This window comes from Cryptomeria japonica, chromosome 4 (genome assembly GCF_030272615.1).
Source record: "Cryptomeria japonica chromosome 4, Sugi_1.0, whole genome shotgun sequence".
NCBI lineage: Eukaryota > Viridiplantae > Streptophyta > Pinopsida > Cupressales > Cupressaceae > Cryptomeria > Cryptomeria japonica.
In genome coordinates this window covers 272,349,864-272,421,952 of record NC_081408.1, presented here as the reverse complement: position 1 = coordinate 272,421,952, position 72,089 = coordinate 272,349,864, and the positions used below count along the sequence as shown (strand labels likewise).

General features: G+C 36.0%; 1 pseudogene; it reads left to right on the top strand.

Moving 5' to 3' along the window:
* Positions 1–14,064: 14,064 nt before the first annotated feature.
* Positions 14,065–37,002, top strand: LOC131074023 (probable xyloglucan endotransglucosylase/hydrolase protein 5; annotated as a pseudogene).
* The last annotated feature ends 35,087 nt before the right edge of the window (positions 37,003–72,089 follow it).

Below are 72,089 nucleotides of genomic sequence, written 5' to 3'. Positions count from 1 at the left end.
AGGTAACGGATAGAGAGAGTGAGAGAGTGAGAGATGGGGAAAGATAGAGTGGGGGGATATAAAGAGGGGTAGAGAGAAGGGAGATAAACATAGAGGAGGGAGATAAAGAATAGGGGGGAGAGGGAATTATAGCCTAATATATAGAGAGGGAGATAGAGGTAGAGAAAGATATGGATGGAAAGAGATAGAAAGGGAGGGGAGGGAGAGGGAGATATAATAGATAGAGGGGGGAAAGAGTGATATAGATAGATGGAGATAAAGAGAGATAGAGAGGGATATGGAGAGTAATTTTGAGTATGAGAGATGGAGTGAATAAGAGAGAGATAGTGAGATAGAGGTAGAGAGATATGGATAGAAAGAGATAGAGAGAGGAGTAAGAGGGAGATAAAGAGAGTAATAGAGAGATAAAGATATAAAGAAAGAGAGATGGGGTGAATAAGAGAGAGGTATAGATAATGAGATATAGATAGAGAGGGATAGGGAGATATAGATAGAGGGAGAAATAATGAGAGGCAAAGGTTATGAAGACAAGTAACAAAGAGAGGAACAAAGAGATAGAGAGAGGTGGAAAGGATATTTATAGAGAGATAGAAATAAGGAGTGTGTATGAGTGAGAGAGATAGTGAAGTGTTGTAATTTGTAACCTTGCACAATTTACATAGCTTTATGTGCCCCTACTTTCATGTGTCCGATCTTAGCTCTCACCTGAGTCCATTTCAGGCCTTTTTACCTCAAAACTAATGTCATCTTTCTGCATGGTAATCTAAACCCTAACATTGAGTTTTTTTTTCTTTATTTCCCATTTATTTGCCTTATTTTGATGAACAGGTACACTCGAGGCACCCTTGTCTATATATAGGGGTGCCTAGGGAATCCTTGCCTTCCTTAAATATGACATTTAAATATGTTAGTGCACTTCCCCTTCTTGGTGATTTTGGATCTTGGTATCTCTATTTAACCATTGGAGGTGTAAAGCGGAAAATCGAACCCTAGGTGTTCCCCCCACTCCAAGGAGAGAGAAAGGAGGTCACTAGGGTTGACGGTTTTCACTTAGGAGAGACTTTACATTCAAAAGAGGGGTTGAAACCCACAAGATCCAATCCCACACAACGCAAGACTGGATTCCAAATGAGTTTCAAGGGTTGAGACAGCAAGGATACCCTTTTTTGTAAAGAATGTAGATAGAAGGGTTGAACTAGGAATGCATGTAAAGTAAGAAAGATTCGCTTGTAGATGGAGATAGGGACACAGGATGAAGCTACAGACCTGAAATTAGCAGTAAAATGTCGAGACAATGTTGTCCTGCAAATTTGAGTGAAAGTTGAAGGGACGATGGCGCCCAGAGTGCACATGGTCCTTCGAAAAATCTGCAAAATGAAGGGGGATTTGTTCGTCTCTACACAAGGATTCCAGATCTTCAATTATAGCCATGTACCTACAACCTACACACAGAAAAGAGAGGATGATTGGGGGGTTAGGGATTAGGGGTTTACCTTTAGGTCAAACCCCGGTTTTGGAATTAACCAAGAAATGAGAATGCTGTAAATGTAAGTGTTTGTAATGTAATCAAGTACTGATACCTTGTTGTAAGAATGTTTGTATTCTTACATGTGAAGGTGTAATGATGTTGTATGTTGTATGTTGTAGGTGATCTCCTCTTCAATGGTTGAATCCTTATCTTGAATGCAACACCTAGCCTTGAATGGAGACTTAGAATGCTCAATTGAAGGAATGCTTGAATGCTTGAATGTTTGAATGTTTGAATATCGCTTCCGCCTCTTGCACACATATATCTTTCCTCTTTTTTCTACCACCATTTCTGGGAGGGGAAATTTAATTTATATACTTGTCAATTAGGGTTAGGAGACTGATTTTTCCGACCTTAGGCCGACCTAGGAACATTAATTTCCAAATTGCAAACTTAAAGACCCAATGCCCAACAAGAGACCGGGCCCAAAATAGGGCCAGGGACTAGGGCGCTGGGCGCCATGGTCCCACCTCCTAGGATAATAGGGTGCAAGGAGGATCAAGCCAACATGCAGAAAGATGCAGTTTTTGATGTCGCAAGTAGGTTTTGGGGTCTCCATTCAGGTTCAACGTTGTGCCGCCATCGTGAAGACCCAAATGTAGTCGAAATTGCAAGTGTCACAATTTTACGACGCTACATTTAGCCCCCACTTCAGCCGGAGTATAAGCGTACGCCCATACTTTCGGTAAAGTACAAGGAAACAACATTGAAAAACTTTCACCACGTCAAGGAGGCAAGATACACCAAGCCCCCAGTGGACTAAGGATCTTATGACTTCAATTGACAAAGTAAAAGGGAAGATTACGAGGGAGAACCATGACTGTCAGTAGTAAGGTTCCCTCACTATGAGTCATGCAAGAAAAATACCAAAAATTTTCAAGGAAAAGCTAAATTCGCCAAGAAATTTTCAAGTATCTTGAAGAGATATGAATGGAGTGTATGCCCCCTATGTTAAAGCAATCGCACATGCCTCATCGGGGGTGATTGCTTTAAGGTAGTGATACACATAAGAAATGAGAAAGGGAAAGGAGCATGTTATCACAAGGATTTAGCCCCCAAGTGTGAGATAAGCCCAAGGATAATAGACACAAAACACAAAGCACGAGGTGACTTTGCTTTCCTTGGGGTCAGTATGTTGTATGATAATTCATGTATATGATATGTATGTATGCATAATTGTTCTTCATTCCCCAATCAAGGAAGGTCACCTAGAAGGAGGGAACACATGTGTCTTTTGAGTCAACATGAGAGAGACCAGAAGAGATCTCAATGCTTTGCATCATCCTCAGGTAGACAACACTAAGGACAACAAATAGAAGAATGAGAATAACACATAGAAGAAGTAACAAAAGAGATCAAGAGAGGAGGAGAGAGTCTGCTATGCTAATGAAACTAGTCTAGCATGTCATCCACCCCCCGATCTTGCTGATCAATATTTCGGGAAGGCAGGAAACACGCTAGAGGAGAAACATCCAACACAGCAGATGGAGCTATCACAAGATCCAAACAAGGGCTATGTTCATGTTCCATGCCATGTTGTTCTTGTCTAGGAGCTAGGATAAGTGCTTTAGAAAATTCGTTAGATAAATGGTTATCAACATCAACATATTCATATTCACTATCAGAAGAATGATGAGTAACATTTTCATCATGAATAACATTTTCATCTTTATCATCATCAAGATTTATAAAAATAGGATCTTTAACTCGCACAGGATCAAGACCATCATGCATCTTATGTTTAGGAGATTTTGGCTCAATTTTTGGCTGAGGAGAAAATGGAATAATACTAGCTGAAGGTGTTTTTATGGATTGCAAAGTTTGAGAAGTAGCTGCACGAGCTCTAAGATGACGCTTTCATCGGTGTTCACGCGCAAAATGATTCCATCTAGTCTTAGTAGGAAGTTGAGAAGATTGAGGAGGAGAAATGTTCTCATCCTTATCACTTGGGTGTTTAGGTTGTGGTCTCTTAGGTTGGATAATAGGAGAAGAGGAAGGTCTCTTCTCTGTATAAGAGGAAGGAGGAGGAACTGCTCCATATAAAGGAGGAATATCTAGTTTAGGAAGAAGACCAAGTCCATCATGACGAGGAGGTATAGGTCTACCTTTAGAAAGTTTTTTAGTCATAGACATAGTCACATCCATAGGGATGGGTTTGGAATCTTCTTGAGGAAAGACATTAGTTTTATCTTTCAAAGGAAGAACTTCCTTCTCAAGAATGATAGGAATATCAAGTTTGGGTGTTCTAGGTTCACTTAGAGATAGGATCATATCTTTTTTCCACTTTTGATAAGATTTGAAAAGATGATCAATCTGCGGTGGAAGAGATTGGAATTGTTTAGGCCAAAAATAATCAATAGGAATGCTAGAAGTTCTTTCAGCTGGTTTAAAGAGACTATGATTGACAGTAACAACTTCACCATTATGGGGAAATTTCAAACACTTGTGAATAGGAGAAGCAATAGCTTTCATGGAAGATAGCCAAGGATAGCCTAGCTTCACACGAAATTGTTCAGATGATAGAATAATAGCAAAGTCCACATCAAGGGGTTTGTTATGGACCTCAATAGGTAATGTAATAGAACCAATTGCAGGAGAAGAAAATGCATCAAATAATTTCACAGCCACATTTGTTTTGTCATAGATCACTTGATTCAATAGCAAAGTAAAAAGAAATTCTTCAGTAATGACATTAACCATACAAGAAGGATCAATAAGCACTCCACAGCAAGGTGTATTCTTGACTTTTGGAACTATATATAAAGGACCATTAGGTGCCCTGATAGTTTCACTGGAATCAAATGTGATGGAAGGTTCTTTAGGGATTTTCTGCTACTCTACAAAGTTAATCACATTCGGAGTCATAGACACAAGATCATCAGGTGAGAAAGAGGAATCATTAGTCTCAACCACATTAGAGGTATGAGAAGGTAATGGACCAGTAAAAATCTTAAGATTTTGGTTAGGAGGAGCTACAAATGTGTTGCCTTTATCATTCACACCTGAAACAGAGATAGTATTATTATCAATCAAATCTTGAATTTTACCCTTTAAAGCAAAACATTTTTCAGTATCATGCCCAGGTCGACGATGAAATTGACAAAAAGATTTGTTATCAAAGTAGGGTGAATTAATCTTTGTAGGATCTATTTGCTTTATAGGAGGGAGAGTAAGCACATTTTGTTCCAATAACTTATTCATAATACTATGCAATGATTCATTCAAAGGAGTAAACTTTCTTTCTTTCTTGAAAAACTTAGAAATAGGAGGCACACCTGATGCTGCATTCACATTGTTGTTGATGATGTTTTCATTGAACTTAATGACCTCTCTATTCGGTTTAAACTTCCCAAATGGTTGTTGACTACTATCACCCTTATCACTCGGAGCCATAGGATTTGCTTGTTCCATTTGACTCACAGTCAGTTGATAATTGTGAAGAGTTGCGCACAACTGTTGGAAAGAAGTAAACTCAGAAAACAGAAGTTTTTCTCTAATATCTTTTTGTAAATTAGAAATAAAGATTCTTTGAATATCATTGTCAAGTACTGGAAAGAGATTTGAGCACACAAATGCTTATATCTACCAATGAAATCAGTCACTTTCTCTTTAACACCTTGTTTACAATGCATTAAATCAATCAAAGTAACTTTAGGACTTATATTGTTTTGAAATTGTTGAATAAAAGCATTTGCAAGTTGTTGGAAAGAAGTAATAGAATAAGAAGGCAATGAGCAATACCATTGTAGAGTCTTATCTCTTAATGTCCTAGTAAACAGTTTTGTGAGCAACCTTTGGTCATGAGCAAAATCGGTACATATTGTTTGAAAGGTCTTAACATGTGTTAGAGGATCACCTTTACCATTATAAAGCTCCAATTGCGGGACTTCAACATGCTTAGGGGGGATAGCTCGAACAAAGTCAAGAGAAAGTGGGCTCGCAACATCAAATGTGGGCACACTAGACTTAGATTGATTCATAGAGGCAATTTGTTGTTGTAAAGAAGAGACAGTTTGTGCAAGATTGTTAATGGTCGCTTCAGTCGAAGAGTTCATATTAGACATGTTAGATTGTGATGGAGGTATTACATTATTGAAAGAAGGTATTGATTGAGAGTATGGTGGCGGGACACTATGATAGTTAGTCATAGGAGATGATTGGAAAGAAGGAACACTACAAGGAGGAATGGAATGGTTAAATGAATTGCCCCCTTGCGTCATGTTCATTTGTGGAGATGTAATAGGGACACTCATTGAAGGAATGAATGAGGAAGTCGGATTGAATGAAGGGAGAGGGTTGATTGAAGAAGAAGGATTGCCCCCATGACTGGTGGTCATAGGTGGAATGTTTTGTATTGACGTAGTCATTATGTTTGATGTAAAAGTAGGTATAATAGCAATAGAAGTTGTCAAAGGAATAGAATGATTGTCTTGAGTAGGAGGTTGTGTATAACCTAAAGTTTCGGCACAACTCTTCATAGGCATCACATTCGAATCCACAATGTGTGCAATACTACATAAAATATCAATTCCATTCTTATCACTTTGAACCATACGTTTTAGACCCTTAATTAATGAAAGAGCTTCACTATCGGGGTATTCTTGAGACATCCATTGCTGAAAATCATCAAATTGGTTATCCAATTTCAAAAGTTGTTCTACAGAAACCTCATGGAGAGCTTCTTCATCATTAAGAGGATTAGAGGAATTACCCATGTCCTCGTTAAAAAGGCCATTCAAATTAGGTTCCATCTCCTCGGTAATTAAACCTTGGAAAGACTTAATTCTAAGGCTTCGTCTAACGGGAATAGTGTAAGTAGGGCTTATTGTTGTAACACTCATGCACTAGAGGGAGAAAGAAAATTTTGAATTTTGAAAAATAAAGTTGGCAAAATTGAACAATGAGATAATGATTATCCAATTTGAACTTTGTGAAAGAAGAGGGAAACACAACTTCCAAGAAAGGTAGGCACAATTGAAAATTAGGGCCAAGGGGGTAGCACTTAATTTTAATTGTTATCTTGAAAATTGAAATCTTGAATTTTGAATTTATTTTCGAATTTAGAGGTAGCAAATTTCAATAAAATCAGCCAATCTCCTAGATTTAAGTTGTTAAATGCAATCGTGACAATCTCCCGAAATTTCAGAAAAAATGTCATGGACCGTGGCGAACGGAGTGCACATGGTCCTCGCAACTTTTTTCAAAATTTTCAGGGATGAAAGTTATGATGATTTTAAAGCTAATCTGAAAAAATTGAGTGATTTTACGATCTGTAGATAGGCCAAATTAAATTTGCAATCTCAAAATTGAACCCTACCAAGATTGTTGAAAAATGCAAAATTTGAATTTTGAAAAAGAGGGAAACTAAAATTTTGAATTTTATGATTTTAGAGGGAATACTGAAAGCAATGCAAGCTTTGAAATTTAAAAGTTGACTCGATTTCATGCAAAAATTCAAATTTGAAAGCGGAAATCAAAGTTGTTGCAGTTAAACACTTAATTTCAACAGTCACAAACTGCAAGAATTTGAATAAAGTACTGAAATTTCGAATGAATGCCAACACACTTTTCAGATTTAGGACTGTAAGAAACATAATTTTAACACAACATTTCAATTTCAACAATTTTTGAATAATTATAAGTCTTAATCCAAGCAATCACTAGACCAACATTGACTGTAATTTTGAAAGTGTTAGAATTGATGAAATCAGCCAAGATTATGGATTCTAGCAGAAAAATATTGTAAGATCTAGCTCTCGAAATTTCAGAAAAAATGTCGGGGATGATGGCGCTCGGGGTTCACATAGTCCTCGCAAATTTTTTCAAAATTTTCAAGGATGAGAGATATTATGATTTTGTTGCGGAATCCAAAGTTACAGCCGATTTGGAGGTGTTTTGATCAGTGAAATCATCAGTCAAAGGTTGAATCAAGAGGGTTTTAAAAATTAGGGTTTTGACTCTTAACCACTTAATTTTTAGAATCAAAGCACAAATATGATTTGACAATTTGCAATAGAAGGGTAGATCTGAAACAAACATTAACAATTAAACATTTCACAAGGTCAATTACTAAAAAGAAAATTTAGGGTTTTTTATGCAATTAACCTCTAAAATTTGCGAAAGATCAAACATGGAAATGTAATTAAGGAAGCAAAATTTTTTAGATCTAATCATGAATAATCAGAATTAGGATGTTCACGTTGGGTTCACCAAAATGTAAAGCGGAGAATCAAACCCTAGGTGTTCCCCCCACTCCAAGGAGAGAGAAAGGAGGTCACTAGGGTTGATGGTTTTCACTTAGGAGAGACTTTACATTCAAAAGAGGGGTTGAAACCCACAAGATCCAATCCCACACAATGCAAGACTGGATTCCAAATGAGTTTCAAGGGTTGAGACAGCAAGGATACCCTTTTTTGTAAAGAATGTAGATAGAAGGGTTGAACTAGGAATGCATGTAAAGTAAGAAAGATTCGCTTGTAGATGGAGATAGGGACACGGGATGAAGCTATGGACCTGAAATTAGCAGTAAAATGTCGAGACAATGTTGTCCTGCAAATTTGAGTGAAAGTTGATGGGACGATGGCGCCCGGAGTGCACACGGTCCTTCGAAAAATCCGCAAAACGAAGGGGGATCTGTTCGTCTCTGCACAAGGATTCTAGATCTTCAATTATGGCCGCGTACCTGCAACCTACACACAGAAAAGAGAGGATGATTGGGTGGTTAGGGATTAGGGGTTTGCCTTTAGGTCAAACCCCGGTTTTGGAATTAACCAAGAAATGAGAATGTTGTAAATGTAAGTGTTTGTAATGTAATCAAGTATTGATACCTTTTTGTAAGAATGTTTGTATTCTTACATGCGAAGGTGTAATGATGTTGTATGTTGTATATTGTAGGTGATCTCCTCTTCAATGGTTGAATCCTTGCCTTGAATGCAACACCTAGCCTTGAATGGAGACTTAGAATGCTCAATTGAAGGAATGCTTGAATGCTTGAATGTTTGAATGTTTGAATATCGCTTCGGCCTCTTGCACACATATATCTTTCCTCTTTTTTCTACCACCCTTTCTGGGAGGGGAAATTTAATTTATATACTTGTCAATTAGGGTTAGGAGACTAATTTTCCGACCTTAGGCTGGCCTAGGAACATTATTTTCCAAATTGCAAACTTAAAGACCCGATGCCCAACAAGAGATCGGGCCCAAAATAGGGCTAGGGACTAGGGCGCTGGGCACCATGGTCCTGAGGGACCAGGGCACTAGGCGCCATGGTCCTGAAGGACCAGGGCGCTGGGCGCTATGGTCCCACCTCTTGGGACAGCAGGGTGCAAGGAGGATCAAGCCAAGGTGCAGAAAGATGTAGTTTTTGATGTCGCAAGCAGGTTTCGAGGTCTCCATTCAGGTTCAACATTGCACTGCCATCGTGAAGACCCAAATGCAGTCGAAATTGCAAGTATCGCAATTTTACGATGCTACAAGAGGTCACCCTAATTGGTAAATTACCTTCGGAACACTATATAGGAGCATCTTTTCAATTCATTTTCACATCACATCATCCATACTCATCCATTCCACATCCATCTACAAGCAAAATCAAGCATCTTCAATATTCAAGGAAGCATTTGATACCACCATATCCTTCCAATATTTTTAGGCATCATTGAGTAGTAAACTACATCAATCTTTATGCAAGCATGTATTTATGATTGATTCTCTTATGTTTTGTCATGTTATTGCATCATCGACCATTATCAATTGCAACATATTTGAGGTATATCATTCCACATTTATTTCGGTATTTCCAGTTACAATTTTAATTCAATTTAAGGGTTAATTTAAACTTGGGGTTTGAATTAGTCAAACCCCTATCAACAACACCATTTCCCCTCTTTTTGTGTGCAAGCAACAAATCCATAAGCTACAAACAAAGATTCTGACAAACACGATTGCGACTAACACGGTGTGTTATGCGCATTCATATTTTCAACACTTCATTGGTCAGCTTATTCTCAGGCTCTACAAAACTACAATTGTGACTAACACGATGTGTTATGGGCATTCACAGTTTTGCCACTTGACTAGTCAGTTCATTATCTCGCACTGCGGAATTGTGATTGCGACTAACACAATGTGTTATGCACGTTCTTAGTTTTGACACTTCACAAGTCAGCTCATTCTTGGGCGCCACAAAACTGTGATTGCGACCAACACAATGTGTTATGGGCGTTCAAAGTTTCACCACTTCTTTGGTTAGTTCATTTTCTCACACCACGAATTTGTGATTTTGACTAACACAGTGTGTTATGCGCATTCACAGTTTCAACACTTCATAGGTCAGCTCATTCCTGGGCTCTACAAAACTAAGATTGTGACTAACATGATGTGTTATGGGAATTTGTAGTTTCCCCACTTGATTGGTTAGTTCATTCTCTTGCACCATGAAACTGCGATTGCGACTAGCACGATGTGTTATGCACGTTTTCTATTTCGACACTTCACAGGTTATCTCATTCTCGGGCTCCATGAAACTATGATTGTGACTAACACGATCTATTATGATCATTCGTAGTTTCACCACTTGACTAGTCAGTTCATTCTCTCGCACTGTGAAACTATGATTGTGACTAACACGATGTGTTATGCACGTTCATAGTTTCAACACTTCACAGGTTAGCTCATTCTTAGGCTCCGCAAAACTACAATTGCAACTAACGTGATTTGTTATGGATGTTCATAGTTTTGCCACTTGACTTGTCAGTTCATTCTCTTGCACCACGAAACTACGATTGCAACTAACATGATGTGTTATGCACGTTCATTGTTTCGACACTTCACAGGTCATCTCATTCTCGGGCTCTACAAAACTGTGATTGAGACTAACATGATGTGTTGTGGGCATTCATAGTTTCTCCACTTGAGTGGTCAATTCATTCTCTCGCACTATGAAACTGCGATTGCAACTAACACGGTGTGTTATGCGCGTTTGTAGTTTCAACACTTCATAGGTCAGCTCATTCTCGGGCTCCACAAAATTGCGATTAATTATGTTGATAGGCTTAAATTAATTAAATATTGATGTAATTTATTTTAGGTGTTTACAATTAGTTTTGTTTCTCATTCTCCTATCTTTGAATATCATTCATGAAACTTAAAATAAATCATAATCTACAAAATCATCCTAAATCATAGTCTCTAGTAATACTATACTATGAATTTGGTATTATTTGAGAGTTAGACTTAAAATAATTTGTTTCTAAAGATTAAATTTTCAAATTATTCAAATATATTAAAAATCCTTGAAGTAGAGTAAAGAACCAAGTCTTAGAAATATCTATTTTTGATGACGGGAAAATCAGGTTTTGAAGGGACCCCGAAACCGTTTACAAAGGAACCATAAAAGATAAAAGAATTAAGAAACTAAACGAGACAGACAACAAAAAAAACAGCAAAGTACTCGACAAAAGCCAATACAAAATTCCAACACTACCAGCAACAACCAGCAAAAACATAAAAAAGACAAATTACATTATGTTTTTAAGGGCATTAGCTAATTTCTCACTAATCCCTTGCATTTCTTTGATATTCTCCTGAGAATTGGGATTTCCTTTGAAGAAGCCAAGGCAGCCTTTTTCAAGCTCGCCCTGGTCCTTTTAACCGTACCTCCAAGAGCACTATCCACATTCCCAGCCTTAGTAGTAGCCTCTTCAGCATCAAGGTCCACAATAGACTTGGTAGGGCTGGGACCATCAAGGTATTTGGCTATTTCCTCCATGTTCCTAGTCGTAGAGTTGAGGATCTCCAAAATCAAAATCAAGAAGTTCTTCATGGCAGCCTTCCCTTCCTCCAGCTTGCTGATCTAAACTTCCAGGTTCTCTACCTTTTCATCCATTTCCTTTTTCCATTGCTCCAGTTTGCTTTCACCTTTCTGTCCCTGTTCTTCCTAATGTTTAGCCTTTTTATCCATTTTATTAATTCTTTCATAAACCCATCTATTGAAACCCAGATGAGCATCAGGTTGGTTCTTAATCTTATCCATGATAAGCATACCAATATTCATCTCATCACTAGCTCTATCCTTTCCATGCTCATATCCTCCTTATCCTTGTTCAACTCTGTTTCCATTTACTTGTCCTCCTATTTTTTCTGGTTATCCGGCTCCTCCATATCCTCTTAGCAATATTTGTTGATCAGGATCAACGATCTGTATTTTTTCAAAATTTTGTGTTATTGACTGTTCATGTTATTTGATGAATGGTCAATAATCTGTCATCAGTGGTATGATAACTTTTGTGTTATATTAACAAAATTTCTCTCTCTCTCTCTCTCTCTCTCTCTCTCTCTCTCTCTCTCTCTCTCTCTCTCTCTCTCTCTCTCTCCCTCTCCCTAATATCATATACTTATTTATTTATAAATTAATATATTAAAATATTATATATTAATATGTTAATAAACAATAGATTAATTATGTGCAAATTTAGTTAGTGAATTTACTTATTAAAATCGAATATCCGAATTTTTGTTGCACAAATTTTAAATTTTAAATTTTGGCTTGGGAATGCTTTGGGATTTGGCTTGGAAGTGACAAGCCTGGAAAGTCAACTAAAGAAATGTGCTTTTCGGTATTCCTTGATTTTTCAGACTTTACACTACTGGCTGATGACTTTTTTTGTAGTCAAAATTGATAAAACGAAAAGGGTTTTAAAAGGACATTCTCAGATTTCCAACAATATAATGCTTGTCTTATTTCGACTTTAATAAATAATAATTATTTATTTTCTAATTGAATTCTGATAATAGTTCTGATTGATAGACTGATTGAAAAACACTCATAAATTTCAAATGGTATAACATTTTTTAAATCCGAAACATGCATCACATCCTATGCTTCATCTACTATAGAGATAAATTAAAAAAAAAAAAAATCATAAGGTTTTGACCAAGTTAAGTTGGTCAAACATAAGAGTTTCTGAATTTCTAAAAAGCTGTAGTAAAAACATCATAAATAATTATTTACTTTATAAAAAATTATAAAGAAATATGTGTCACATCCAGACATGAGTCTAATACTTATATTATAAATATTATAAAAGCAATATTATTATTTGATTGTGATTAGGGTGGTCAGACATACATCTACTTCTTATCTGTTTCCTAAAATTTTAGTACCACTACATTGAAATTTGAAATTTTCATCAAATAGGATTTTTTTTTTCAAAAAATAACCAGTAGCTTAGAAAATACATTCATTTTTCTATAGATTCTCTTCTTACATATTTTAAAAATAATGTCCACAACTTATTCAAATTTTCATGTCAAGTTGCATATAACTCTGATTTTCTAAAATTTCATTGCCACTTAAGGGCCTGTTTTGGCACACCATGATCCTGCACATACCTAGGTAATGATAAAGGGAGAGAGGGAGGGGGAGGAGAGAGGGAGAGAATAAGAGAGAGATACACCTAAGAAAAGGGGAGAGTGACATGGAGAGAGGATGTGAGGGAGAGACTTCAGAGATAAAGAATGTGTGTGTAGACTTCAGAGATAAAGAATGTGTGTGTGTGTGTGTGTGTGTGTGTGTGTGAGAGAGAGAGAGAGAGAGAGAGAGAGAGAGAGAGAGGAAAAAGAGAAAGGGAGGGGGGAGGTAGGGAGAGAGTGGGAAAGAGATACACTTGACAAAGGAGGAGAGTGAGATAGCGAGATCGATGCAGAAAGGGAGAGAGACTTAAGAGAGAAAAAATGTGAGAGAGAGAGAGAGGATTGATGGAACATTGTTTGGGCACCTCTCTCTATACCCCTGTATGTATGTCTCCCCTCTCTCTCCCATCTAGGTATAGGGTATAGGATAAAATATTGATGGAACATTGTTTAGGGTAGATAGGGTTGAGGGTAGCATCATGGTATTTAGTTTGGTTGGCTATTATTATCTTTTCAAGTACTGGGTCATACTCGGAAAACAAAACACTTTTTATGAAGCCTCACCAATAAAGAAAAGCACACCATGATCCTAATATAATTTTTAAATGGCATCTACAGATATCAGGTTGAGGGAGAGATTGTATACTTGCAAGTTTCCACCAAATTTTGTCCCCGAATTCTACTGCCGACCCTGACTCACGAATTTCTATCATTGAATGAGAATTTGGAGCGGAAAATAGGGTTATCACTTATGAAATTTTTAAGTTACATTGTGGATCACTTATGAAATTTTTAAGTTGCGTTGTTGATCACTTATGAAGTTTTTAATTTACGTTATTGATCACTTACGAAAGGTCTGTGCGGTCTATAACATGGTGTGTTATGCGCCTTTGCTGATTCATGGCCTGCATGGACGACATTTTCTTTGGCCTCATGAAACTGCGAAAGCATCTAACATAGCGTGTTATGTGCCTTTGTTGATTCACAGACTGCATGTCTACCTTTTTCTTTCACCTTGCAAAATAACTAATTAGACTAACATGGCATGTTATGCACCTTCGTTGGTTCATAGACGGCTTGGCCGGCATTTTGTTTCATCTCGCGAAATGACGAATTAGACTAGCATGGCGTATTATGTGCCTTCGTTGTTTCATGGATTGCATGGCCGGCATTTTCTTTGGCCTTGCAAAATGGCAAAAGCGACTAACATGGTGTCTTATGTTGCTTCGCTAATTCATAGGCTGTGTGGCCGCCTTTTTCTATGGCCTCGCAAAATGGCGAAAGCGACTAACATGGTGTCTTATGTTGCTTCGCTAATTCATAGGCTGTGTGGCCGCCTTTTTCTATGGCCTCGCAAAATGGTGAAAGCGACTAACATGGCGTCTTATGCTGCTTCACTAATTCACAGGCTATGTGGCTACCTTTTTCTATGGCCTCGTGAAATGGCCACCATTTCCTTTTGGCCTCATGAAATGACGAAAGTGACTAAGATTCCATGTTAGTCTAATTCACTAATTTGTGGACTGCATGGCCGCCATTTTCTTTTGGACTGCGAAATGACGAATTTCACTAATATGGTTTGTTTGTCGCTTTCGCCGATTCGCGGACTGCATGGCCGCCATTTCCTTTTGGACCATGAAACAACGAATTCGACTAACTTGGCATGTTAGTTGCTTTCACTGATTCGTGGACTGCATGGCCTCCATTTCCTTTTGCCCCACAAAATGACAAATTCGACTAACATGGTGTGTTAGTCACTTTCGCTGATTTGAGGATTGTGTGGCCACCATTTCTATTTGCCCTGTGAAATGACCATTTCATTTTTGAAAGCGACGCCCTCTTTTTCCCATTGGTATGCCATCTGAATGCAGTTTCTTAAATCACTAGTGGTTTTTTGTATTTTGTGGCTTTTTTAAAGCCCGCTCCCTGTTTTTCCCATGGGTATGTCATCTGAACACAGTTTCTTCAGTCGCCAGCGGTTGTTTTTTTTTTTTTGATTTTAATGTGCATGTTATGCACAAAATAATGTCGCTAACCACTAAGTGAGTTGTGGCCATCCTCCGGCATTTCCACGTAATTTTCGTGTGAGGCCCAATGATTGAAACCGTAGAGTCCACGACAACTCCACATCACATACCGTGGGTCCGGCCACTGCGGAAAATTGGCATGGTATGTATGTCTCGGACATGTATGTTGATGCATGTTGCTGGTATGACAGGTCCCTTTCGGAGCCAGAATAGGCATGTCCCTTTGCAGGGGATGCAATGATGGCCATGCCCATCCATCAGCATCATATCTTCTTTGTACGCTCTTCATAGCCTATGTGAGTACATTGTAAGCAATAAATTGAACCTCAAGCCTTTATAAACTTCATGGAGGAGTTCACCCAAGAAGGTAAGGCTTTAATACCATTTAAAATATTTTATGTAGAAAAATGAAATGGGTATAATACCTTTAAAATATACTAATTCACATTTGGTACTTCTTTCTAAAGCAATTATAAGTATATGTAGTGAAACTATACATTTCATATCATTCTCTCTAAATTTCATCTATATTGAAGCATTCACATAAAAAATATAATTGTGAAGTAATTAAATTGTATAGTTTTTAATTATATATTTTTAGTGATGTTACATATTGATTAATTAAATGTTGTAATAAATATACAAATAATGTAAATAATAATAAAATAGATAAAAAAAAAATTATAAATTAGATGAGAAAAAATTTGATATTCATGTACATTATTTAAATATATTTTAAAAATGATATAATGGATATATGTAATATTATATTTTATTACAAATTGTAAAATATAAAAAATAATATAATTTTGTATGCGATTTCTTGATTTGATTGTGTTGGAAATTTTTACCATCAATGTTTCAAATCACACTTTATGATTCATCATCAAGATGCAAGAGAGTTTAAGAAGTTGAAAAAAAACTTTCTTGCATCCTGATGATGAATCATAGAGTGTGATTCGAAACGTTGATGGTAAAAATTTCCAACACAATCAAATCCAGAAACTGCATATAAGATTCGAATGGATTGTGGAAATCTTATAGGTTTGAATAATATAATTTATAATTAATATAGAATACATATTTTATACTACACAAATTAAACTATATACAAATAATTATGCTTATTATTATATATTATAAGTTACAATAATTTTTTTTTTATTACAATGCAAATTAAATATTATATAATATATTTTACCTATATTTGTACAACTATTAAATACAAATATAAAATTATTATAATTTAATTGATAAATTTTTAAATAGTAAAATTTAATTTACCTATAATATAATTATATTTATAACTATGTATAATAATTAACATTTGAAATTGAATTTATAGTAGGTAGGAAATTGCAGAAATGGTGGAGGGAGTGTGGATTGTGTCTCAGGAAATGAGGATGAAAATGGGAAATTTGATGGGGGTGGAAATGATGTTTGCGATGGCAGGACTCAAGAAGTTCCAATGTGTCGTAATGATTCTTCGTCCTACCAGACTGAAGTTTCGTGTGCTTCTGAGGGTCCCAAGGAATCTTCTAGTCAGTTGGACTCTTCTATGACCTCTGATTGTAATAGAAAGTGGTAAGTCCTCTTTGGTGTGTGCCCTAAAGATAAGTCTCTCTCCTCGGTGTCACATTTATTAGACCCTATCATTGGGGTTTTTTTAATTTTAATTCTGGATTGTATCATGGAGAAAACAAAGACCAATATGGCCTCTATTCTGGTTGGTAAACTTGTGGGGCCTCATCCCAACATTGAAAGCATTCGTGCCTGGGCATCCATAAAAAGGAAAGGAAAAGGCCATTGAAGTGGTTGTGATGGCTAATGGATTATTTTCCTTTTCTTTCAATTGCACATGATGAAGATTTAAATATATGATGTCTAGGGGACCTTGGATGTTGAGTAAATCCACCCTGGTGTTGAAGAAATGGGAGTCGAGTTTTAACCCCAAGGATTGGGAGTTTAATGAGGCCCCCATCTGGGTTCGGTCGCATTGCCTCCCCTTGGAATACTGGGATGAGGAAATTTTTAGTGGTTTGACAATATTTTGCTTCTGGAACCTATGACGATTGTTGAAATAAGATTGGTCTACGCCCGGATTTGTGTGAACATTAAATAGTCGGTGGATATCCCCTTGGAAATCACTTTTAATTCTAAACTAGGTGTATGGGTCCAAAAATTGGAATATGAATCCATTCCTTTTTCTTGTTTTCATTGCAGATAATTCTCATAAGCTATCCATCATCTTATGAATGTTTTGCAAGATAAGAAGCCTAAAGATTTGAATCAGGAGATTCATTCCCCGCAGGCTACAATGGATGAGTAAGTCCCAATGTGGAGGATAATGGTGAGACTTTGATTTCAGGGACCTCGGGTTCTCCTACCTCAGGAAAGAAAATCATTAGGTTCATGGTGGATGTTGGTAATTTGTCTAACCCCTTGTCATCTCAAGTTGAAGCTATGCAGATGGTGACCTCTACCAAGTCTCCGACCTCTCAAAATCAAGATAATAATTTTACGTTGCAGGAGGGAAACACTTTTATTCAAGTTAAATCCTAGAATCAATGACATAGTTCACCTTCCCCTGTTGGTAATGGTTCAACTTCGGGCTTAATTGGGTTTAAGACTAGAAATACACAAAGAGCTGATTGTGGCTTAGAAACAAGAGGATTGGGAAGACCCGCGAATCTTTTCAATAGGGATAAGAAAAGTAGGGTTGATATTGTAGATGGATCTTAGAGAATGTTATAGGATATAGGGATTGTCTCCCCTATCTCTACCAAATGAAAATCATCTCTTGGAATATAAGGGCTTGAACCACCATCATAAGAATGATCTTCTCTCTAATATGGTGAGGGATCATAGACCTAATATTTATTTAGTTTAGGAGACTAAGATGTTATCTGAAAAACTATTAAAACTAAAATTGGTTGTCTTTAAATATTGTGGTGTCCATTATTGTGATGCTGATGGTGCATCTGGAGGTATTGCTATGTTTTGGAACCTCAATCTAGTTGAAGGTTTAGCTATTACGACTAGTCCTCAAGTGTTAGGGTTTCAAGAAGATCCGAAGCAAATATGAACTAACAATTATATACAGATTTAAATGCAAAAGATAAAGAAATAAAACAGGACACGGATAACACAGAGATTTAACGTGGTTCACCCAGAATGGGTTACATCCACCATACATAACCGTCGAATCTTTCTTATTATCCAACAAAAATAGTACATCAACCTTACAATGCCTTAAGCATCCCAGCTGCTTATAACATGCATTTTTAGGGCAACAAACAAAGTCGGCCTTTTTAGGGTTTTATTACAATGTCGATTTTCATCAACAAAAAAATGGCAAGGATACGTGTTGAGTGTACAGTACTTTGCTGATCAATCGCCACATATCAACATTCTCCCACTTGGAGACTGATCAGGCTCCACACCAAACAATCTCCCACTTGGAGACTGATACTAGACGACACCACTGTACTTGTAGCATCCGCTGGATAAAACACTTGGAATTGACTGGTATAAATTCCACAATTATCAATCAACAAGACCAACAGAAACTGATGAAGAAATCAGCTTCTCCTATGGAACTACCTTCATGAACATATCTACAGGATTCTCACTTGTGTGAATCTTCTCAAGCTGTAACTGACCCTCCTCCAAAATAGTTCGGATGAAGTGGTACCTGAGCTAAATTTGCTTTGTCCTTGAATGAAAAGCAGAGTTCTTCGCAAGATGAATGGAACTCTGGCTATCAGTATATAATGGGTGATCCTCCTATGTCTGACCCAAATCCTCCAAAAAACATTGTAACCAAATCATCTCCTTGCTGGCTTCTGTAGCAGCAACATACTCAACTTCACTGGTTGAAAGTGCAACAACCTTTTGCAGCCTAGAAATCCAACTGACTACACTTCCCCCTATAGTAAAAACATACCCTGTAGTACTCCTCCATGAATCAATATCACCTGCCAGATCAGAGTCAACGAATCCACTCAGAGCAGCATTAGATCCTTTGAAACATAATGCCTTTGTAGTAGTTCCTTTCAAATACCAAAGAATCCATTTCACAACATTCCAATGTTCCATACCCATATTACTCATAAACCTCCTCACAACTCCCACTGCATGTGCAATATCTGGCCTTGTGCAAACCATTGCATACATCAGACTGCCAACAACTGATGAATACGAGATGTAAGACATTTTCTTTACCTCTTCTTGTGCCTTTGGGCACATCTCCTTACTCAATTTGAAATGACTAGCCAAAGGTGTACTAACTGCTTTTGCATCCTACATGTTAAATCTTTTCAACACCTTCTTTATATACTCACTTTGGGACAAATTCAAGGTTCTATTTTCCTATCCTGTGTAATCCTCATTCCAAGAATTTTCTTAGCTGCACCCAAATCCTTTATAGAAAATGACCTAGCTAATTTGTGTTTAAGATCATTTATATGTTGCATGTTAGACCCAGCAACAAGCATGTCATCAACATAAAGCAACAGGATTATATAACTGCCATTATCCAATCTCTTAAAATATACACAATGATTAGAATGAAATCTATTTTAACCGTGTTAAGCCATGAAACTATCAAATTTTAAATACCATTATCAAGGTGCTTGCTTTAGGCCATACAAACTTTTCTTCAACCTGCACACCAAGTTCTCCTTACCTTTGACCTCATATCCCTGTGGTTGGAGCATGTAAATTTCCTCCTCCAAATCTCCCTGGAGAAAAGCTGTTTTGACATCTAATTGTTCAAGATGTAAATCATCTGCAACCACAAGACTAAGTACAATTCTAATTGAAGTCATTTTTACAACAGGAGAAAATATTTCATCATAATCTATACCCTTTTTCTGTGCAAAACCTTTTACCACAAGTCTGGCCTTATATCTTTTCTAACCTCCTTCCTCCTCCTTCAACCGATAAACCCATTTGTTAGGCAAGGCTCTTTTTTCTATAGGTAAAGAGAATAAGTCCCAAGTCTTATTTTTCATCAAGGAGTCCATCTCCTCTTTCATGCCTAGCTCCCACTATTGTTTGGCATCCACCTGCATTGCTTCTTCATATTCTTCTGGTTCACCAAAATCAGTTAATAAAATAGAATACAAAGAAAGATAAAATCTTTCAGGGGGTCTACTTGACCTCGTAAAACGTCTAACACTTGCAGGAGTTTGTGGGACAATCTATTGTTGTTGAGCATCAGGTACCTATGGCATTTCACTTTTAGGAATCTCATCCAACACCACATATTCTTGTTTGTCCTATTCATGCTTCTTTTCCTGCATCTATTCTTTATACATAACCTTCTCATTGAATATAACATCTCTACTTCTAATTATTTTCTTATTTTCAAAATCCCATAACCGATAGCCATTTTCATCTATCCCATATCCAATGAAGGTACATTTCTGAATTTAGCATCAAGCTTGGTTCTGTTTTCTTTATCAATATGGACAAAAGCTTCACAACCAAAGGTTTTCAGAAAATAATAATTTACCTTTTTGCCAGTCCATGCCTCCTCTGGAATACCACCATATAAAGGTGTTGAAGGTCCTCTATTTATCAAATAGACAGCAGTATGTACAACATATGCCCATAAATGTAAGGGCAATCTAGCATGCAATCTCATACTCCTCGCGCGTTCCATGATAGTCCTATTCATTCTCTCTGACACACCATTTTCCTGTGGAGTTCCTGGAACTGTCTTCTTCTTTCGAATCCCATTTAAGGAGCAGTAATCTTCAAATAATTTGCTGCAATACTCACCTCCATTATCTAATCTGAGACACTTCAACTTTTTTCCTATCTCATTCTCAACCAAAGCTTTCCATTTCTTAAAAGTTTCAAAAACATCTGATTTTTTTTTAGGAAATATACCCATGTTTTTCTGGTTGAGTCATGAATAAAAATAACATAATAACAAGAGCCACCAAAAGATGATACCTGAGCCAGTCCCCATACATCTAAATGCACAAGCTCTAACTTCTCACTCTTCTTCTCTTTCCCAACCTTGAGAAATCTGCCTCTTTTTTGTTTACCATAAACACAGTTTTCACAGAACTCTAAATCAATCTTCTTTAGTCCTGGCAATAGATTTTTGGAGTGAAGGATTTTCATCCCTTTCTCACTCATGTTCCCAAGCCTATGATGCCACATTATCGAATCTGTTCTTGCAACATCTATTGTTGTTGTTCCTGCAGTAACTTTATCTCTAGTAGCTAGGGTAGAGTAAGTGTTACCAGTACATAGATATAATGTGCCTACCTTTGCACCTTTAGCTACTACTAATGATCCTTTACTGACCTTCCAGATACTATCTGAGAAGGTAATTATGCAACCTTCACTACCTAGTTGCCTTGTAGAAATTAAATTTCTTCTTAAATTAGGAACATGTCTTACCTCCTGCAGAAACTAGTCATTTCCATTCTGCAACTTGATCTTTATCTTTCCTTTTCCAACAATTTGACAGGGCTCATCATCACCCAAATATACCTGTCCAAAATCACCTTGAACATAATCTAGAAAATATTTTCTATGGGGTGTAGCATGAAATGAAGCCCTAGAATCTACTACCCAGGAATCATTAATATTATCCAAACATAAGATTAAAGCATCTTGTAAAGTATTACTTGCAATATTAGCTTCCTTACTATCATTTTCATTTTTGTCTCCTTCTTTGTTTTTCTGAGACCAATAGTATTTCTTTAGATGACCAGGCTTTCCACAGTACCAACAATCTTTCTTTCCTCTAGATTGAGAGTGTCCTTTCTCTGACTTCCCTCGTGACTTCTCATTCCAAGGGTCTTTTCCTCTTTCCTTTGATCTTCCTCTGTTATCCACATTCAAAACACTACTTGATGATGTTGGAGTCTCACCTGTGCTTTTCCTTCGCATTTCCTCGCTTATGATAACACCAACAATATCATCATATACCAAAGTATTTTTACCAGAGACAAAGTTACTTACAGTCATAACCAAGCTATTCCAGCTTTCTGGCAAAGAACATAAAATCAAGAGAGCCCTAACCTCTTCTGCAAAGGTAATTTTTACCAAAGACAATTGACTGGTAATTGTATTAAATTCATTTAAGTGCTCCGCTACAGTTCCTCCCTCACTCATTTTCAAATTAAACAAACGCTTTATAAGAAATAGCTTATTCGAAGCTGAGGGTTTCTCATACAACTTAGCCAATGTCGCCATCAAATCTACAATTGTTTTTGCTTCTATTATATTGAATGCTACAGACAGTGCAAGGCATAATCGAATGGATCCTAGTACCTTTCTATCTAAAATGTCCCACTCTTCATTTGACATTGTGGTCGCTTTCTTTGCCTTTCCTTCCAACGGCCGGCTGCAACAAATCCTTTTGATACAAGTAATCCTCCATCTGCATTTTCCATAACTGATAATTCTGGTCGTTAAACTTTTTGACCTTAAATTTGGAATCCTCCATTTCTCCCACTCAAATCTGAAAGTCCTGCTCATTTACAGAAAACCTCGCTCTGAAACCAATTGTTAGGGTTTCAAGTAGATCCGAAGCAAATATGAACTAACAATTATATGCAGATTTAAATACAAAAGATAAAGAAATAAAACAGGTTACAAATAACACAAAGATTTAACGTGGTTCACCCAGAATAGGTTACGTCCACCATGCATAGCCGTCTAATCTTTCTTATTATCCAGCAAAAACAATACATCAACCTTACAATGCCTTAAGCATCCCAGCCGCTTATAACATGCATTTTTACGGCAACAAGCAAAGTCAGCCTTTTTAGGGTTTTATTACAATGGCATGGATACATGTTGAGTGTATAGTACTTTGCTAATCAGTCACCACATATCAACAGTCCTAATCACATTGCAACTAGATTTACTAATCTTGGTGATGGTTCTTCCTAGATTCCATCCAATACTTATGCTCCTAATGGTTATAATGAGAGGAAGTCTCTATGTTCTTCTATGGTGAATGCAAGGAAGAACTTTCCCAATGAGAAATGGATCCTGATGGGAGATTTTAACACCCCTATTTCTAACTTGGAGAAGATGGGTGGGGCCTCGATTGCTGATGATAGCAAACAAGAGATCTGTTAGATATAATCAATTCTATGGGTTTTAAAGATCTTGATCTTAGTTGGACTATGTTAAACTATTCAAATAGGTGAAGTGGCTTGGATCTAATTGAAGACATATTGGATAGAGGTCTCATATCTTTGGATTGGTTGGTGGACTCTTCTTGCTATTTTTCATCTTTATCGAGGATTGGTTTTGACCATTTCTTGATTACTCTGAGTGTTTCTTCCCTGAGTAGGAGAAAGGCATTCCCCTTCAGGTTTGTGAAGATGTGGACCCTTAATATTGAAATGTATGACAAAATAGAAGAATGATGGGACATTAACATCTAGGGAACAACTATGTACAGAGTGGCTAAAAATTGACCAACATCAAAGGTAATGTCCTAAAATGGAATAAATCCTCTTTTGGGAACATTTTTTAGATGAAGGATACTTTGAAAAGGGCGCTTGATGATATTCAACTGTAGATCCAAAATGTTAACTATGATCCCCACATCATGGATAGAGAAGTGGATATCCGTACAAAACTCCATGACATTATTTCTAAAGAAGAGGAATACTAGAACTAGAGATGTAGAGCTATTTGGCTCAAAAGCGGTGATCGTAATACCAAATTCTTTCATATGACTACTCTAAAACACAAAGCTTCCAATAGAATTAAGAGGATTCATACCAACAACCATTGGGTTGATAAGCTGGAGGAGATGTGTATGGAAGTTGTTTGGTTCTTTTCCTCTCTCTTGGCTGATGAAGGCCCTCTAGATATAAATGCGCAATATGAGATTCTCAAAGAATTCCTACTAAGTTTCTCTCAAGTTATGAATAAAGAGCTTACTAGGATCCCTTCTCTTGAAGACGTTAAGGAGGTGGCTTTCTGTTTTGAAGGTAATGAAGTCTGGGGACCTGATGGGTTTCCTATGTGTTTCTTTTAGCTTTTCTGGAGCATTGTTGGACTTGACATTGTGAATGTTGCTAAAGCATTTTTTGGTTCTCGGTCACTCCTTAAAGAGCTTAATGCCACGTTCATTATTTTGATTCCCAAGAAGCCAAATGCCAGTTGCTTCTAGGAGTTCAGACCCATCGATATTTCTAATTCTATTTATAAGATCTTTTCTAAAATTTTGGTTCTTCACTTGAGAAAGATCCTTCCTTTTCTGATTTCGGAGCAATAGAATGGTTTTTTCTTGGGACGCCATATTTTGGACAATTATTTCTATCCATGAGAACATCCACTCTCTATTGATTAATAAGAAGCTTGGTTTTGTGTTGAAGTTAGACTTTCTCAAGGCTTATGATAGGATGAACTGGCAGTTTCTGATCAAAATGCTTCAAGCCTTTGGATTCAGTGCTCATTTTGTTCAATTGGTGAACCAGTGTATTTCTACCCCCAAGTTTTCTTTATTTATTAATGGTTCTCCATCAGGTTTTTTCTCAGCCTCTAGAGGTCTCAGGTAGGGGGACCCCATTTCTCCATTCCTTTTTGTCATAATGGGAGAAGCCTTCAGTAGAATCATTCACAGAGATGTCAGGACTATTAGGCTTAAAGGGCTTCACCCCTCTTCTCATATCCAGATTTTCTTGCATCAATAATTTGTTGATGATACTATGTTGTTGGGTGAAGGATCAGTGTTCGAAGCTAAAAATATGAAGCAACTTCTACCTCTTTATGAGAAAGGATTTGCCCGAAGGATTAACCTTCCCAAAAGATTTATCTTCTTTTTTAATATCCCTAATTATGGGCAAGTCAAAATTGCTAATACCTTGGGGTGTAAGTTGGCCTCCTTGTCATCCACTTATTTGGGGCTCTCGCTCTATTCTGGGCCTGCCCCTAATTCTTTCTAGTCTAGTCTGGAAAGGAGCTCTTTTGAGCCAGGTGGTAAAGCTCCAATTGATTAAATCTTATTTGAAAAATTTACCTATCTATGCAATGAGCTTATGCAAGATTTCTCCAAAATTTGTGGACAGAATGGAGAAAATCCAGAAGAATTTTTCATGGACGAGTATAGAAACCAAAAAAAGCCTCCATTTGGTTGCATAGGACTAGTTTTGTCTCTCTAAGAGGTTTGGGGGTCTTGCCATTAGACATATTCTAAGATTTAACAAAGCTCTCCTCTCTAAACAATTGTGGAGATGTCTTACAGAGCCTAAAGAGTGGATGTCTATCATCTAGAACAAATATATCGGTCCGCTCCACTCTTGTCAACAAGTGTTGGAAGACCCTACTATCCCTTAGGTTGCTTCAGCTCTTTGGATGAATATTGTTTATATGAAATCCATCATCTTGAAAGGGTTGAGATGGAGTCTTGGAAATAGCCAGAAGATTCGGTTATGGGAAGACTGGTTGGCTAGTGATGGTCCCCTGATTGATAAGCCCTAGCCAAGTCAACGTAGAGCTTTGTGTGTGGACTAGGTTGGCTTTTTGGTTACTGATTATATTCGAAAAGGCTAGTGGGTTGATCTTCTGAGACAAGATCCTATGTTGAAACATCTTGAGAATTAGCTTTCTTTTATTCATATTCCTTCATCCTCTATCGAGGATTCTATGGTTTGGGATAGCCCCTCCTCTGGTGGTTTTTCAATGTCTCAAGTTTTTTCCTTGCAATCTAGATCTTGTGCTCCTACTCCTTTTTGGTCTCTTCTCTAGAACCACCTTCTAGTGCCTAACATTAACATCTTTTTCTATGTTTTCATGCAGAACAAAGTGCTTTCTATTGATAAGAAAGAGAGGGATTTTGATTCCTAATAGATGTTTTTTGTGTAAGAGGATGTTGAAGATGTCTCCCATCTATTGATCCATTGTTCTTTTGCCTAGGATATATGAGCTCATTTTTTCGACCTCTGGAGGGTTTTATGGAGTTTCCCTTTCAATATTTTCAATTATTGGATATAGTGGAGATGCCCTTCTAATAACCCTTCCCTTATTGTGTTGTGGAGATTCATGCATGCACACATTGTTTGGGGTATCTGGAAAGAAAGGAACAATTGGATATTCAAATACAAAGAGTCTTCAACCTTCTCTATGGCCCACTGTATTTAGAATTTCATCAAAGAAAACTTTGTTTCCTCTTGTCCTTCACGCAGGAATGACCCTTATATTCCCACCCTAGCTTTGCATTGGGTAGTCATTAACAAATGGCACATCAATTGGGATATTTCTAAACCCACTACTAAGATTAAGCATACCAAACCAAATATTTCTTGGGTTGCACCCCCAAGAGGGTGGATTAAAATTAATGTTGATAGGGTGACTAAGGGAAATCCTAGGCCGATAGGTTGTGGGGGAGTTTCACTTGATCACAATGGTAGGCTTGTCTCAGTTGTGGCGCTCCCTCTGGGTACACAAACAAACCACTTTGCTCAAGAAAATATAGCCTACATTGGGCTTCAACTTGTTGTTTGTGGAGGTCATAAAAAGGCATGACTTGAAAGTGAGTCCCTTAATATTATTAGTTGTCTGATTAAATAAATGTCCCACTGGACAATTAAACACTTTATTCATGATTGCTTTGATTTCATTACCAAGATGGATGGGGTACGAATAACACATGTCTTTAGGGAAGGTAATTAACCTGTGGATTATGTGGCTAACTTGAGTGTGGCCTTTGAGAATATCAAATGGTGGACGGAAGGGGAAACCTTCACAAGGAACTTGTGTGATCTAGCATGAAAGGATGTTGTGGATCTTGTTTATTATCAACAACCAAATATTAATGATGTAATCTTATCACATGAGTAAAACCACTCTTTGCATTAATTAGAATCGACACAACACTAGAACTTCCAGATTGTTCTTTGCTTTCTAGTATTTTTTCTTCTTGTTTGGGTTTGGGTATGAGACGGTTAATCTCAGGATTGAAAAAGGAAATTTGAACATGGGAGGAAATAAGAAGTGAGCTGAGTCATCCTCGTGCAAGAAGTGGGAGAAAACTAAGGAAATGAAGACTAAGATTTTGGATGGAAGACTTGTCCCATACCCTAAAAAATTGCATGGATATGATCCCAGGGTGACGAAGGGGTTTGTTAAGGGTTGGAGTAAATGAATGCTCAATACCTATGGTGTTGAGTTTAGAATTGATGAGGAGTTTATAATAGAAATCACCAGACTACAGATGGATGGGAGGAAGTTTAACAGAGAGCGCAAGGTGACAAAGGAAGCGCAATCTTTTTTCTTTGACAAGAAGAGAAAAAGAGACATAGTTAGTGTTGTTCATCAAAACTAATTAACCCAAGTACACCTTCAATTGATATATGAAGTAGCCAATTCAATCTATGAAGAACCTCAGGGCTTGGACACCATGACAAGGATATGAATCCTTCTACTCTTCGGGCTCTACAAAACCTAGGCGGGTATACCTTTGATGCTTCAAATTAAACCTATTATACACCTATGACAACATTAATAAAAGTAGATAGATCTCATGAAAGGTTCAACAACAAGGAGGGTATTGTAGATAGGCTAAATCTACATTGACAACTCAACAATATTTTGAATCATGAAATGGATGGGCACTACCATAGAACAGAAAATAAAAGATATTTTGATTTTGGATTTTTAAATGATGTTCTGACAACCCTTCAATGTTACAAAAGATCAGTGCCTTATCCAGGCCACAGAGTCATCCATAAAACTAGAAGAGAAATCTCAAATGCAAGTTCCTTTCAACATTAAATTTTCATGTATTTACATTCATACAATTTTATGCTCTGTCATAAAATCATGCTTACGCATCCAATATACATATTCAACATCATTAATATTTGGTTTCAGGATTTAAATTCTTCCTTGAGGAATACCCAAAAGACAAACATTACACTCTTAGAGAAGGCTAAAAGAGACAAATCCAAATTATCCTTGACAATATGAAACTGTATGAATCTGAATACATTTTGGAGACAATTTCATGGAAAATCACACATGCCTTGCATATGTGTGAACCTGCAAACTGAAACAAGATCTACAACAAAGACAACACTGAAAACCTCGAAGAACACACTGTCATTTGCAAAAATAAAAAGATGCCATCACTAGAACATGCAATTTCAAATTTAATCCTTGGAGAAAATCTCTCAAAAATTGGAACCATTACAATTGATAAGAAATGGGAATAAGAAGATGAGGGAAAAAAGATTAGATCTGCATAACACACTGCCAAGTCTCCCCTTTCTCCAACTGAATATTTTCCTCTCTCCTTCCCATGGAAATTTCTCTCAAGATATCTCATATTTTTTGAAACTAATTTTATAACTTCATTCCTCATTTTGAGAGCTTTCCGATGATATATGATACATGCATATTTGGCCAAAAATAACCTCTCAGGCGAATTAATTCTAAATATGTGCACCATCATTTAAATTTTTGAATTTCACATTATAGTCTGCACTATATCATTAACTATGATTTTTTAATTTTTCAACTCTTGATGCCCTACCATGTGGCGGCTTATGATTCACTGATGAGGTCCACTAGGCGCCACCTAGGATGACACATCACCTTTCTCCACTTGTTCACCATGTCATCGCCACATTGTCGCCACGTCAACGGGACCCGCGAGCTAGACCTGCCATGTCACCTTTCACCATTTCGTGAAGGGTAACAGGCATGCATCTTTGGCTCACAGAGCAACACCGATCGTTGGATCATCTCCAAGATGCACTATCCTTACCATTTCGCCATTTTGCGAAGCTTATCTGGCATGCATCTTCACTCCGTGACATCGCGTGCACCGTTGATCTTCTCCGAACCTGCTCACTCATTAATCTTTCACCATTTCATGAAGCTTATCCGGCGTGCACCTTCACTATGTGAAATTGCGTGCACTGTTGATCTTCTCTAAACCTGCACGATCTTTAACCTATTTGTTCTTTGCAAAATTCACCTACCTCGGGATTCGTGCATGCATTGGGCCCACTTGGTCACCACTCAACCTCCTTGGTTGCCTCAAGAAATGTGCCCACATGCGTGGGGTCCACCTGGGTGCCCAACCAGCACCTTGTGTCAAAAGGTCTTTAGACTTTGACACTATACTAGTGTGGAGCTTTGGTTTTAAATATCACAAACTTCCATTCCCCAGTGAATGTGGGATAATGCTTTGCTTGGGACTATGCATTCTTGAAAGCTTTCTTTGAGTTTTCCATGGCTGCTAATGGCATTTGGTTGAAACTTTCAATGCCTCCTTTCCTGCACGTGAAGGGAAAACACACCTAAAGATTGCATTCATTTGAATATTTATATGTTCTAAATCATGTGTGGGAGGAGGGAGGCCCATCTTGCTGTTTACATTTGCCATTAGAGTTTTAACTTCCACACCATGCCAAATGTGGGTCTTTTGCCTGCAAATTGCATTTTACCTTAGAGTTTATACCTCATTCTTTTAACAGCCAAAGATCCACGCAGAGGGGAGGGGATTGGCTGGGCTTTATGCCTGGAAACTTGTAATTTGTTTTTAAAAGTTTCCATTGCTGCATCTCACATGGGAGGGGGTTTGGTACTCACTGCCATTTAGGTTTACTTTGAAAATTTAAAATCTTCCCCAAATGCCTGCCAAATGCATTTGTTAAAACTTACAAAACCCTCTCCCTTCCACATAGGAGAACTTTGGCATTTTGTTTTAAAGTTTTCTAAAAATATTCAACACCATTTGCATCTGCCTGAAGGTTTCTATTGCCTTTTCCACATGTTATTGGATTTGGCTGTTGGCATTTTCAGTTGCCTAAAGTTTTCACTACACTCCCCCAAACACCACATGCAACAAGGAATACTAGTAGCTATGAATTGTAGTTTGCTTTGAAAACTTCTAAAATTCCTAAACTCCACTCCTCGCAGTAGACTATACTGGTTTACCTCAGCCAATTTGCAGTTTGTAGAGAGTTTATATGGCCTCTTCATTTGCTCATCGCAGGGGATACTGCTGCTGATACACCTACAAATGCATTTGCTTAAATGTTTCTTTAATGCCATGCACCAACAAAGGAAATCATTTTACCTGCCAATTGCATTTCTTAAAGGATTATAATTTCCCCTTCTTCATGTTCAACTACCACTCCAATTCCTTTACCACACAGGGAGAAATGCTGATTATAGCAAATTGCAACTACACCTTGCAATTGAAATTCTGAAATTTTTATTTGTCAGCCAAAGGAAAACCATAAAAAAAAACCTCTTAGTTATATGCCCACATAATGAAACGAAATCATCTCCTAATAAACCAATTTGCCAATATGCATTTGAGTTGGTCTTGATATGCATTACTCTAAATTAAGACCATTTCACCATAAAATTAATGCATAGGCATTTATCCAGGTCGGGCCCCAAAGTGGGTCCGGCTTAAAAAAAATTCATTTTCATGCCACTGACTTTCAAAATACCTCATGAACTTTAAAAATATCTCTGGAATCAATCAGCACCATTTTTGGATCATTAAACTGAGTTTTGCAACTTTCAGGCGCTTGCGCCACATTTTCGCATTTAATCGCGAAGACGTAATTTTCAAACTAGTCAAAACAACTTTTTGGACCTCGCCATCTGACAGACGTGGTACTCTGATATACAAAAATGAACTCTACCAAATTGTTTTTCAAGATGAATCCTGAGTGAAGAGATATTAATGGTCAAAGATGACCAACTAGCTTTGTCGGCACTATGGACTTGATGAAGTCAATGTCCAGGCAACTCATATGCCTTTCTTAAAAATATCAAACGATCTTTGTAGACCCTCAAATTTGAGACATAGGTACCTTGAAGTACATATCAAAACTTAGAATGCTCAGTTTGACCAAAAGGCTAACTGGGTGCAAATGGTGCGCTCATGAAAATAGCTACTTTAACTAATACGGCAATGAAAATCCGGAACACTCAAACAGATGGCTCAAGAAACCCTTTTGAAAACCGACTAAACGGATTGGCAAGAGCTTGAAATTGGAAACATAGCTTGTCATTTATACCAACAATAGGCTGGAACAAACATTCTGACATGACACTCACTAAAGGAACTTTTACACTTATGCAAAAATAGGGCTCTGACTAGCCGTTGAAACAAGGACTTGTCAAATAATAAACTGCAAATAGATTGAGCCTGCTAAACTGAGCAAATGGGTTCATAAAGACTTGAAATTTTGCATGGAGGCACACATTTATGCATAGAATTCAATACATTTTAAATTTCACCATGACTATCAATACGGAAAAAGATATAAGCACTCAAAGTAGGCTACTTGGTAAAATATGCATTTGCACCTAAAATGCACTTTCAGCTCACCCCTTGAAATGGGTACTTCATAAACTAATCCAAACTAAAAAATTAAAGTTACAATACACTGCATAGGCCAAATGAAAGGTGTACAACAAGTTTCCAAAGCCTTACCCCTTGAAAATCAACTAGCTCCATTTTACCCTCTCTCTAACTAGGCCATTCAAACTGACTCATTTTATGATCATTTGGAAATGCAAAGCAAAATTTTGAAATGGGCCTCTAAACTTGAGTCAAATTTAATGAGTCCCAACAGTTAGGAAAATAACTGACGGGGCTACAACAAAAAGGACCTGATGAGTCTTTGGGAAAATGTGGCATAGGTGATAGTTAGGTGCATTACCTTGGATGGTCATTTTGCCGGTATTTTTTCCTATCATTTTACTATTTTGAACCACTTTAGATATGATAGGAATATGTCTCTTCCATTTTATTTGCTTTCCTCTTTGGAGCATGGTTTCTCTTCAGAGTTTAGGAGTCTACTGGCTCATTTACTAGGACCAGGGGAAAAAATTAAGAAAAGAGTACCCCTAGGAGCATCATGGAGGAACTGGAAGATATGAATAGGAACATCATTGAGAAAAATTATGAGCTCATGGAATCTCTTGTTTACTTTTTTTTAGGTTTGCCCAGAGATTTGTTGTTTTTCTTTTGTTGGACTCTATGGGGTGATTCCCTTGTTTCTATCCTAGTTTGGTTGTTGGCTTTGGACTGGTTCGATATTGTTATGCTTATTTTATTTCTAGATTTGGGTTTTCGGTCCTTGTAAAACCCGTTTTATCTTAATAAAAAACTTAATATAAATATCATTATTATATTACATTTTATATAATGTAAATTATTGAATGCATCTTTAAAATAATATTATAGTCATATATTATTATGTGTTAAATTATACACTATAAATTATAAAGTATAATATATAATATATTATTTATATAGTTTTAACTCTAATTTTACTTTCCTCTCTCTTTACATCTATTTGCATCCCTCTCCCCCTATCTTTCCATTTTTTCTCTCTCCCTAGAGTCTCTCTCTCCATTGCTCTCTACTTCTTTATCCTCTATATTTCTCTCCCTCTAGCTCCATCTTTATCACTCCCTCTCTCCATATCATTCTGCTACTCTATCCTCTCTATTTATCTCACACACTTGTTTCTCCCTTCCTATCTCTATATCTTTATCTTTATCACTCTGCCCCTTCTCTCTCTAGCACTCTTTCTATCACTTTTCTCTATGACCTTTATCTCTCACTCTTGCACCTTCATCTCTAACTTCCCATCTCTCTAGGTCTCCCTCTTTCTATATCTTAGTATTTTTCTTTCTCTCATATTCACTCTATCGCTCCATCCATCTCTCTCTCTCTCTCAAAGCTCCATATGTATCCCTCTACACCACTCTCTATATATTACTTCTTATATCTTCATCCTTCTATCTCTCCATCCCCCCTCTCACCCTTCTCCTCATTCTATGTCTATTTTTTCATCTCCCTCTTACTCTCCCCTTCAATATCTCCCTCTATATATATTTATCTCTCTCACCCTCTCTATATTTCCCAAGTTATATCTATTTGTCCTTTCTATCCCTATATCTCCCTCTTTCTATCCATATGTCTTCCTCCTTATCCTTCTCTCCCTATTACTGTATATCTTTTTAATTCTCTCTACTTCTCTCTTCTCTCCCTCTCCCTCCCTCTCTAATTGGTTTTCTTATCTATCTATCTCTTATATACATACAGTCCTAATTTCTCCCTCATTGCCTCTATATCTCTATAACTCTCCTTTTGACCTCTCTCCCTATCTTTGAACCTCTATATATTACCTATCCCTATCACGTTTCTCTCTCATTATTGCCTCCTCTATCTCTATCTCACTATCTCTCCCTCCCTCTCTCTATATATGTCTAGCTATCTCTACCTCTCCCTTATTCACTCCATCTCTCCTACTAGATATCTTTGTCTTGATATTAATCTCTTTATCTCCCTCTTACTCCCCTCTCCATCTCTTTCTATCTATATCTCTCTACCTCTATCTCTGTATCTCTACCTTTACATCACTATCTCTCTTTATCCCTCTCCCCCCGACTCTCTATCTCTTTATATTCATGTAGATTTCACTACCTCTATCTCCTTGCATATCTCCCCCTCACTTTCCCTTTCCCTCTCTCTTTATTGGACCATCTTTCCCTACCCCTTCCCCTATTTTTTATTTGCCTCTTCTACATATCTTTCTCTGTTTCTCTTTGTTCCTCTATCCCTTTCTCTTCCTATATATATCTCTCTTTCTCTTCATATATATCTCTATACCCCCCTATTTCTCTCTCGTTGTCCATGTCTCTCTCTATTTCTCTTGATCTCTATGCGTCTATCTCTACTTCTCTAAGTTTGTATGTCTCTTCCTTCATCTTCCCATCTCTATATCTCCTTATATCTACATCTCTCTCCCACTCTACCTTGCCATTTATATCTCTTTCTATCTCTTCATCTTCCACTCTATTTATCGGTTCCTATTATTTCTTTCCCTTCTCCACCTATAACTCTTTCCCTATCCCCCCACCTCTCTCTCTCTCTCTCTCTCTCTCTCTCTCTCTCTCTCTCTCTCTCTCTCTCTCTCTCTCTCTCTCCAAATGTATCTTTTTCTCTCTTTCTCTCTATGACCATTGAGTTATCTCCCCCACTTTCCATCTCTATTTGCCTATCTCTAATTCTCTTTATTTTTATTTCTCTCTATCTTTCTCTCTGTTTAACCTTTTATGTCCCTCTCTCTCTATCTATTATATCTTTATATCTCTATCTCTCTATCATTCTACTACACCACTTGTATTCCTCTCTCTATCTCTCCCTCTCCCCCACTCTTGCTATATATATCCCTCTTTCTCTTCCTCTATATCTTTTTATCCTTTCTTTTGTATATCTCACTCTCTATCGCCCCCCCCCCCCCCCCCCTCTCTCTCTCTCTCTCTCTCTCTCTCTCTCTCTCTCTCTCTCTCTCTCTCTCTGTTCTCAACTATAAACATAGCATTAACTCGGCGATAGTGGAGCTTGCTAATCTTCTTGATTTAAAGGTTTTGTTTCATTCATGTTTCAATCCTTGTAAGTGAATGCGTATTTTATTTTAATCTAGCACTTCTCCACTAATGGTTTCTTATTGATGGTTCAATCAATGCTAAGTGTAATATTTCATTGATAAAAGTGAAACTCTAATAGGCTTATGAACTTCATGCACTCAAGCTAAAAGATCATGACATCAATGGGATGAAGTGAAACCTTAATATGCCTCAACAATTTCATCCATTCCTATTTTTTTTTAAAAACACTTCAAATCATTTTCAGATATTTTTATAATGTAATGCCCAAAGATTTCACACAAAACATTAATTGAGCCAACATTAGACAAAAAAATATTTTGCATTGTAGGTGACATTCATACATTGCATTAGACACCAATTTGCACACAAGGTATCATGTTAAGCACAACACACAAGATGACACTACCAATGCATCAAGCATGGGGTCACAAAGCGGAAGACTTCACTAATCGTGTGAAAGGTCATTGTTAACTTTATTGCACACTAAGTTAACAATTTTGGCGTACCCATTGCACACTAAGTTAACAATGCAATCCCCATAGTTATGCAACAACAACCTCTGCATACTTAATGGCATCATTGATTTCTAAGTTCAGATTCTATATATAAATTATTTTGTTTTTAATAAATTATATGTTAAATTTATTACCTGTTTTGAGCTTTTAAAAGCTAATGTTGGGTTTGAGCTCTTGCCAAAATTAGTGCGAAGAATATCTTTCTATGTTTTGAACGTGATTTAAAAAAAAATTTGGTTGGTGTATCAAATACCAATAAGTTATAATACAATATTATTTTTCTTCCCCAAACTTATCTTAGTGTCCTTTCTCGACAGTATATATATTGAAATTCTAATATAATTCATAGCAGGCAACTGGGTCTACTTGCCACATACATCTTCTGGATCCTATATTCTTCAATACGCGCTTTTCCAAGACTAAAATCTTATGAAAACGATCAAAAACAAACCAAGGAGAATCTTACCCGCTTCAACAAATATTATACGTTGTAAGTATTCAAGCCGTGTGGATAACCACAAGGTGGAACAGATTCCAGCATAGAGAAGAAGATGACCCGTTCTGCTTTCATAATAGTTCTCTTTATGTCGTCACTCTTCATGTGTAGAAACTTCACCAATAATTTGGCATCATGAATAGGTACCTACGCATAAACATTGGGTATAAATATACGAGAGAAGCATTTAAGTACTCACTCGGAATCCGTTGGGTACCATATGTCTAGTTATAGGAGGTTTTCTAGTTTAAAAGGAGGGGCAATGGCTGGTTATATCTGTTCATTCATGTTTCTGTTTATGTACTTTCTCTCTCAGGGAGAATGTTCCACCTTCAATGAAAACTATGCTATCTTATGGGGAGGCAACCATGTCAAATTGTCAAACGATGGACAGACAGTATAGCTCCTTATGGACAGAGTTTCAGGTATATATGTCAACCGAGCAGACTGTATATTGTATTGGATAGTTTTATCATGATTTAAATCATAACAATATTGTCTTTCAATTCTTTCTTCAGGGTCTGGTTTCGCTTCGAAAAATCAGTACTTGTTTGGGAGCTTTAACATGAAAATTAAGCTGGTCCCTGGAAATTCTGCAGGAACAGTAACTGCATATTATGTATATAAGCTAGAACCCTTCGATACCTGTTTGACAGCCCAAGTAGAAAATATAAAAGACAGCTATACACCACTATATAAACTCCCTTCACCATTTTTGAATCCTCTGTTTATCTTTTAACCTAGTCCCAATATAATTATAAATTTGTCAATCTTTACTGATTACAAATATTTTCCTTGTGCACCTCATCCTCAAATGTTTGTCCGTGTATTTTTCATCAGATGTCCTCAGACTCATTGTCCCATGATGAAATAGATTTTTAATTCCTTGGAAACCTACAAGGAAAGGATTATATTCTACAAACCAACGTTTTCGCTGGTGGAGTTGGAAACAGAGAGCAACGAATTCGTCTCTGGTTTGATCCATCTGCAGATTTCCATAATTATTCAATTCTTTGGAACCAAGAGCAAATAGTGTATGCGATCTTCTCTCCTATTAATCTAAATAATTCAATAGTTGATCATCGATTTCTCTTCCATTTCATTTCATGTAGAAAAGTTTAGAGTTTCTCTAAATTTTGTTCCACTGTTTTCCAATGAAAGATTTCTTAATTTCAAACATTTGTGTGTAATATTATAATGTGATTTGTGAGCAGCTTTGGTGTGGATTCAATACCCATCAGGGTGTTCAAGAACAATGAAGGAGTTGGGGTGCCTTATTTAAAGAACCAACCCATGAAAATCATCTCCACCCTTTGGAATGGGGAGGACTGGGCCACGGATGGAGGAAAAGTGAAAATAGATTGGAGTAAAGCTCCTTTAGTTGCATCATATCAAGGTTTCGAAGTGGATGGGTGTGTGGCATCTGCTCAGTCGTGTAGTGGCCACTGGTGGGAGCAACCGGAATTTCAAGGCCTCAGTCAAAAGCAACTGAACAGGCTTAAATGGGTGGAAAGAAATTATATGTTGTATGACTACTGCAAGGACAAATCTGGAAGGTTCTCTAGCCTTCCGCCTGAATGTGCTATAAACCCCTGAACATGGAGATTCTATAACGTATTTATAGTGCTTACTGGTCTATCTCTGATTTCTAATAAGATTGTTCTCCAATATAATGATGAAAGATCCCATTATTGTTGTCAATGATAATCCTATTTTCATATTTGTCCTGATTAAAATGGGTAGAAAAAGATTGGCTAAAATATTATGCAGTCCATTTTCATATTTATGTTAAAAAAATATTTTAATCTTCCTAAAAACATAACAGATTAATATTATTATTAATAACAAATTTTAAACAAATTTCATATCAATTATTAATTACATCACTTGTTAAGGATCATACAATTCTAATTATAAAAATGGTATAAATGTGTGTTTACGTAACATGTTGTTAGTAGCTAAAGATCAGATGCTAATATATGTGTGACTATATATATATATATATAATATTGTTTTATAGAAAATAATTAAATAAAACAAATGTGGTTATTTAAAAGAAAACAATTTATCATGATGTCATAATGCTATAAATTAGGAAATGAATCTAAAATAAGCATGAACATATTAAAAACTTGTAGATTGAGGATCATTATGGTTATAGTTATCTCAATTTTTATTGGGAACATATTGTAGACACTAAAATCATCCCTCTTAGGATCAATATTAATCATCATTGTCATGTATTTATAATATTGTTTATTATTTATTATTCTCATTTATCTATTTAATTACTTAATTAAATATGAACTAATCATTTTCAAAAAAAATCCATTTCAATAGTATCAATTATCCCATTCTTGAAATAGGATATTTCCTTTTTGAAAAATTCACTGAATAAAATGAATAGTTCATATTTATCTCCTCACAAGTTAACTTCTTTTAATGAAAACTTATTCCTCTCATGTATCCATCAATTTAAATAATTAATTGATTATTATTCTCTCCATGACCAAAAATAAAAAGAAAACAATTTGTAGTTGAGTTGACTCATTGTCATCATTCTTATCCCTGTCATTTTGCTGTTTTTTTTCTTGGGAATAATATATATAGTACAACTCCTTAATAAATTTCACATCTCACATATAAGGCAGGTCTACTATGTCAAAATTGTTTATCAATAAAAAAAGTGTTGTGCCATTGAGTCGCATCCATATTCGAACAAGAGAAAACATCATTTATTTATAAAGTTTGCAACTAGATTGATAAAATAGGAATTAGAGTTGGTTGCAGTTTTTTATGTTTTTGAGTCTTTTATATCTCTTATTTTCCAATTTCAAACATCTATTGTGTACTCACTTATAGAAGCAAGTTCCTCAATTTTTACGTCAATAATTTAACTTTTAATATCTTGAATGCCATCATTTTAGACATTGTGGCACTAAGGCCAAAGAAGAGTGTTGGAGAAGGTGGAGAAGATATCATAATACATATTGCTCAATTGATTGAGCAAAGGACCTCACTCAATGGCTTTGGCAGTGGCATCAAGAAGTGATAGAGTGGTCATGTGTTTGATCATATTAGGTTGAATGATTGTGAATTGGTAATAGGAGAACTACCTACTAATCCAATTATATATTAAAGTTTATCATCTTTAAGGCCACTTGAGTAGCTTAGAATTAGATTTACAGAAGTTTATATCAATGAAATATTGAAAAATTTATTAAAAATTCTATATATTTCAATAAAGAAATAATATCTCTAGTACATAATAAATTAGAGAAAATGTAGTCATAAAATAAGATCTATCCCTTACTAGAGTATTATACCAAGTAAACAGATTTCATCTAGAGGGTTTCAAAAAACTATGTAACTCTAGCATAGGATTTACATAGTTATTTAATAAAGTAAGTGGGGAAGTACCCCAACCCATTATAAATCAGATAATAAACATTAAACCTATAAACTATTGTGGAACCAAACAAAATAGCTACACCTATATAAATCAAGAACAACACCACAAAGATGAAACTAACCTAAAACACAAACTACTAAACATTAGAGTTAGGGCCAAAAAATTAGTCAAACAAAACGATTTGAGACTTATTTGTTAGAAGAGAATGACCCTTATTATTTCATTGTATAACTATCCAAGGATAAGTGCTCATAAAATCCTTAGAAGTAGAAAGAGAATCCAAAAGGTGATCCACTATACCAAGAAAGGGGACATTGTAGTCTAGAGAGAGGGAATCAGGGATCATGGAGTGAATAAGCCTAATATACCAAAGGAACACTTTCAGCATGATCCATAATAGACCCAAAATTAGGGGCTACTAGAAAAGGGTCAATATCATCCGATTGCACATGAGACACCTAGGTAGGGGCCATCGGAGCTATGTTGACATGAACCACTAGAGCATGAGAAGCCATGTAAGAGGGAGGCACTAAGATCAAAGAGGAGTTTGAATCAAATTTTGAATCCACTAGGAAGACTAAGATAACATCGTTCTACATCTTCTACTAGGTTGGAAAGGGGTGAAGCCAAGAAGAGAAAGGATAGGTAGAGGGCAAGTGCCCAGTTGTGAAGCAGTGTCTACACCTAAATGAGATCCCTTCATTGTCCATTTGTACTATTTCCATAGCAATTAGTCATGTTTTTAATCATAACATTTATTTCATTCATCATTTAGGTACATTATTTTCCCTATCTCATTAGTAGGGTTCAATTAATATTTAAATATTTGGAGAAAATATTATTTACTATAGATTACATTTAGTTGCATAAAGATGGTTTATGTTTGCATCTATGTTATTTGGAGATAATATTAGTGTAATCAAAGTGACTTTTTGTAATTAACATCATATTAAGGGTTTGGTTCTTAGACATTATAACTATAATTTGAGCCTTTCCCTAACTTATAATTCTCTTCCCTGTATCACTAATTCTTTACTAATTATGGAAATTGAATCATTACCTATGTGTAATGTCCTAGGATCATTTTCTTTGTCCATGGTTAACACCTCTTCTCCTCTAAAGGTAATCCATCATGTGTCAACCCCCTATTTCTCTCCTTCTTTGTCCTAGTTGTGCAAAGGTTAGTGCCAAGGTCAATAAGTTATGCAAGGCCTAAATTATGTAGAATGAAATCATTTAGTGGTTGCTAGTCTATTTTAACATTGTTAAGGGCAAGATCAACAAGATGGAGGCTCCACTTGAGGCCAAGGATGGGAATTGGCATTCTGAGGTGGATGATGAGGTGGTTTGAAGTAGTGGTAAAGTTTTGGTTGAGAGGTTGGCCAAGCGGTCTTCCCTGAAGGATGAAATGAATGCTTTAAAATCCAATTACATCTTGTAAGAGGGAAGGAAAATATTATTAATTTCAAAAAGAATATTATCAACAAATTAGTCATCTTGATGCAAGTTTAGTTGAAGGTGATGGAAAAGAAACATTCCAAGCATAATAGGTCTGAAGTGGCTCCTACTAATTCTCTAGATAGATCTGCAAAGAAAGAAAATGTTATTTCTTTCCTAGATGCCACTTTCCCCAAGAAGATATCAACTAATAGGGGGTCATCTTTTTTGGAGCATATGAATATTCTCAATCAGTAGTGGTAGGCTATGAAGGGTCTTAATCTATTATGAAATTAGTAGGTGTTTTTTGTGGTCCATTATTTGGTTGGTTTTTGTTCCTAGCATTTTTTTTGCCTCAACATTGGTCTTTTTCTATTTTTGGTCCCTAGCATTTGGTAGTATCACTACTCATGAGACTCATTTTCTATGCCTATTGGCCGATATGTAAGTGTTTGAGCCCTAACCCAATTTAATTATTCAAAATATCACAATACATTTAGAACTAATCATTCCAATGATAGACAAAGCTTCCACCTTCTCATATAGCTAGTAACTTATGATTTTTCTCAAAGATATATATGCATTACCCTATCTTGCCCAAATAATGAAAAAGGAAAACACAATAAAAAATTATAGACTAACACCCCTTTAAAAGAAATTGATGTAAAAGTAAAGGTCCCCAAAAGAGAAACCATGTTATTTACCTCTATGCACTATGAAAGAACCTCTAAAAATAAGTGATTGACATGTATTAACTATCATATCTAGTTGGAATTACTCCATGACATAGAATAAAGTAATAAATATTAATTTAGTTGATATTATTTATTAGTGATGAATTAGTTGGTATTTAGTGGTTTGGGTGGTCAATAAGTTGAATTTATAAAGACATAGAATATAATAATTAATATGTTAAATATGATTGATTAAATTTATGTTGTTAGAGGTTTGCAATCTTTTTTGCTTAATTTCAATATGTCATCAAGGTAGGTTTCAAAACAAACCTCTTTGAATTTCGCTCTACTCAAGTTAGTTATTTTTCAGGTTGATTAAGGTACTGTACTAGTGGATACCACAAACCTCTATGACCCCATTACCTTTTTCATTCTTACTCATTTTTTTTAAAGTCAAGCATTGTAAATAAAGAAGTAGTGGATACAAAATACTTGCACAAAATCTAGAGTTTGTAGCATCCACTCTTCTTGCATATTTGTTAGTGGTAATAATGTAAATCAATTTTTTTCTAGAAAAACCCATTGACATTCATGATTCTTGTGCATCATTTTACTCCTTTATTTTCTATATTTTATCTATAATTTCTTCCTACATTTCATTCATTGTGTCAATATTTAAAGTTGTAGAGATAAATGGTGTTGCAAACAAGTGTTATAATAAGAAAGATATTTTTAGTGAGATTGTTAAATTACCATTTTAAAATGTGGGTCCATAAGGGTGTAATAGATTTTATATTTTCGCATTGTAATTGGATGCACCACCAATAAAATTTGATATCCAAAGAATTTTTTTTATTAAAGGAGGGAAATTTCAAGGCATGCTAATTTTTGATACTACAATACTTGGATAAAGTCCCTATATAAACATTAAAAGTATTGATTATTATGAACTATAATACATGACATTGAATAAAGTGATAAATAATAAACTAACATGACAATGTTAATTTATTAGGTGTTATTTTGTATTTAGTTATTAGTTATGAGTTACTTTATAGTTAATGTTTTGGTTCGTTAAAATATTGAATGTATTTAAAAGCCGTGGTATAGAATATAAACAATTATATTTTGATTTAAGTGTTATAACAAAGCCCTTTCGACGAGATTATGCAACTTTTGGTAGAATGGAGAAGTATCAATTGGTCGTATTACCTTTGTTATTTAGCTAGAGCTTATAGCAGAGATGACTAGGTTGAAGAATGAGGGTAAGAAAGTTGAGAAGAAAAGCATGGGTGATTATAAGTACTACATGAAGAAATTATTTGAAAAAGGAGAGAAGCCGATGGTGGTGCAAAATAGGCATGGTCGCCCTGTCCTTCCTAAGCCCTTTGCTATTGTCAGATATTTTGTTATGAAATAATTTACCTTAGAAGGTTGCTACACCTTTTTGCATGGCTATCATTTTCTCATTTTGAATCACATTAGGCATGGCGAAAAAATTAATCTGCCCAATTTTCTCTTCACTTTTCTTTCTGCAAGTATTGCTAATGGTGCTAACCTACCGCTCCACCAAGGTCTTATCTATGTCATGTATAAATATGATTTTGATCATTCCCACTATCACAGCCATTTTCTTACCCTCCATAGTAATTTTGATCATAATAATGGGGCCCAATGCTCCTCTATTAAAATTGAGCTTATTAAGACTAACATCCTACCGCTGAGTGAAAATACCCCTACTGTTAAGTCTAAAGGTAAGAAGCCCTATGTATAGAGTTCAAAAACATGGAAGTGGCTCTACTTAAAACCAATCCTAAAAAAAGAAAGTTGGAAACCCCAAGAAGCATCCTAGTTGAGGCTAGAAAGCTCGATAAAGACCCTAGTAAGAGGAACATCACCATTGACCTTCATTTACAAGACTCTGGAAAAGAAGAGGATGGAACACATGATAAGGAGAAGAAGGAGGATATCTCTAGGGAGAGAAGGTCAGTCCCTGAACTGGCTGAGGATAGGAAAGTCAATATTAAAGTCAATAAAGCTTCCCTTGAACTGGCTGAGAAATCACCCCGAATGAAGATGATCAATCCTCTAAAAAGGATATAGAGGATGAAGAATTTTCAAGTGGAAGAGGAGGAACATGAGGAGGAATATAAGGAGCTGGAGGATGAGAGTGAATATTTGGAGGATAAGGAGGATTTTGCACCGATTTCCCTACCTCATAATTCTCTAGATGATGTTGAAATGGTGTTTTGATCTCAAGACTCCCTCACCATTATGGAGAATTATAGTACCAGAAAGCTACATAACCAAATAATTGAGTTATAGGTCAGAGTAATGAGCCTTGAAGCCAAGGTTGAAGAGTATAGATAGGGATAGCAGCTAATAGGAAAATCTTTAAGCTCTCTATGTGCCATTACTCATGGCATAATGTGGAAAGAAGCCATGGGAATTGTCTCAGGGAAAAGAAGGATGAAGAAGAAAGATAGAAAAATGGTGAAGCAAGAAAAAGTGTAAGAGGAAGATCAAAAAGAGAATACTCTGTACCCAAATATCTAGAATGAGTAGTTGCAAAGATTGGAGCAGGACTAGAACCTTATTAGGGATGACTAATTTGTAGCTGTTTTGGTTTCCGTTTTGCTCTATGATGATTTTATTTAGAGTTAATCATTTTTTTCTAAAGACTTTCTTATGAATAGGCCTATGTGTTGTATGCCTTAGACTTATATTAGAATTAATCTATCTCATAATTTTATGGACTCTTTAAACTTAATTGCCAGTAGTTATCTTATGGATAGGTGGTTACTAGACAAGATTAGTATGTTTAGTTATGATAATATGATGGTTTTTTTTACTTCTGATAAATTCTTGTGATCAATCTGGTTTTTTGGATGTTTGATGTGTGAGACTATATTGCTACTCTCTATTGTTTCTATTTTGTAAAGGTTCAAGGCACCCTCATTGCTAATATAATTAAAAAAAATTATGTGTTGAATATGATTTTACTGGATTTATGGTGTTAAAACATCATGCTCTTTTTTTCTTATTTTCAATAGTATCTTATCTAAGTAATAAGAGAATTTACTTAAGTAAGATTAATATAATAATAATGGCTCTTCAATTGAGAAGGAAAATTAGGTACTTATTTACACTTTATAAGACCCCTATTGTACAAATATTAGGGAGTGAGAAAAAATTATAAAACAAAAAACCTTCCTTAAGACAAAATATAAGATAGTATATCCCCTTAGAAGTGATAATATCTAAAATTATATTCAATCTAAGGACCACATGTGCCTCTGTATACATGAGAGAGATCTAGTAGAAGTATAATGTTACATGGGGAGTTACTAAGTTCCTTTGCAATGGGAAATGCATATTCCTTTCAGAAGAGAGAAACATCAAGCTATCTTGAGTTCCCACTCAAATAGTAGACTATTTGAAGGAATAAGGATTTATTAGTTCTGAAAATATTAATGTTTCATGATGTCGATGTAAAATATGATTAAAACTAAATAATGAGAACTATAATGTATGACATTTTAAAATAGTAAGACCTTAGTGAATGTGTATTAGGATGTGTCAAGGTAGTAACATGATGATAAACATGAGATTCAACTCAATGGGAGTTGTAATCAAATATAAAATGTTAGTTCTCAATATTATTTTGAAGATCTTGAATGTACTTTATGTGTCTCTATGTGTGTGTACATACATACATACATACATACATACATACATATATATACATACATATATACATACATAGATGTACACACACACACACACACACACACACACACATATATATATATATCTAGAGATATATACATACATACATAAACACACACACATATATATGTGTGTCTTTGTGTGTATGTATACATACATACATACATACACACACACACACACACACACACACACACACACACACACACACACATATGTGTGTGTGTGTATGTGTGTCTGTGTGTGTATGTATATATATATGTGTGTGTGTGTGTGTGTGTGTGTGTGTGTGTGTGTGTGTGTGTGTGTGTGTGTGTGTGTGTGTATGTATGTATGTGTATATATATATGTATGTATGTATGTATGTGTATATATATACATATGTATATGTATGTATGTGTGTGTATGTGTGTGTGTGTGTGCCTTGTTTTGACACTACTAAATTTGAACTTTTGATGAGCTGATTAGGTCAATAAAGTGATGATGCGATATGATTCTTGTCTCCATCCATGTTTGGAGTACCATTTATAGTTGGGTTCATTTAAAAAGGAACAATGGTTTTTACAAGAACCCTCCTCAAAATTAGTTGAATTCTTGGGAGAGATGATGTAATTTTCCAAGAATCGCTAAAATAGCTAAATTTGAATATTCATAAGGAATGATGTAAATTTGAAACAGTTTGTGGCACAAAAAAAATAGATCAACATTGGTCTTCAAAATGGTCTTCAAAAAGTTAAAAGCTCTTCACAAAATGTTGGTTGCGAGTTGTTAAGTTATGGAAAATTTTCAAAACATAATTTAAATCCTCATCAATAGTTTGGCAATGAAGTTGAGAACAAATATCTATGACTCCAAACACTTACATTGAAGATTATGTAATCTTTCAGCAATAATAAATTCATCGGCAAGTTGTTTGTGTTTACCAAAACACTGACAAGTACTAACCTAGTGCAAACTATGAAGTTGCCAAATATTTACGGCAAACAAGTGCATTTCATTACAGAGGCACCATAGGTAAGTTGGCTCAAGCTAACAAAGAAACTAATGCACTTGGGTTAATTATCTCAAAGTAAGAACTTAAATATCAACAACTTGAGGCACTCTCAAAAGTAGTCGATGGAGTGAAGGTGCGAAGGATAAGTGAACTATATCAGCAAGTTTTTTTATTTGTGGAAATGACCAAAAGGAAGAGGCAGCTATGACAATTCATATTTTGGCAACTTGGTCAAGTTGTGTAGTTTGCCGATGTATTTACAATTTAGTTAATATAGCTAAATTTGAAAGGGATGAAAATACTCACATCGACCATTTGGCTAAGTTTCACAAGTGTAAAGAGACTGAAAAACTAATGGCTATCACCAAGTTGTTGGAAGTTGAAGTCCAACGGACTCCTTCCTTGTTGCCGCCAAAACTCTTGGCTATTCACATTCTTCTTGCAAGATCTTGAAGAGCTAATTGTAATTCATTTTCTGAAGTTGATTGCCAGAGCTAATTGCAGTTGTGTATATGTAAACCAGATTGGTGAATAATAAATTGGTTCCCCTGCTTCAAGTGTGGATGTAGGCAATTGCCGAACCACAATAAATCTATGTCTCATTGTTTATTGTTGTGTGTGTTATTAATTTTGTTTATCTATTGTTTTCAATTCAATTCTTCACCCTAACAATTGGTATCAGAGAGAGGTTAGATCGCTGTTTAGATTTTGGTGTTTGAAATTCCAGAATCATGGAAGAATCAAAGATAGAGAAGTTCTTTGGTTAGAGCCTCGGATTATGGAAAGTGTAGATGGAGTCTTTGCTGATAAAGCAAGACCTTTCAATCACACTTGAAGGGATAGCAAAGAAACTAGCGGGGATGGCTGATGAAGATTTTGTAAAATTGGTGAGAGCGTCAATTTTTCTCTCGCTATCCAATAATGTTCTCTTCAATGTCACGGGTGATGCAACAACAAAAGAAGTATGGGATAGACTCTCAGCCATGTATGAAATGGCTTCAACTACAAATAAAGTTTTTATTATGAAGCGCTTGTACAAATTGAAAATGAAGGAAGGTTGTGCTATGGCAAACCACATCAATGAATTTAATACATTGATTAGTCAAGCGACTTCGGTGGGGATGACACAAGATGATGAAAGCAAGGCTGTTTTGTTATTATGTTCTTTACCAAGTAGCTGGGATGGTGTTGTAACAGCAGTTAGCAGATCTATATCTGGTAAAAATAAGTTGGTTTTTAATGATGTAGCAGCTACTCTTCTCAGCGAGGATTTGAGAAGAAAGAATGATGAACCTTCATCTGGTGAAGGTTTAATGGTGGTCAGCACCGATAATAGAGGTAGAAGTCATAACAGAGGCAGAAATAATTACCATAGATGTTCGAAATCAGCAAAGAGATCAAAGTCTAGAAACAGAAATGGTGAATGTTGGTTTTGTGGCAAAGCAAGTCATGTGAAAAAGGATTGCAAAAATTTCAAAAGAGCACAAGAGAGAGTGTAGGACAACGAAGCAAATACAGTTTATGATAAAGATGATAGCGTCTTAATCCTTTCAACAACTGACACTACTCTGGATTCATAGGTGCTTGATTCTGGTGCCTCTTATCATGCTACCTCATGTCTTGAAGCATTCATCAACTACCATGAAGGGCACTTTGGCAATGTTTTTTTAGGAGATAACAAAGCTTGTGAAATTACAAGCAAAGGGGATGTATTGCTGCCATTAGAAGGTGGTAAAACATGGTGCTCAAAGATGTTCGCCATGTCCCAAAATTGAAGTGGAATTTGATATCCGTTGGACAGCTCTTTGGTCAAGGTCTTAATGTTAATTTTCTTCTGGATACATGGAAAGTAATACATGGTACCATGCTGATTGCAAATGGTAATAAAGTGGGAAGTCTTTACATTTTTAAGACTCATGGTGAAGTAGGAGCTGCAATGGTGATTGAGGATAGCAAAGTGGATCTTTGGCATCAAAGACTTGGGCACATTAGCAAGAAAGGTCTCCATGTTATGCATACAAGAAATCAGCTACCGGGCCTCAAGCTTGTGGACTTAGCCTTTTGTGAACATTGCCTCTATGGCAAACAAAAGAGAGTCAGTTTTTTGAAAGGTGGGCGTGACACAAAGACAACACCACTGGAGCTTGTATACTCGGATGTTTTTGGATCAACCAAGGTAACCTCCATTGGAGGAGCTAACTATTTTGTAACATTTCTTGATGATTGAACAAGAAAAGTATGGATTTATATGCTTTCTAGGAAATCTGAAGTATTTTCAAAATTTAAAATTTTCAAGGCATTAGTTGAAAATTAGATTGGGCATAGGATTAAATGTTTACAAACCAATAATGATGGGGAATTTTGTTCACATGAATTTGATGATTTTTGTGCTAATAATGGGATTAGAAGAATCAAGGTTGTTCCATTCACTCCTTAAGAAAACGGTGCAGCTGAGAGGATGAATAGAACAATTCTTGAAAAGGCACGATGTCTGTTGTCTAATGCAAGTTCAGGCAAAGCATTTTGGGCAAAAGCGTGTAACACAGTAGTGTATTTAATCAATCGAAGTCCATCATCTAAATTGGATTTTGGTATTTCGGAAGAGGAATGGCAAGGGAAGAGGATTTCATACTCGCATCTTCATGTGTTTGGATGCGAAGCCTTCTTGCATATACCCAAGGAAAAGTGAACGAAATTGGATCCAAAGTTGCTGAAATGTATCTTTGTGGGGTATGGAGAAGAGTAGTTTGGTTTCAGATTGTGGGATCCAGTTCACAAAAAGATTGTTCATAGCAGAGATGTAGTTTTTCATGAAACTTCCTTTCCTGCACTACAAGATGCAAATAAATAAGAGACAGATTATGTCCCTATGTCTCTATTTCATAATTCGACTATGAGCGCTCTACCTCCAGTCTCTCATTTAGTGGGAGCTCCTATGACATCTACATCTGTTGAATACAATTCTCAGCTTGAGAATGAAGAAGGGAGTGATGAAAATGTTTGGTCTTCTTGTAATTTTGAAATTGGGGGTCTGCAGAACAAAGCCAATCCTCCCCAAACTCATACCCATGTCACAGAAAATTTGGAAGAACCATGGTGGTCTACAATTCCACCGGTTACTACACAATTTAATCCACTCTACCCACCACCCATACACCCCACTCCAAGGAGGTTGATCACATCCACTGGGCTCTCAAAGCAACCAGCATTGTAGTTTTCCCATGCGCTCCCTGTTGGCTCTCTTTCCACGAGCTTCCTGCCCCACGGGCCCTCCCTACGTGCTCATCTCTCCACGGGCCTTGTGTCTCCTCCGCCCGCTTCCTCCCATGAGCTACCCGCCTACCCTCATGCCACAACCTCTCCTTCACAAGCCCACTCCTGTGCAGTCCCCTCTTGTAGACCTAGACCTCCGCACTCTTCCCCATTCCACACCATGGATGAAACTTCTACGGGGTCCACCTCATGCGGTCTTCTTGCATCTCATGTGGATAAAAACCCACAGGCCATTGATCGCCTTGCAGATAGGAAAGCAGACAAAGTCATTACCACACTCAAAAATAGGGACATTATAGGGAATGTAAACAGAGACAATGGGAGTGATGTTGATTTATGTAAACAGGTATTACATAATGATTCTACTACTAAAATAGATAGTCAATTGAGAAAATCAACTAGACAGAGGTGACCTCCTGCGAAGTTCTCTGATAATGACTTACTGTTTTGTGAAGAGGCTGAGCCTTCTTTGCTCATCTCTAATCAAACAGAGCCTACAACATACAAAGAGACTTGTAAAAATGCAGACCGTGATAACTGGCATGCTGCAATGTGTGAAGAAATGGATGCACTAGTGAGAAACCAGACATGGGATTTGGTGCCACTTTTGCTTGACAGAAAGGCATTGAGAAATAAATGGGTGTATAAACTAAAAGATGAAGCCGATGGTCAAAAAAGATTTCAAGTAAGACTGATTGTAAAGGGATATGCTCAGCAGCAAGACCTCGACTTCAAATAAATTTTCTCGCCAGTAGTTAAAATGACTACCATCTGAGCAGTATTGGGATTAGTTGTAGTATGGGATCTTGAACTTGAACACCTGGATGTGAAGACAACATTTCTCCATGGCGACCTTGATGAAGAATTGTTTACGCATCAGCTAGAAGGGTTCATTAAAAAGGGGCATGAACACCTTTATTGTAGATTGAAACATAGTTTGTATAGGCTTAAGCAAGCCCCTCGGCAGTGGTATCTTAAATTTGACAAATTCATGATTGATCACAAGTTTACTCGTAGTGAGTCTGATCCTTGTATTTATTACAAGAAGCTTCCTAATGGTGAATTTGTCATTCTTCTCCTTTATGTGGATGATATGCTAGTAGCCAGCACAAGCGTGAGGATCGTGAGTGAACTTAAAACTCACTTAGCAAAGGAATTTGCCATGAAAGATTTAGGGGCATCAAAGAAGATCCTAGGAATGACTATTTTTTGGGATAGAAAAAAGAGAAAAGTCAAACTATCTCAACAAGACTACATTAAAAAAGTCCAGGACAAATTTGGTATGGCAGATGCTAAGATTGTTTTTGTACCTTTAGCCTCTCATTTTTTGTTGTCTTCTTAATTGTGTCCTAAAACTAAAGAAAATAAGGAGTTTATGGATAACATTCCATACAAATCTGCAATTGGAAGCCTCATGTATGCTATGGTGTCTACTCGTCTGGACATTGCTCATGTTGTGGGATTGGTGAGCAGATTTATGGCTAATCCAGGCAAATCACATTGGGAGGCAGTTAAGTATATCTTGAGGTATCTCAAAGGTAATTCTGATTTTTGTTTATGGTTTGGAAAGGACAAGGCAGTTTTGCAAGGGTTCACCGATTCAGATTTTGTCGGTAACTTAGACAAAAGAAAGTCTACTTCTAGTTATGCTTTCACATTTGTTAGGGCAGCGATTAGTTGGGCTTGAAAATTGCAACATACAATTGCTCAATCAAACACAGAGGCTGAATGTATAGCTCTTTCTGAAGGAGCAAAAGAGATGGTATGGTTGCAACTCTTGTTCAACGAGTTGGGCTTGAAGCAATCAGATTTTGCTTTGTTTTGTGATAACAATAGTGCAATTTTTATGACTAAACATCAGACATCTTAGCCACGGTCAAAACATGTTGATGTTCACAGTCATTATATTCGCCATATGGTCGAAGAAGGCAAGTTTCATATAGACAAGATTCATACCAACTTGAATCCAGCTGATGTGCTCACTAAAGTGGTTAAGTGGGAGAAGTTCGATTTCTGTTGAGCTTCTCTTGGCCTTTCCAATAACTGATAGCAGAATTAAGTGGGGGAATCTACTTGTTGCAGCAACCTTCAGTGGGAGATTGTTGGAAGTTTAAGTCCAACGGACTCCTTCCTTGTTGCCACCAAAACTCTTGGCTATTCACATTCTTCTTGCAAGCTCTTTAAGAGCTAATTGTAATTCATTTTTTGAAGTTGATTGCCAGAGCTAGTTGTAGCTGTGTATATGTAAACCAGATTGGTGAATAATAAATTGGTTCCCCTACTTCAAGTGTGGATGTAGGCAATTTCCGAAACACGATAAATCTGCATCTCATTGTTTATTGTTGTGTGTGTTATTAATTTTTTTTATCAAGCATGTCAATAATCAAACTATATATGAATTGGCCTTTTCAGCCAATTAGGCAAGAATCCAAAATTGTCGATGAATGAAAACTTAGTTTTCATTGTGAAAGAATAGGTTGAAAGACAAAGTTGGTTATTATAACCAACTCATTATAAGGATAAGGGAAACTTCTCATGGATATAGTTTAATCCTCCTTGCCATGAGATAAGAGCTTTGGAAGAGGTCACGAACATCCATCATAAAAACATTGATATGAAGATTTTTGTCAGATATAATAGCTTAAGAATGCAAAGGTAGACATACATGTTGAAGGTGGAGTCATAGACCTAAATCCTAAATTGTTTGATAGATTTCCTCAAAACATTGTCATCCCATTGAATGTAATGATTGGAGATCGAGCACAAAATGGAGTTGTTGAAAAAGCTTTCAAAACTTCAAACAAATGCAATTCATAGTTGTAGGTTCACATTGACATGAATGCAAAATGTGAAAATATAGACAAGGATATGAATTTTTGACAACACACCTGAAGAAGATGGCACCTCAAAGAATACGATGACTGCAAGATATGCTCAAAATGAAGACTTGAAACTAGAAATCAAATACAATTGGCAAGCTGAAGCCAAATTCTGCCACTTTCTCTGCAATTAGCAAGTCCAAAGCACAAAGGATAAAGGACTTTCTTCAGGTGTCCAAGTTGAAATTGCCATGACAGACATGGAAACTATGGAGTCAAAGAGAAGACAAGCGAATTGTTTGTCAAAATGCCTACACAAGATGTGGTTCCAATGTAGAAGCTTTGAAATGTAGTATGGACATCCACTAAAGCATGATAAAAGTTGAGATTTGTGTCAGATATTATGTTTGGAATGCCCATGGTAAAAATGACATGCATGTTGAATTGTTGAAGCATAGACAAAGCTCGTGGCCTACACAAAAAGTGTCAATAATTATAATCTCACAAATGTATGATTGCAGCTTACACATGGCAGATTTGGTTAGATAGGTTTGAAAACCTTTTGTTTTCTAGCATTCTGCATGCATGTGTCAAGTTCTTGAAGATACTATCAAAAGGTTTGTTTGGACTTGTGGCACTTGTGTGCACATAATCTTCTATTATTCCCAACAACACTATAATTTCAAGATTATTTGCTCATAGAGTTGATGGTGAGATGGTTACAAAGCCAAATGGAGCAGATCGAGATCAAAAACTACCTCAACAATGTCAACAATTTGGTCCTTCTTCAAATTCAAAAGTTGTTATGTACATTTTTGTAAAAGTGACTTATGTCACTCATGTAATTATAGTTAAAATTTGGGCTTTAATTTTATAAAAGTTAGGTTAATCCTAACTTGTCTTCAAAAAAGATAGTTATTGTAAGTAGTCAACTTAGGTAGTTATTCTTAGTGTTTTCTTATGGTAGTTATCCTAAGTGTCTATTTAGGAAGTTACTCTAAGTAGTTGCTCAAGGTGGTTATTCTAAGTGGCTATTTAGGAAGTTATTCTAAGTAGTTACACAAAGTGGTTAGATCAAGTGGTTACGAAAAGTGGTTATGAATTAGTTATTCTCTCTAGCCTATAAATACAAGGCTTTTGCATTGTAAAAGGGGATTCTTATAGAGGAGAAACTCTGTTTAAATTCTAGGTGAAACTTGTAATGACATTTTGATTTGCACTATGTATAGAAAGTATTTTGGACTTGTATACTTCAAAAAGGATAATGAAGAATACATCTTAGTTCATATGTTCTAAATGTACTCATGTTTTATCATTGTTCATTTTGTGTATGTCAAATTGGTAGCCTTTTTATGAAGATGTGATTTGTACAATTGATGTGAAGATACACAAGCAACCTTTGCTATCTTAGTTTGAATGTGTTGCAATATCTTATCTCTGCGTATGTCAAAATCTGTCATTCTTTTTTATCATCATCTCATGGCTAAACATATTATATTATCAAATCCCCTTGTAATTTGTTACAAATGTTGCGAAATATCAGTCAAATGTTTGTATGTCTATTGTTGTGGTTTCTATCTTTTATTTCTCTTTAGTTTTATGTTTTCTCCTTTATGTACTTTCAGGTTAAAAGTACACAAAAATCCCAAAAACCCCATCATACAAGGGAGTTGCCCCTCTCAAATAGAGAGGAAGATTACAATTTGATTGCAATCTCTCCAATTGTTGGAATGATTGTCACTGCTCTTCGCGCAAACATGGTCAATTTTGATGGAGAATTCACAGTGACAAATTTGTTTACCAATAATATGTATATGTATGTATATAAATATATGTATGTATGTATGTATATGTATGGTATGTATATATATATATATGTATATATATGTATGTATGTATATATGTATATATATTTGTATGTGTGTGTGTGTGCATGTGCATGTAAGTGTGTGTGTGTGTACATATACATATATATACATGTATATATATGTATATGTATATGTATATGTATATGTATATATGTGTATATATGTATATATATATATATATGTATATATATATGTATATATATATGTATATATATACGTACATGTATACGTATGTATGTATGTATGTATGTATGTATATCTACCTAGTATTTAAGCCTATCTGAAATAAATACATTTTGAAGGATAATGGATTCAATTGGCTCAATCTAAAATCTGATTGAAAAGAACTTTGCACAAGGTGAATTTAGTACTCCTTGAATTGAGTTAAAAAATAACTATGTAAAGAAAGTAAATTGAATGCAATATTTAGGGATAATGATGTGAAATTGATAATAATCAACATGTACAGACAATATCATATCGGATATGCAAACATAAGTATAGATCTAGGAATAGGAAGTGTAGAGGAACCTATGTCTAAAATGTAGACTCAAAATTGTCGAACAATGGTGCTTGGGGTGACCTTGTCGTGAAAGTGTCAAATGCACAAAACAAATATACTTTCAGGGTCAAGATGTAGTTCTAAGTGTTCCCTAAAGTTTGATTAGAAAAGGGTTGGACAATAGTGCTTAGGAAAACCTTGTCCTCTAATTTCTACCTTTTACAAAAGTTGATCCTCTACATCTCTATCTAATCTTCCCAAATCTATATTTGTTGTCTCTTTAATATGTCACTTGCACATATAAAGGAAGAAAATGGTATTGTTCATAGGGTTTTTCCTAGGTCAAACCTTTGGTTTGGAGAACCTTATAATTAAATTGAATTTTTAGTAGAAATCATACCTTAAAAAGGTGAGAGGCTAGATCTAAATTTTAAATGTCGAATGGGAATTTTATAACTTTATGAGTCTTTCTCTAAAGTATTTATGAAGACGTTGACTTTTTTATGTAGGATTCCAGAAATGTCTTTATAATAACTTGTTCATGGATTCCATATTGATTGCTTGAAATCTAAATTCTTGACCTCTCTTTCACTGCCTTGATGATGCTTGATCACTTGCTCACTTGTATTTTTTTTATATGAATTGGATTTAGACTTCAAAGTTGTAAGATGGATGTTGGATGTCTCACATGAGGGGGTAAGGCTTGATTTATACTCGACCTCATCAAATGTGTTTGAATTTATGATGCAAGATGACATGGGAAAAGAAATCCTACCTAATTTTTTGACTACTAAAGGGTCTAAAATTTGGTCCCATTAGCTTATAAATGATTACTTTTGGCACTATTAACCAAGGAAAAGGGTTCCCAAGGTTCCCTTGTCAATCCTATAGGGATTGAACAAAGGACCAAATAGCAAGCTGAAAATGAAGATTTTAATTTGAAGTTTGTGTGTTCATAATTTGGCATAATTAGAGCAAGAAGACTAGAATGCTAAAGTGAGGGCTAAGTTACTATGAAATTGTATAGGGATACAATTTATGATGCTACACTTATCCCCTCTTTAGCGAGAGTATGAACTTATGTTCATAATCTTGATAAAGTACACAATAGCATTGAAAACTTTCGTCAAGATATTAAAGAGGCAAGACACATGAAGCTATCATGCTCTTAGGATCTTATCAATCTTATATCAATATAATAGGAGGAACTCATGCAGAGAAAAAAGAGATTATGTAGGCCTAGTAAGGCTTATGCTTACTATGAGTCATGTAGAGTAAAAATAAATGAATTAAAAAATCAGTGCAAAAGTTTACAAAGAAAAAATAGTAGCTTGCAAAGAATTCTAAATAATGAGTTGATTGCAAAATGGGTGCTGCAATATACACCAAAAGTGTCATGGTGTGTGATCAAAGTGTACAAACCAACTCTTGTATTTGTTGTACAAAGTGTAACAATTAGCTGAGTGTATACCCACACATCAAAGTGATGGTGTATAAATTACTAGGAGCAATTGATTTTAGGTATCATACAAGAACACTAAAGACAAGCATTGATGCAGGAGCATGGGCATAGTTCTTACTGGTTTGAGCAATTAGCAGTGGAATTGCTTGGAGATTTTGGCATTTCTTCATGTTTGAGAGTTTAGCATTATGGATTGTGATTCATTCTCTTGATTTCATAGTCTTTATCATGTTCTAGATTCATAGCATTTGGATTTAATTCCGGTGAGATATGGATTCTAGTATTGCCCTAGTTGATGTGTTCTTACTCGTTAGTCTTGTAGAGTGCTGAGTGAAGTTGAATAAGGTTATGGTTGATTTCCAAGACTTTCAGATCATTGATTTATGTTTCTTGGGCCTTCTTTGATGTTCCCAGAAGACTGCGTGATGTTTTATTCTTTTTGGAGATGTTCTTAGTGATTTGAGCTGACATGTTACCATTAGCATGTTTGATTATGAACCAGTTGGTCTTTGGGCCGACTTGATCAAGTTATTATTGTTTGAGGAAGGTATAAATAGATGTTTTGTGAATCATTTGAGAGGAAAGAAGATAGAAGATAGAAGACAAAAGTTTGAGATCGAGCGAAGATGTCTAACTGATGAGATTCTGGTCCAGTAGGACTAAAGCTAGAAGGGGTGAGGTGCAGATTAGGGTTGAACTGACAGATTGTTACCGGAGGATGATTTGATGTGTAGATGATTTTTGGATCTTATATATGTGTTGTAAGCATTGTTTGTATCTTGAACTATGATCTAGCATGTGGCATATGTAATTCTTCAAACTGTTATATGAATTGTTCATACTATTTACAGGTTATGTATTTTGTGTTGTTACCAGTTGCTTTTTCTCCTTTATATGGTATTGTACTATCGATTATCGATATATCTTGCATGGTGTTTGTGTTAGGATACAAGGATGGGATTTCCTTCATTGGATCTCCCTACCTTGACTGCATCAAGTGGTATTAGAGCTAGTTTGTTAACCTGTTGTTGGAGGAAGATCTGGTTATGCACTGGTTGGTTCGAGAGGAAGTTGAGGCAACTTGTGGACTTATTCAGATTGTCGAACATGAGGCAGAGCAAGGTTTGTAGGTAGACCATCAATCCTAGAGCTTGAGCTTGAGGCAATTAGTGGGTGAAGACTTGAACAAATCACCAATTGAGGCAGGCTGTAGGTTGGACTAGTAGATCATCGTGGAGAGGAAACCAGAACCTAAAGTCAGATCGTCGAGTCCCTAAGGTAGTTGCAAGTACCTACAAACAAATTGTCTAACTAGATCAAGTGATGGGACTCACTTTTCAATTAACCCTAAGAGTCTTATGCAAAAGCACCAATGTAGTTCTTATCGGTTTGAGCAGCTAGCAGTGGAATTGCTTAGAGATCATGACATTTATTCATGTTTGAGAGTTTAGCATTGTGGATTTGGATTTATTCCCTTGAGTTCATTTTTTTATCGTGTTTGATATTCATGGCATTTGGATTTAATTCCGATGAGATATGGAATCTAGTATTGGTCTAATTGATGTGTTCTTACCAATTAGTCTTGCAGAGTGTTGAGAGAAGTTGAATTGGGTCACGATTGATTTTTGAGACTTGCAGATCATTGATTTATGTTTCTTGTGCCTTGTCCAATGTTCCTGTAAGACTGCGTGATGTTTAATACTTTTTGGAGATGTTCTTGGTGATTTGAGTCGACATGTTACCGTTAACACATTTCATTATGATCTGGTTGGTCTTTGGGCCAACTTGATCAAGTTATTATTGTTTGTGGATGATATAAATAGAAGTTTTATGAATCATTTGAGAGGGCTAAAGATATAATATAGAAAAAAAATTTTGAGATCGAGCGAAGATGTATAACCAATGAGATTTGGTGTGGTAGGATTGAAGCCAGAAGGGCTGAGGTTTGGATTAGGGTTGAACCGAGAGATTGTTATCGGAGGCCGATTTGATGTGTGGATGATCTGTGGATCTTATATCTGTGTTGTAATAATTGTTTGTATCTTGGACTACGATCCAAAAAATTTCATATGTAATTATTCAAATTGTTATATGAATTGTTCATACTATTTACCAGTTATGTATTTTGTGTTGTTAGCGGTTGTTCTTTCTTCTTTATCTAGTGTTGTGTTACCAGTTACTGATATATCTTGAATGGTGTTGGTGTTAGGCTATAAGGGTGGGATGTCCTTCATTGGATCTCCCTACCTTGACTACATCAAGCATGTTAGTACAATGATATGCCCACAAGAAAGGAAAAATCAAGGATAGTGGAGAGTAAAACAAAAAAGAGAGAGAACGTAAGGGTTCCACTAATTGGGGTTCATATGCACATCTAATAAATCATGGATATCAAGTATGATTGTAATGAATTTACCTCATCCCACAAAGGAAATGTAACTACAAGCACAATGAAAGAAGAGAACATAAGATGAATAACAAAAATTTTGGGTCAACATAGAAGAGACCAAAAAGAGAGATCTCAATACTTTGCATCATCCCCAAGTATACAATAAAAAGGCACATTTATGACATATAGAATAATTGAGATACAAATAGAAGAATGTCACAACAGGTTGGGTCCCTTTATTACCTTGTGCCAACAAATAAACAAGGGTCATCTAAAGAGAGCCTAACATAACACAAAAATCTATCAAGTAGCACATCATAGGGGAAACACATCACATGAAAGAAAACACACAAAAGAGCCCACTGTACAAGTAAAGCTAATATAGCAAATCATTTACCTCCCAACATTTCTCAACATATTTTATAGATGGAGGAAAAGATGCAAGAGGAGAAAAAACAAGAACACTACATGAAGCTATGACAAGTTCCAAACAAGGAGCATTCTCTAATGATGAGTCGCTTTATTTTTTACTAGGAACTAGGATATTAATATTTTTTGAAAATCTCAAACATAACTTATATTAATATCATACATACCATCAGAGTAATTAGTACTCACATTGTTAGAATTAACATTTCCATTGAAATTAATATTAATATAATCCTCAATGCACATAGGAAATCAATCATCATCTTCCATAGATAATTCTAAATTTTGGCATGGTTGATTAGGGTAAACTTCCTCCCTTGGGTCACGTGAAGGATGGAAAAATGGAACAAAGTAAACATTTGGCATCTTAGGGGAGGAAATGGTTTGGCAAGCCATCTAATGATCCTTCGCAAGGCATCTTTATCAATGGTCTCTTACACTATGATTTCTCTTGGTAACACTCAAAACTTATGAAGGTTCGGGATCAATTAACATAGGCTTCTTTTCTTCCTTTGTAGATAAAGGAACTGAAGAAACCTCACTAGGTTGAGAGATACATGATGTTGGATACTTTCCTCTATAGTATGTAGGAGGTGGGATTGCAACATATGTAAGAGAAATAGGAGGTGTAGGAAGAAGTCTAGGTCCAATATGAGCAGGAGAAATATCCATAGGTGAAGAATCATTAGGTTTTCTCAAGGATGATATCCTTTCATGTTTGAATTTTTTATAAGTTAATGAAAGGATACCCTGATAAGGTTGTAATGATCAAGTTTATGAGGCCAAACGAAAACAAGAGTGATTTTTCCACCTCTTTCTAGGGGCTTATAAATATTGTCAATCCCTAAGAAGGCTCAAACATTAAATAAGGTTACTTGAGAAGTTTCACAGTTGTGGGACTCTTTTGTACTTTATAAAATGACCTTGGAGATTTTAGAAGCTAGCTCTTCATTCTAAAAAAGGGGAAGGAAAAGTGAGAAAAAGAAAATACTAGAAGCTAAAATAAAACAAAATGTCAAACGCAAAGCTTTTGAAACACTTTAATTTCCCCTTTAATGGAAATTGTGGAGAAATACTGATTCTTGGAAATAAGAACATTAGACCACAACCTTTCATTGTTGAGAAGAGAGAGGAATAGACAAAGTCATTCAGACATAGGGCACAACTTTTAGATCACCTCATAGATTGCACATGTAAAGGTTTGGAAGGAAACAAAGTGACTCAATGAAATATTCATAATAATTAACCATCCTTAAAAGATCTATTTATAATGACATAGTCTATTTCCTAAACCCAGTAATATAGGTATGAAACATTATTTTAGATTCACAAGAAACGAAAAAGAAAGAATGAGTAAAAAACCACTTTGAAATTAAAGTGACATGGAGCATATCAATTAAGTAAAGAAATCAAAAGGCAAATAAGGGCACAATCCAATGCCCAACCTAAGAACAAACATTCTAAGGTATGTTTGTAAGAACAAATCACCGAACTCGAAAACATTATTTTATTTTTTCATTGGAAAGGGGATTACAAAACTTTGGCTCTTACAAAGTGTTCAAATCTTGTTATAGAACTCAAGACATCTATTTAAAAAATGGCCATAGGCTTTATAGAAAATATTCCACTAGAATCAAAATAATTTTTACAACCAAATTTTCCTTGTATACTTGCTACGTGTCTTTAACAAACATGATCACTATTATAAATGCCTTGCATTGAGGACTTTCACAATGACTTCTTGCCTTAAGCTTAGGCATGACTGCCATCTAGGTTTTTCATCATTTGAAATGAAAAATGGTTTTATACATATTATTTCTTTTTTGATCCTTTTGGCATCTGATTCTATTTCGGACCCACTAAGAATCTTGTTTCATTCCAACCTATTTTGACCAATGGTGTTCTTGAAGATCTTCTTCAAAAAGAGGACTAGACATTTTGTATCTTAGTTATCACATGACATGTTCCACATTTACCTCAGAAGTTTCATTTTACCTCAGAAGTTTCATGTTATACTATAGTTGAATCTTTCAATGTTGTGTTGTGACTTTGGTCTTGGATTACCATAAAACCTCCACATGTCTTGGGGACAAGCAACATGATAGCAGAAGCTTTGTGAGAGTTTTCTTTTCTCTTTGTTTCAAACTTTTGAGCAACCTACACATGGAAATCCTTCAACGCACTTTCTTTGACACTTTCATAAGGACTTTGGGGAACATGTGAAGAACTAAATTTATTATTTTTGACATGCAAAATGAGAATGAAGAGAATTTTCAACCATTTCCTCTTAATAATTTAAATCTTTGCGAAGCCTCCATTTGGCAAATTTTTGAAAGGAAATTTTTTGGGAATTCATACCTTAGAAAAATGAAACCACATGGGTTATAAACTTCATATATTGATCCTAGCCGATCTAGTTGTAATCACAAGATCTACAACTTTTGGTGACTTGTAGGGATCCTTTGCTTGCAAAGGATGAACCTAGAAATTTTGGTTCGCATATCAACCTTCAAATATCTAAGTCTTCACCATTATAGATTTCTCTGATCATTTGTTGATGATGCCTAAGGAAGACCTACCAAATGGGATTGATGTGTTGATCTTTTAGAAGCATTAGCCCTCTCACGAATGGTACTTGGTTCATATTTTCATGCCTTGTATTTAGCACCATTTTCTCTCAACTACTGGTAAATGAATTTTGAACATTAGTAGTCAATTTAAAAAAAATTAAACATAAAATATACCTGGCTTGACCAAGACTTCTCATTCCAAAGAAATATTTGTTGTGAAACTACACCTCTTGCAAATACAATATATCAAAATTTTCATGTTTTGGAAACATGTGTTGGTAATGTTGGGACTCATTAAATTTTGAGTCAAGTAATTTTAGAGGCCCATTTCAAAATTTTGCTCTGCATTTCCAAATGATCATAAAATGAGTCAGTCTGAATGGCCTAGTTAGAGAGAGGGCAAAATGGAGATAGTTGATTTTCAAAGGGTAAGGCTCAGGAATTGTGTCCTATACCTTTCATTTGGCCTATGTAGTGATGTGCAACTTTCAGAATTTGGTTTGAATCATTTTATGAGGTACCCATTTCAAGGGGTGAGCTGAAAGTGTATTTTAGGTTCAAATGCAGATTCTACTAAGTAGCCTAATTTGGGTGTTTATATATTTTTCCCTATTGATTGTCATGATAAAAATAAAAATGTATTGGATTCTATGCATAAAAGTGTGCCTCTGTGCAAAATTTCAAGTCTTCATGAATCCATTTTCTCAGTTTACCAAGCTCGAACTGTTTGCACTTTGTATGTTTTAACAAGTCCCTGTTTCAGCACCTAGTCCGAGCCTTGTTTTGCATAAGTGTAAAAGTTGCTTCAATGAGTGTTATGCTAGAATGTTTGTTCTGGGCTATTGTTGGTATAAGTGATGAGTCATGTTTCAAATTTCAAGCCTCTGCTAATCCATTTGATCGGTTTTCAAAAGGGTTTAATAAGCCATCTGTTTTAGTTATCCGTACTTTTGTTGTCGCCTCAGTTAAAGTAGCCATTTTCATGAGCGCGCCATTTGTACCCAGTCAAACTTTTGATCGAACTAAGAATTCAAAGATTTAATATGTACTTCAAGGTACCTATGTTTCAAATTTGAGGGTCTATGGAGGTCGTTTGATATTTTTAAGAAAGGCATCATGTGTTGCCAGAACATTGACTTCATTAGGTCCATAGTGTCGACAAAGCCAGTTGGTCATTTTCAAAACTTAATATCTCTTCACTCGGGACTCGTCTTGAAAAACCGTTTGATAGAGTTCATCCTTGTATATCAAAGTACACGCTTGTCAGATGGCGAGGTCCAGAAAGGTGTTTTGACCGGTTTGAAAATTATGTCTTTGTGATTAAATGCGAAAATGTGGCACAAGTGCCTGAAAGTTGCGAAACTCAGTTTGATGATCCAAAAATGATGTCAATCATTTCTAGAGGTACGTTCAAGGTGTCTAAGGCATTTCAGAGGTCAGTTGCATGAAAACAAAATTTTTTTTAGTCGGACCCACTTTGGGGCCCGACCTATCTCATGCCTGTGTCATATTATTTTATCGGCAACTTTGTTCACTAAGAGATTTTTAGAATATCTAAATATGGATTGTAATCACGAGACATTTCATGAGGGTTGAAAAGACTGTAGACCTCCAAGCAATTTCAGATTGGTGATTTTAATGCCAAATCTTCCTTCAGCGACAGAGAAGAGATTTTAAAAAATGCAAATGTATTTGGGAAATGGTGTGGAATGGAGAGGGAATTGATCATTCAGCAAATATAATTGGCATGTGAAATGCTAGCCAACATCTTCCTCTGCATTAATCATGGTTTTGAGAGGTTTTTATAAACTTCAAGCAATGAATTGGCATGCATTAAGCCAAACCCATTGGACTGTGGCGTGTTGAATGGAAATGCACTCTTTATAAACTTTCAGCAAATGCCATTGGTAAACTTACTCCCCAACATTTGCATGAAATTATATAGGCATCTAAACTTTCAAGCAGCAAATTGAGCATTTTAAAATCTTTAAAACAAATACAGTCTGCCAGATGCAATGCCAACAATCTTCTTTGCTAGAGCAAATGAGGATAACAACAAACTAAGATAGTAGCCAAATGCAATAGCATGTATGAATTAGCTAAAACCCACAGTGTATAGGCCAGCAACTCCTCCCTGCCTATGGCATGTGATGGCTAGAGAAGGCATCTAAAACACAATAATGCAAAATGAAATCAGCCCCCTCCTACGTGGTTCATGGAGTTTTGGAGAGCAGCAATGACCAAAGCAAATATAATGAGCAGTATCATTCCCTGCATAGAGGCTATTTGGTAGCACATGAAACTTGCAGCAAGTGCAAATTGGCAGGTCACATGGTAAAGTGTTATAAAAGGCAATGTAAACAGCCAGTCTATTCTCCCCTCTCACATGATTGAACAGTAGCAAAGCAACTTCCAAATAATGAGTTAGCAGTTGTAGACCCAAATGCCTCCCTGCGTGGTGATGGAAGGCAAGTTAAAATTGTTTTTTTTAAATAAAAAAATGCACGTGGCAGGCTTAGTGCCAACATCCTCCTTCCTACCATGTTTTGATTGGAAAAGGTAGCAGAAACTTTCAAGCAAATGCAATATGGCTCATTGCATGAGGGTTAAGGGAGTTTTGTCAAGTGCTTTGGCTGTGCAAGGTAAATTTTCCCCTTTTTTGCGTGGTGTATGGAGAGCACAGAATATGGTAAGAAAGATCAATGAAACTCAATCGAATTGTCATGGCATGAAAAGAACCATCAAAATCCTTAGCAAGATGCAAAACGCCATGAAAAGTCTTAGAAAACCTTCAAGAAGTGTAGTCCCAGGCAAAGTCATTTATCCCACATTGGCTGGGAGGTGTACTTTTTTGGTATTTATATCTAAGGCTTCATCCATTTAATGTGTCAAAGCCTTAAGGGCTTTTGATGCAAGGTGCTGATGGGTGCCCAAGGCGGACCCCTCACATGTGGCCACGGATCCCAAGGCAACTGAGGAGGTTGACTGAGTGGAGACTAGGTGGGACCCCATGCAGGCATGGACCCCGAGATAGGTGAAATTTTGGAGAGAAGGAGCAAATTAACCAGCGAGAAAGCCAAAGATGCACACTGATTACCCATCGCAAAATGGCAAAAAGCTTAGGCCGAAAGGTAGGTGACAGGATGACATGGCGGTCCAGCTCACAGGTCCTGTTCAGTGGCGCTGAGGTGGTGCATAGGTGGCAGACACATGGCGATGACGTGGTGATGAACAAGCAACCTAGTGGCAATGATGAAGTGTCATCCGAGGTGGCACCCAGTGGATCTTATCAGCAAATTAGAGGTTGCCACGTGCAAAAATCAGAGGCAAAATGGATGAAAAATCAAATTTAAATGTATAGTTGAAACTACACAAGAAATTCAAAAAATTTAAATGATGGAGGCATAAAAATGAATTAATTCATCCAGAGGTCGACAGTTAGTTATAACAAATTTTGGATATTTTGGAAGCAGTTTCCATGGGAAGGAAGGAGATATTTTTGTAGTTAAGGAAAAAGAAGACACTTGGCAAATTCTAATGAATTCTTATGTTTTTCCCTCTCCTTATTCCAATTTTCTTCTCATTGTAAGGGTTCCAGAAATTTGGAGAAATACTCCATATTTTGATGGTTTCCAATTCTCAGTATTCTTGAAGATTGTACAGGGCAGGTCTTTTCTTTTAGTAATGGAGTTTAATGCTTGTTGTAGGTGTTCTTAGTTGCAGGTTCTTGTGTATGTAAGGCATACATAAATTCACACAAGATTGTCTCTAGATTTGTATTTCCATTTTATTCAAATCAATTCCTTAAGGAGGATGAAATTTGTTATCTCAAGGAGATAGTTGTGATTGTTTGCAGGGATTCTTCAAGGAAGGATTTAAATTCCGTAATAAATTGTGAATAATGAAATATAGTTTCAAGATTTGATAATTTTGTGAATGATCTTAGTAATGCATTCATGAAAGGCATTAATGTAGGAATACTTAATAATGAAGATGGATTTGCAATAGAATTTTTCATCTATAGTTTGATATGTGACTCCGTTGCCCTTGGATAAGGCACTGATCTTGCAATTGAAGGGATTCTCAAACAATTTAAAATCCAATATTAGAATATCTTTATTTTATGTTATGTTTTGAAATGTTTCATCTATCTCATGCTCAAGCATAGTTGAGTTTTATGTGTAGATCTAGCCCATCTGCAGTAACCCACTTGTTATTGAGCCCTGGTGAGATCTATCTTCTTCTATTGATGCTATCATAGGTGTGTAATAGGTTGAATTTTAAGGATCAAAGGTATACCTGCCTAGGTTTTGTAGAGCCTGAAGAGTAGAAGGATTCATATCCTTGTCATGTTGTCCAAGCCTTGAGGATCTTCATAGATTGAATTGGCTACTTCATAGATCAATTGTAGGTGTACTTGGGTTAATCACTTTTGGTGAACAACAAGTAACGCAAAGAATATATGTAAATGACTTAGGAAAATGGGGAAGGGATTTATAGGATGAAATGTAGAGGTCTATGTAGACATGAAAGTATTCAATAATTGTAGTGCAGAAATTAGGATTCATCACAAGATAAGATATATCAATCAAAACATTAGACATGATAGCTTAATCAAAGAAATACTCATTGCAATGAACCTAATTCTAAAGCACATTCAATAGAGGTATGAAAATGAAGCATTCAAAAGAAAACATTATGCAAACTAGATTCAAGATTGAATACTCCTTCCATGCGGCTCCATTGTTGTTCTTTCCTCTTCAATGGGTTTGTGGATCTCACCTACAAGTGCTCACACAATTGAAAGCAAGAAGGCTCAAGAGTACTAGAAACGAAGGTTCGGTAGAAATTCAAAAAAAATGAAGTGATTGAAGGGGTTAAGATTCAAGGGATTCAAGGTTAAGGATTCATGAAGTGATTGAAGGGATTGAAGAAGGGATTGATTGAAGAAAATTATCCAATTTATAGAAGAATTGGATAAAAAGACAAGATTAGCATGATCCAATTCAAATGGAAATTACAAATCAATATGACAAATTATGACAAATTATGCACTTTCCATGCATAATTTGATTGATTGACAATTTGATGACAAATTATGACACATTCTATGTCAAAATTGATTGATTGTCAATTATGACAATTTATGACAAATTGAAATGTCATTCCCATAGAATTAGGAGATGAAATAGGAGGGAAAAGAAATTAGAAATTTGAGAAATTAGAAAATTGAAATTGATGAAAATTAGAAAATTGGAATTAGAAATTGATGAAAAATAGGATTTAAGAATTAGTGAATTAATTAATAATTTTTCATTTACTAATCAATTCACAAAGAAGAATAATTAGCCAATTAAATAAAGATTTAATTGTAATGAGAAGACTTAGGATAAATAAGTAATTTATTTAATCCTAAAGGAAGAAATGACAAATTAGGTTAAATGAATAAATCATAAAACCTTAGAAGGCGAATTAGAAATGTGAGGGTGACAATTAGGTCCTGATTGAAGATAATTAATGTCGATCATGATTTTGAATTGATAAATGACCAATGCGACAAAATGATTGAGAAAATGCGCCAATTGATGAGGAACAATGACAAATTGATCCAAATTGACATAATTGAGACAGACAACGATCGATGACAAATCGGTCACAAAATGACAAAATTGACAAGTGGACAAGGATCGACAACAAAATAGATTGCAAGATGACAAGATAATGACCACGATCGATGACAAATCGATCGCCAAAATGACAAGATTGATAACGACCATGATCAATGACAAATTTATCGCAAGATGACAAGATTGAACATGACAACGATCGATGACAAATCGATCGTTAAAATGACAAGATTGAAGGATTGATGATAAATCGACAAGATTGAAAAGAGGACAAAACCCTAATTAGGATTGACGATGTCCGAAATGATAAGATTGATGATAAAATTGATAAGAGAAAAATGATTGATGAAAAATTGATCGCAAGATTGACAGGAGGACAAAACCCTAATTAGGATTGACGATGTCCAAAATGATGACAGATAAGCATGCTCATTGATGCGACAAAGTAAAATCGATCAAAATCATGACTGGATAATGTTGTCGACAAGACCAAATTCGAGGATGAAATGATTGAAGAATGTAGAAGAATGACTCGATGCTCGCAAATGATAAAGACCAAGTGCGTGACATAGGAGAAATGTTAATGCAACACAAAAACCTAAAATGAGGCAATGCGCAAATGTTAAAGTATGACTTCGCAAGCGTTGACCATTTTTAGGTGTCTACATTTTGCCCCTCTTTGAGACAATGCGATTTTAAGCGTTGTTTCAAAGAACAATAACTAAAATGCCCCAGACAATAATAATGGCATATGCATGCCCCCTCGAGGAATTGGCCGGAAACATGTGGAAAAGAGGCCAATTGATCGATAAAAAATGATAGGATCGAACGGACTGACAATCGGATATCAAATGCATGAAAGACAAGCAATTTAATGTGCACAAGACCGCGGCCAACATAAGATGGAGAGGACGCACGTCCATCTATGCAATGACAAAGAGCTATAGATGGGACCAAGAGGGTGAAAATGACTCATTTGCACTTGCTAAAGAGGAGGATTTGTTGCTCTGGACAAGGACACTTGCAGACAGATGGCGAACATTCCAATGGCGGATCACCTTGGAGAACGTGTACGCACATTTAGACGACCGGAGGACGCAGGAGCAGCGGTATGTATCTCGAAAACCCATGTTTGTAATTTGATGAATTTAACTTGTTTGCGGGACATTGCGGGGATGAGGAAGATAGAGGGAGCACCCAGTGACAGAGGCATGTACTCCTTATGACAGACAGTGGACATTATGTAGTTTGACATTTTGTAGTCAGCCTGCGGGCCATACTTAGGATAGACAGTCCGATTTTGTAATCTGATATTATTATGATGTGTGATAGGATATGCATCGATATGATGGATGCAATATGTTATGACTTATGGTTTTTTGCATGTATGGATGACTTATGCACTTGTTTATGAACATGTATGGATGCATTTTTATGTATTTTTTTGACGTATTTATGAAATGAAAAATGCTTGATGTAATATGTGATGGAATGCAAATGTACTAACCAAATGGATGCAGGATGCAGCATATGTGCTTGGATATCGGAGCACTAGACCGAACTGACTAGCCGACCAGACGGAAGAAATGTTAGTAAGAAATGAGATAGAGGACAGTGAAAGATGACAAAAAAAAATTTGCTTTCAGTAATGCACTTTGTAGGTGAGAACCTTTATTTTTATTTAGCAAAATGGATGCGTAGCATCATGGCATTGAAGGCCAGAGCTGAAATGCAACCCTTTTTGCGAAAGACAGACACATCATAGACAAACGACAATCACAATCAAAAAAAAGAAAAGGATCATGAACCATCCCGGTCACTCTAAATCACTCAGTGACATCATCGAGCAACATAGGAACATGATCGAAGCCAAAGATAAATCAATAAAAAAGATAAGATGCACAAATTCAAACAAAATCAAACAAACATCTGGATCTTTATTGTCAAAAGTTGAACATGCTGATAGGACGATCATGCTGTCTGGTTTCAGGAAATGTGATACCCCGTCTAAGACAGGACACAGTCTGGTTTCGAGTATACCACACCCTGTATAAGACCCATGATAATGTGACAAGGACAAATGATTGTTAATGCGGATATTTGATTGAGATGACAATTGTGATCAATTTGAATGTTTGATTGATTGAAAAGGTTCATCTGTTAATGGATGATTTCATTAAAGCACAGTGTTTGATTGCGAATCGTTGGATGTATACTCAATGAGCTGTCAATGCACAAAGGGAATATTTTATTGCAAAAATGCATGTTTTTGGTTTTTGGAGTTTTACAATTTTTTTGTGTTCATTTTTTTTTAGGACTTTATTTGACTTTTTAGAGATTTTTTTCAGGACATTTTTCAATTTTTATGATTATTTCAGGACATTTTTCAATTTTTAATGAATTATTTCAAGACATTTTTCAATTTTTAAGACTTTTTTCAAGACATTTTTGGATTTTTGATGACTTTTTTCAGGACATTTTTCAATTTTTAAGACTTTTTTAAGGACATTTTTGGATTTTGATGACTTTTTTCAGGACATTTTTCAATTTTTTATGGATTTATTTCAAGACATTTTTCAATTTTTTTTGAATTTTTTTTTTTAGGACTTTTTTCAATTTTTTGGAATTTTTTCAGGACTTTTTTCAATTTTTATGACTTTTTTCAGGACATTATTTCAATTTTTATGATTTTTTCAGGACTTTTTTCAATTTTTAAGACTTTTTTAGGGCATTATTCAATTTTTATGATTTTTTTTTCAGGACATTATTCGATTTTTATGGATTTTTTCAGGACATTATTCGATTTTTATGATTTTTTTCAGGACATTATTTGGATTTTTTATGGATTTATTTCAAATTTTGTCCCCAGTGTCTAGCAAGGCAAGGAATATGACAGGTGAATAAATAGGCTTGCTGAAATGATGGTGGATAGAGGGAAGACAAAGGCCTTTTATTATGGAGACAACGTAGATGCAATTTCCAAGAGCTATTGCGTGATGGGACAAGAGACTAGATATGACAATGTAAAGCAAGAACATGGCATGAGGGACATGTCAAGAGGTTTTGGAAACCAGGTTTAAATTTTGCGTCCTTATGCCAGATCAAGATCAAGGAATGAAAGAGTGTATGGATAGTGATAAGATATGGATAGGATAAGCAAGACCAAGAATGGATAAGGGACATGGACTGAGGGTCGGGGTAGGCTAAGGGATAGTGGCAGAAAATCACGATAAGATAGGGAATATGGATGAATGGTTGAAATAAGCAAATGGATAAATGACCAAAAGCTATGATGGACCAAAAGCTGCAAACAAGATACATGATGCTCATGAAGACCGTCAGCTTTGTCAAGATCAAAAGTGGAAAGGGAAACTGGACATGAGGGAGAACAGGATATGAAGGGTAATGACAGGGGTTCGATAGGATAATGGAACAATGAAGGACAAAAGGATATGAAGGAGGAAATCTGCCCCCAAGTGTGGTGTGCAAGAAGTTCATAGATTACGCATGACGCCTGTTTGCCAGGTTTTCACCAGTGGACGAATTATTTTTCTTTTACTATTTTTTTTCACTTTTTTTTTTCTTTTTTCACTTTTTTTTTTCACTTTTTTTTTTCTTTTTTTCACTTATTTTTTTATTTTTTGACTTTTTCAATAGAAGATGGACACATGATAGGGGATGGAAGAAGGACTCAAGCATCTTTTTATTTGGATAGTAGCCTGGAAATAAATGGACCATGACCTTTACAAGTATGCTCAAAGACGTTGGTAGGATAAGGACATGGACAATGAGATGAAACTAAGGCAATGATTTATGCAAAGGATTGGACGAGAGGGATGGAAGGATGGAAAATATGCATTGGATAATGGATAGGGTATTGGAAGAATTGGCCTTGAGTGGATGGAAATGAAGGCAAGATCAACATTGGCACACACCTTGAGGGGTGATGGACTGATGGAGGAAAGATGGATCTCAAATTGTGAGATTTTGATGAAGGAATAGCTAGGGATTTTGGGACATAAGGGCCCAAAACGGATGAAGAAGGTGGTGGAGAAATAGACTTGGAAGGTTTGGATGGAGGAACAACAATTTTGGATGCCAAGTTGGATGTTTCCTTTTGTGCTTCAAGGAGCTTCTTGGGGATCCACATGGTTTTTGATTTTTCATGCTTTTGTGGTTCCTTGGAGTGCATTGCTTGCACAAGGGATTTAGGAACCCATATATATTTTGACTTTGCTTTATTTTGCTCAGTGGGCCTTTGTGGCCTTTTGTATTTTTCTTTTTCTTTATAAATCATATTGTTCTTTGTTTTGACATGCCGATTAGATTGGACATGTTGATCCTTGAATATATGTGGATTTTTAGACTTATGACTTTTATACTTGGCATCCAAGTTGCTTGGAAGAGGGAATGAATGTCGATGTGGATGGGAATGATATGGAGGTATGTGGGATGGATGGAAGGTTATCCAAGATGTGTGCCTTTGTTGATGTTGCATAGGAGATGGAGGGATATAGGGACCTAGAATGGATGGAAGCGATGATGGGGAAGGTGGACATTTGGATTTTGACTTTGAAGGGATACCAACGCCTTGAGTGTGAGCTTTGTAGCCATGACCATTAGTATACTCTTTAACATGAAGGGATTCTTTCTTATGGATGTCTACCCCTTTTCCTTTATCAATATTTTGACTAATAGGATACTCTTTGCTTTGGCAAGAAGACGCGAGTTCATTATGAGGTGGATGTGATATGAGAGAAATAATGAGATCTTGAAGTGGATCAGATTTCACCAAAGTGGAAGAACCCATTATGCATGTCGAGGGTTCATGAACATCTTGCACTGACACGTTAGAATCATGAGTGGTATCAGGATCATGAGGGGGATTAGGATCATGTAGTTGACATGGTTCAATGATAGGCTCTTCAAGAGATGGAATGGAAGAAATAATGGGATCGTCAAAAGAAATGCGATCTTGGAGTGGATATGCGGGATTAGGACGTGGAGATGGAGGAACAAGTGGATCTTGTGGAGGATCTGAAGGAATGATAGGGTCTTGTGTTGGAAATGAATTTGGAAGGATACTTTGATCTTGACAAGGAGGAAGATCATTGGATTCCTCTTTAAAGGTGCTTTGCTCTTGACTTTTAATGGGATCATCGAAAAGGATGGAAGGGATATCATGATCTTTCTCAGGAAGTGGAATGTCAATAGGATTTGAAAGGACATTGTGTTCATGAAATGGAAGGGGATCATTTGGGATTGGATGGACTGGGATATCTTGATCTTGCTCAGGGAATGGAGTGTCTATAGGACTTTGAATAGGATGGACAAGAATAGGGGAATCATCGTGAGTGTTTGGGAAGATGGAGTCCTGGTCAACAATTGGATGGGATGATAAGGTTTTAGGATCTTGATCTTGATCTTCTTTAGGACTCATTTCTTCATGTTCTAAATTATCCTCTTGACATGGGGTTGGACTTTGGATATGCATGGGG